This window comes from Puntigrus tetrazona, unplaced genomic scaffold, assembly GCF_018831695.1.
Source record: "Puntigrus tetrazona isolate hp1 unplaced genomic scaffold, ASM1883169v1 S000000766, whole genome shotgun sequence".
Classification (NCBI taxonomy): Eukaryota; Metazoa; Chordata; class Actinopteri; order Cypriniformes; family Cyprinidae; genus Puntigrus; species Puntigrus tetrazona.
Window position 1 is genome coordinate 25,936 of NW_025048375.1, and position 72,089 is coordinate 98,024.

Sequence of the window (72,089 nt, forward strand, 5' to 3'; positions counted from 1 at the left end):
GACAGAAAAGGGAGATTAGAGATTGGTCTGTAATTTACTAAGTCTTTGGGATCAAGATGTGGTTTCTTAATGAGAGGTTTAACTACAGCCAGTTTAAAGGTTTTGGGAACATATCCTAATGACAATGATGAATTAATAATGTTCAAAATAGGATCTATGACTTCTGGAAGCAGATCTTTTAATAGTTTAGATGGAATAGGGTCTAACATACATGTTGCTGGTTTAGATGATTTAACAAGTTTGTACAAGTCTTCTCCTATAATAGAGAAAGAGTGTAATTTTTCCTTAGGGGATCTAAAGCTCACTATCTGATGTGAAACTGTAGTTGACGGCTGCATATTTACAATTTTATCTCTGATGGTATCAATCTTAGAAGTAAAGAAATTCATGAACTCATTGCAGCTATACTCTTGGGAATATTAGCACCTGTTGATGCTTTATTTTTGTTAATTTAGTTACTGTATTAAATAAATACCGGGGGTTGTGTTTGTTTTCTTCTAAAAGAGATGAAAAATAATCAGATCTTGCCATTTTTAATGCTTTTCTGTATGACAGGATACTCTCCCGCCAGGCAATACGAAATACTTCTAATTTAGTTTTTCTCCACCTGCGCTCCATTTTCCGGGCTGCTCTCTTTAGGGTGCGTGTGTTGTCATTATACCATGGAGTCAGATTGTTTTCTTTTATCTTTTTTAAGTGCAAAGGAGCAACTGTATCTAAAGAGAGTGCATAGTTTCTGTTACATCATCAAGTTTTTGCATCGTATTGGATGAGCTAAGGAATTGAGATAAGTCAGGAAGGTTACTTAGAAAGCTTTCTTTTGTGGTGGAAGTGATGGTTCTACCATACTTGTAATAAGGTGCAGAGTTTACAGGTTTAACTATACAGAGTTCACACAAGACTAGATAGTGATCTGAAATGTCATCACTTTGCTGCAGTACTTCAACCATTTTAACATCCATTCCATAGTAACAGTACTAGATCTAGAGTAGAGAAAGAGGAAGTTGAGCAAGCATGTGAGTTCCTGCTAGTTATATCAGTTTCCTCTACAAAGACCTGATGTGTAAGTGAGGATGGTGATAGCAGAATAATAAAAAACACTTGATAAAGTCTTGAATGAAATGGATTATCTTTTTTATCCTTACATTTTCAAGTACTATTAACAACTGTATTTTACACTGAAATGAAGTAAAAAAGCACAGTGACGGGTCTGAAGAAACACTGATGTTTATTTAATGATCTCCACAGAGAAAAGTCACAGGAAAGTGTTACAGGAGATTGTTCGTGAAGGCCGTTTAAATGACACCAGACAGGCAAATACACGTTTAGTTATTACTTAAATGCAGGCCTTCTCAGAGCTGTGATGTGCAAAAAAAAGGAAAAACATTTATGTAAATGGATCAGCGTGTGTGACACAAGTCCGCAAATAACTATACGTGTATGACTCATGCTTTAAAAATAAATCTTCCCTTTAGCTTCCTGCCGTTGAGTATTCATCCTATCAGTGCTTCACCATCTTTACACAACATCTCTCTTCTACTTCAGGCAGAAAACAGAATCAAACTTCAGACAATAAAACACTCATGGTGTAAATTTTTGCATGATTTACTTCCACTAAAATGCCATTCTGTGTAACAATAGTTCATACATAAATATCTTGTTAGAACAAGAAGCATTCGATTTTATTCTAATTATAATTCTATTTATTCTAAGACAGTTCAGGCCTCAGAAATGAATTCTTTACTAATCCTCACTGTCCATTTTTAATAAGTAATGTGCATGCTGTTTGATGCAAATCTGTTGCACATTATTCATATATTTTACGAAGATTTGAATATTAAAGAAATCCTTTTAATTGCATTTGAAATGTATGTATGAAATTGTTTTCTTAAAATGTATTGGACGCAGAGCGTTGAAATGTCTCGTCTTGAGTGGAACAATAGAACTTATTTAACACTTTTTGCATGCGATGCACAGCGGAGATGTATATATGCTTACAGCATTCAACTTTTAAGTGAGCCATTTCCTTCCACATACAGGAAGTCACATGACTCATGTTTAAGAAATCCACCCCCGACTGACCCAAGATTTCCAAACTCGCCTTCAGCAGAAAAACTGAAAGCATGGATCAAACTGTAATATAGAGAGACATTCAGACCACTAGCATAAATGATTGATTTACTTAGCTCTTTTCACAATACACAGTTTTAAAGCTTGACAGAAAATGTGTTTAGCAGATGCACACACACACACATATACACAAAGTAAAAAAAAAAAAGTTTATACAGTGTATATATATACAAATTATTATTTATATTTCTGCCTTTAGCAGACGCTTTCACACCCTTTTTACATTTCAGACATTATCAGGCCTTTTCGCCCTTTCTTTCATTTCAACATATTACTGGTGCAATATTTATTTGTAAACAGAAGTGTAAACTATTAACTTTTCCATCAAGGGACAATATTGTTTTCATTGCATTACATTTTTACATTCAACTTTAATAACTGTATCTGTGCTGTCTTGCATGACAAATTATTTAATTTAACCAACTGCAATACTTGAAACTGAAACAGCTGAAGGAATAAACCCGTATCTAAATTATACGTCTAAAAACAGGAGCCAAAATCGCTGCAATATGACGATAAATTATTATAGATTCTCTCTATAATCCCACCATACAATTATTGCGATATGAAGGTGGAAAATATATCTTTTTTTACATTTTATAGTTAAATAATTCTATCTAGCGCACGGAATTTAAATTTAAGAGCACCAATTCACATTTCTTAAGTAAAATTTAAGTCAGAAAAAAGTCAGTGAATTGACTTAAAACTGACTTTAAAGGAACACTCCACTTTTTTGGAAAAGGTTCATTCTCTAACTCCCCCAGAGTTAATAAGTTGAGGCTTTTTTTTATCCGTTCATCCGATCTCCGGGTCTGGCGATAGCACTTTTAGCATAGCTTAGCATAGATCATTGAATCCAATTAGACCAGTAGCATTGTGTTGAAAAACGACCAAAGAGTTTTGATATTTTTCCTATTTAAAACGCGACTCTTCTGTAGATATATTGTGTATTAAGGCGGCAGAAAATGAATAGTTGTGATATTCTAGGCCGATATGATTAGGAACTATACTCCCATTCCGGCGTAATAATCCAGGAAGTTTGCTGCCAGCAGGCGCAGTGATATCACGCAGCTTCTGGGGAAAATAGTGCCCTGACACACACCAAAAAAGTGGAGAGTTTCTTTAAAGGGGACTCAGCCATGCTTTTATTTGTAATATCCTGCCTCAGTCTAAATTAAAGTCACACTGGTGTTTCAGAGAAACAAACTAATTAAATATAATGGTAAAAATAACAATAACAGAAGCAGTCATATACTGTAAAACAATTACACTCTGTAAAACAAATAAAGCTTCGGTGCTTGCTTACAAAAACTATAATATGTAATAGTAATAATTACAGTAACAATAATCGTAATAATATGGTAAAATAAAATGTAACTGGTGGGTTTTTGACAGATTCTGTATCAAAACATAACAGCCCAAAACAAATATAATTAAATAGTTCAGTCAATTGATTAATCGCAACTAATCGTATCCAAAATATAAGTTTTTGTTTACAAAATATATATGAGTGCTATATATATATATATATATATATATATATATATATATATATATATATATATATATATATATATATAAAAACAAACACATGCATGTATATATTTAAGAAAAATGTTACATTTATATATATATATATATATATATATATATATATATATATATATATATATATATATATAAAACTGATTTAGCATTGATGAAAATTAATACAGTGAAAAAACATAATGTAATATGTTAATACAAATGTTTCTAATCCCATTTTATTTACCAGTATCTTTCCTGCTGACCTCTGATGATCCACTCCAACCACACTAATAAGCAAAAATAGTTGTTTTTTTTAATTTGCTGAAGAGTATTGAACCTTCTTCTTCTACTGTACAGACGCGAATTGACTTTTCCTTTAGCCTGAGGTTAATTCACTACACTTTTTGGTGTGAAAGGCCCTTTACATTTGCTGTAAATAGAATTTCTTCGATTAAAAACGAACAGTCAAGCCCTGCTCATACGTAAAAGGTAACGTAAAAGTCACATAACACATTAGTTACTTTTTATGGAAAGGAAGTTACGTAATGAGTTACTTTTTTAGGGAGTAATGCAATACTGTAATGCGTTGCTTTTAAAAGTAACTTTTCCCAACACTCTTAAAGATAAGATCGTTTAAGGCTCAGTGCTGTAAAAAGCAATCTGATGCAGAGTGCTTAAATCTAAATTGTATTCCTCCGCTAGACGCTTCACTCTTTGGCACATTTCATTTTAATCATTTGTGATTGATTGGTTAATTGCGAAGGGGAAAAGTTCCTCTTTGCCTTGAAATTCATGAGAAGTTGTTGTTAATTTTCGTGGAGTTTTTGCAATAAGCACCCACTCATTAGTGACCCTGCCTGACAAACGCAGATATTTTAACTGTCCATTTACTCGACTCTCTCATATCATTGTTAAGATTTTTGGATTTTCTGTGAGTTTCAAACTGCAACTTGGGAATTTTAAGCTTGTTCTTGCCGTCCTCCAGTCTCTGCTGCAATTGGAGAAGTGCTGAAAACAGAAGTGCTCATTGGATTGAGGAAAAATACCATGCAGCTCAGTTCCTCTTTTTTCAATTGTCTTGCTTACTCAATATTTTTGGGTTCAGCCCCTGAGGTGTGCATTAAAGTTCTCATGCTCCAGTCCAGAGAGTGCATGTCACACAAAATCATTTACAACTGCGAACAGACATGTGCTTCGTATAACTGTAAAGCTCTCAAAAACAGAAGTGAAACGACACTTGGTTTCCCAGCTAAAGTGTGGTCTTCCAAGAGCTGTTGTGAAACTAGCGTCTTTGTACTTGCGCGTAAACGCACTCCTCCCAGGTCGGCTTCACCTGCGGAGACATCGAGTCGTTTGGTCTAAACGTCACCTCGCCGTATTGAACCTCGTCCTCCTCTGTGTTCTTCTTCCTCCTCTTTGTCTGCACTTGGACCGTGGCGTATTCCTCAGCAGCAGCCGGAGAGATTCTGTGAAGAGAAAAGAAGCGATGAAAACTGAGACATCTCCACACATGCTGAGGTGTAGTCTACTGCAGAAGTAACAGCTTTACCACAAACTGCTGACCGACTCATTTTCAACAGTGAAGACACTTTACTGAGAAAGTAGCAAACATTAAAGATGAAAGTAGTCAATGCAGTGCAAGTAAAAAGATCGGTTCGGTTCGCGTTCATTTCTTTCACTTAAAATGTTTTACAGCCTTTGATAACATTGTAAATTTAGAAAACCATACTGCAGCAAAAACGTAAACCCTACTATTAGTTCACTTCCGGAGCGTTTCGTTCTTTTGTAACAGGACAATTGCAATGAACTCATCATTCTTGAACCAGCCCAGCACTATTAAACTGGTAACTTCTTTGCAGATGAATTATCTTAGCTACCAAACTGAATGATATCGATCTTCTAAACCGCTTTCTGCAAAAGACATCTTCTTGCTGAAACCCCCCCCCCCAAGATAAAACCAGCTCAGGCGTTGAGCTACAATCGCTACAATCTTTGAAAACAAAAGACTGATGGTTTTGACCATTCCTCTTCTTGTAAATAATGCAATAACACTGTAAAGGCGTGGTAGGTGATTTCGAAGAACATAGCATAGCAAGCTAGCTAAGATGCCACCCGTTGCAGTAATAAAGCAGGAACAGAGTGCATAGAGGTATGCAAAAATACAAAAATACGATTGGACAAACATCTCAAGGTCCTTTGCCTTCTACAGATGCTATAAGAATGTGAAGAAACTTTCAAACAACATAAAAACGTTTTCGAACCAAATCACCTGCCCTACCTTTACCATAATAATAGAATTTAGCATTACAATCGAAACTAAACAGTGAAATTGAAGAATTAATGTCATATACCATTTAAACTGTAACTTAAAATAGGCAATGAGTTACAGATTTAGTCTAGCACCAAAGATTAAGCTTGACTAGTCAACCCTGCAGTCATAGTCTTTCCATCATCCTACAGAAAGAGTCTAATGATGACGCATCAAGCCACTTCTCCATTTGCGTAAAAGAAGAAACACAGTTATAGGATTGCTTTGAACGCAGGATGAGATCTGACCGATTCAGAGCCAGAAGAATCGACTCCAAAAGAGTCATAACATCATATTTACTACCAGCTTTCGAACTTTAGACTAGCTCTTTTCCACATCATCATTCTGAAAGAGCAACAACAGAGCAATCTGCAATTTGCTTTTTGTAATATCAACTGTATGATCTGGAGTTATAGACAGTAACATCACTACTTCGCTGACCGAGGCTAATGAACACAAGATGGCTGATTCTTGTGTTGTTTTCTCTGAGCTCCGCTGAGTTTCTTACCTGTTTTCTTTTCACTCTTTCTCTCGTGATGGATATCAGTGTATATGAGCTCTGTATCTGTGTGGGAAAACACTGGCATTAGAAACAGATAAACTATAATCTCATAATTCAATCATTCAAAACTAACCTCATAGCAGTTCATGCCTGTCAATGCTTTGTCTTCATACTTAAATGTTTGCTAATGAATTACAGTTTTTCATAAACAAGGATTTACAATTGGCAATTAATTTGCGTAGCCCTAGATTTAAATGTAAGTCTGCGCTGTTTTTAAGTCAAATAAACTTGCACTGACTGATCTTAAAATATAAATATAAATATATATCTCAAGAGAGAAACCAGTAACGTTTTGTCCTTATTGATCTATTGATCTTAGTCTAAGCTCCGTCTGTGAAGACAGGCCTTGAATGTCTATATTATTGAATGCAGTGTCAAAAGAATATTAAACGTTTACATGTTTTCTGCAAGTTTGAGATGTTGGAACATGGTGTAAATATTTAACAATGTGAAAACACAAACCCGTTAGCGTATCGCAACTGCTTTATGAATAATATACATACATTAAGTAGCTCATGTTCCATGAATAAGGCCAAATAATAAGGCAATATTTATCTGAGCTCATCGGTTTGTAGCAGTAAATGAGGAGGCATCACATCCATCACAAGAAATACGGAGTACCTCAAGGCTCAGTACTGGGACCGTTACTTTTCACACTTTACTTGTTACCTCTGGGAGATATTATCAGGAGTCATGGTGTTATCTTTCACTGCTATGCTGATGATAATCAGCTCTATATTTCTTCACGGCCCGGTGATACACACCAAAGTGAGAATGCATAGTCGAAATAAAAAAACTGGACGATGAGTAACTTAATACTAATACTAAATTCTTAAAAAACGGAGATGCTTTCAGACCTAAAAACCCCACACATAATAATCTAGAACACAGTCTATCACTTGATGGCTGCTCTGTTAATTCTTCTTCATCAGTTAGGAACCTAGGTGTGCTGTTTGACAGCAATCTTCCTGTTCAAAACCATGCATGTTTTTCGAGATTAGATTGTTGTAATGCTTTATTGGGTGGTTGTTCTGAACGCTTAATAAACAAACTTCATCTGCTGCAAAACACAGCAGCTAGTCCTTACTAGAACTAGGAAGTATGATCATATTAGTCCGGTTCTGTACCGGCTCCCTATCAAACATCGGATAGATTTTAAAATCTTGTTTATTACTTATAAAGCCCAGTTTGCATTGTTTAACCACAAAATGTTTGCTCATATCACAAGGCTGGCTCATATCATCTTTTCTTGTAATGTTTGCATTTTTAGCGTAAATGTCTTTCAAACTGTCTTTAAGGAAGTGCAATGACCAAACAATGCTATTCAGCAATATATATGCCACAAAGCTTCCCGGAATTTGACAAAGTATTGTTTAGCTCCTCGATTGACTTTTCCATCAACTATTACTGCATTTCCACCTTTATCAGTTAGCAAATGTAGTTCAGTTTAAAACGAACTGACCTGGTGTCGACTTGAGCTGTTTTTTCTTATAAACGTAGCACATGGTGATCAACAACAGAGCCATGACCAGAGCAGAGCAGCACAAAGGAATCAGATAAACTACATATGGAAGAAAAACACATGGTCTTCAAATAGTTCATTCATACCAGCTGCAACACGAAGAACAACTACATGCAATGAATAGCACAGTAAATTAATGTGAGTCTAATTTTAGCTTACTTTTGGGTTTATTTGTAATCCACACTTACACTTCCATGGAAACTCTCCAGGGCCCTGAGTGGAGGTTGGATTCATACCGGCTGATGAGAAACTCGAACCATTTTCTGATGTCTGTGTGCTGCTGGTGACTGCAGAGGTCAAACCAGAGGTCAAAGTAGAGGTCGAAGCTGCAGTAGTTGATTCTGAAATCAAACATCAAAAGACTTGGTTTGAATATGGTTCCCACAAATACGCAAAAAAATAATGGCACGTATATGTTTTACAAATGCGATAAGATATGGTACTGCTACTGTATAGTTTTGTGATGCAATTAGTGCATTTTTGTTCTCATTATTACTTTTTGTCCCAGGAAGATTAGCAACCGCTTTGTGGAAGCTAACAGAGATCCACCTGTCTGTCTTTAAGCGATGTAGATTAAATAACCATATTACATATTGCAAGTAAAAATTTATCCATAATTGCAAATAAAAAAAACTCAACTGTAAACAACTACAGTTTGTGAAATAGTCCCCATTTTAGTTATGCAATATAAACATGGATTTTGTGAAGTGAAAAACAGATAAATACTATAAAAATATATATAAATAAAAACAAAAAGGTTAGTTTTCACACAAAAAAACTGAATCCAGCCTAAATCTGTTCTTCAATTAAAATCTAAAATCATCACAATACGTCAAAATATGCTTCAGAGATGCTGATAATTTAGACACAGATGAGTTTTACAGGTTTTGTGAGATTTTGATCACTGTGTGATGTCTTAAGATCTCACCAGGACAGGGTTTGAGTGTCGTGGTGTTCTGTGCGTGACTGACGTGGTTCTTCACGCTGCAGCTGATGTCTCCATCACTTCTCTCATCCAGATCAATGCTGCTGTTTCCATCCTTCTGTGGATCTCCATTCAGAGTCCAGCTGTAGAGGAGCTGATCCCCTCAGAGGAGCAGGACACCTCATCACCCCACTGGAGGAGCAGGTGATTGACACTTCCACTGAGCCAATAGGAGCTGGAGGGAGGGACACACTACAGTCACATGACAATCACAGGACGATCTTCTTCTTCCACACGACTCAGACTATTACTGGAGTATGTAGTGTGTTTACTGTGTGCTACAGGAATAAAAACCTTCACAGAGATTCAACTGAGAGAGAGATCTTTAGAGAACATGAGATGATGAGAGAGTTTCTGTACCTTCAACAATCACCTGAAGATCTCTAGATGTTTCTGAGCCGTCTGAGTTCTGGAGAGTTAATCTATAATTCCCTGAATCTGTTCTGTTCACAGGGTTTATTATCAGAGTCCCTTTAATGACTGTTACTTCAGATCTGTTATTATAAAGATCACATTGACTCCTCCTCATTTCATCATTCTTTACTCTACAAACTGGATCATCTTGTGAGTTGTTTGTTCTCTTTTGTATCTTCAGATCATATTCACTAGAGTCCAGCATCAACAGATTGAGTTTGTGTCCCAGAGCTGTGTAACAGGGATCAGACTGATCAAAACTACAGAACTGATCCAGACCTAGAGAACAAAACACACACACACACACACACACACACACACACACACACAACACACACACAATGAAATGTACCAAAATCTATATGCATCATTAATTAAAACCAGACACAAATAACAGAAAAACATATGAGAGGTTATATCTGATCTGAAGTATGGATACTGATCATAATTAATAGATAGTTTGTTGTATAAAACTGTTAATATAAAACATTTTAATTTGAAATGTCTGTTGAAAGCTGAAACATCATGTATATGATCTCAATCATTAAAATAATTAAAATATCATGCTTTCACTGTCTACATAGTTTTTTTTCTAAACAGCACGTTAAAATATTATACTATATAGATATTCTGATGTCATATATTTATATTAACTTGCAAAAAACATTTACTTTCTGATCAGTCTCTTTATACTGTGACGTGTTTCTCTTTATTAATAATGTCTTGATCTTATATTTAATGGAAACAGATCATTTGATGAACTCTGCTTTATATAAAAAGTAGAATAAAAATAAAAACACTCACACTTTCACACAATGAACACGAAGAGAAAAAATACTTCTTATTTTGCTGAACATCAGAAAACATGACTTTGACTAGTTCTTAGTGTCCGATTCAATCTGTGTTAACAGCACTATAGAAATAAAAGTGACAGATGACTAGATCCCTGCACACTCTTGATGTAACGTTCTATTTTTATTTCAGAGGTTGATCTGACTGATCAGCACGATGAGAAGAGTTCGATGTGAAAGTGACTCACATGCAGCGGTTTTCAGCAGCATCAGTCCAAAGATCAGCATCGTTTCTCTGAAGTCCATCAGAAGAACTCGATCGCAGCAGAAGAGAGTGATGCTGCTTCAGATCGTCTGTGTTCTGGATCTCATCGAGACGAGCGTCTTCACGCCGAGACTCTGGACTGACTCACGAGGAAAGAGGAAGTTTCTTCTGACGGAGGAAGACACACGCCGTTAGTTTTCACTAAAATACAATCTAAAGCAAGAGAAAGAAGGGACGATCACCAGGGACACTTTCTGAAATAAGTCCAAAGAATCTTGTTTGGGGAGCAACAAGTGGTCGAGATTTGTTTGAGAAGTGAAGTAAAATAACTAGTTAAGCTAATCAAATAAAACGGTATGTTTACTGTATTTATGACAAAACAGAATCAGATCCACATGCATGTCTTTATCTCATTATTGAGTGTGTCCTCATGGTTTTTAGTTAAAAATGAACGAATTGCGAAACATTAACAGATTATTAAATAATTCATTAAATTAATACGTTAAAGCATCAAAGTCAGGCTCTTTCTTTAGTTCATTTATGTTCTTGATTTAGGATATTTACTTCATTTACCTCAGTGACAGTGACGGTCATCAAACTAATCCACATATTCTGAAAACTGACTTTTAAAATGAAATAAAAACAGGAATAGCGTAATTCTATACAGTAATGACAGACTTTTACAGCTGGTTTCACCGACAAGGTCTAAATCTAAGACTTAAGCCAAGTCTCAGACTAAAATGTACATTTGTTTCAGCTGAAAGAAACACAGACTGATCCTCTATTTAACAGTGCCTTTGTTTTTTTCTCAAGATGCACACCAGCGATGTTTTTAATGGGACAGGTTTATAATATAACTGTGGTCTAATCTTGGTCTAAACCATGTTTGTGAAACCAGGCCATACGCTATCAAAGACAAAACACACTTCCTTTGTTACGAGCGACATCTGCAGGAAGAAACAAGAGACGCCTCTGAAAACATCATATTCTGTATGTATTTATTGTTTTTCCGCTTACATTTATTGATGCGTGCTGTTGTGTAAAATGTTAACCGTTTTATTGTCATGAACTCAAAAAACTAACTCAGCAATGACCCCATGTACAATGTCTTAGTAACTTTCTATAAGGATGTAAATATCTTGGGGAGAAAAATCCACAAAGGTGGTTGAATATGTTAAAACTCGTCTGCAAATTCAAAGCAAATCGAGCCGCTGGCAGTAAAACAACACACAGCATAAAACGGAGAACTTCAGACCGATAAAACATCTAAACAGACCCTGAAAATTAAAGAAATAAAGCCAAACAACAGAATAATGTAAAAAGAGCAAGAGCACGCATATAAAAATAAACACAATGTGATCAATCTGATTCAGAAAAAGGACTATTTTATCAGTGATGATCAGAAGGAGTTTCATGTAATCTAATAAAAGTAATAAAAGTTCATTCAAAGTGTGAAGACAAATAAGTAAAACAAGCGATAAAACTATTACAAAAGACCTGAAAACGCCCTGAAAATAATCTTCATAATTAAACTGTAGAAAATCTGGTTTAATCCACGCAGAATCTCCTAGTTTTAACTCATCTTTGGGTTTTATATTAAAGATCTGAGGTTGACGGGTGAAAGCTGGACTGATGAGAGAATCTGAGAGATTATGAAATCATTTCTCATAGATGTGATGAATCTTCTGCTGTGTGTTCACGTCCTTCTCTAAATCTTCTCATCCTCTTCCTGATCTTCTTGTTTCTTTCCTAAAAGCATCACATCATCATCATTACCTTCATACTCTTAATATCCCCATATCAAACTCATAATGATGATGATAAATGTCTCTCACCTGACGTGTGTCTCATGTAGATGTGAAAAGCTCCTAAAAGACTCAACAGAACCATCAGCTGAAGACACCAGACCAGAACAAACACCACAGACACTGAACAACACAAACAATGCAATCAATCATCAATCAATCAATGTTAGGTTTCTGATATCTGTAGATTCACAGAAGTGGTCTCACAAGAAGAACAGGGTTTGAGTCTCATGGTGTTCTGTGCGTGACTGACGTGGTTCTTCACGCTGCAGCTGATGTTTCCCTCACTTTTCTCATCCAGATCTATGCTGCTGTTTCCATCCTTCTGTGGATCTCCATTCAGAGTCCAGCTGTAGAGGAGCTGATCCCCCTCAGAGGAGCAGGACACCCTCATCACCCCACTGGAGGAGCAGGTGATTGACACCTCCACTGAGCCAATAGGAGCTGGAGGGAGGGACACACCACAGTCACATGACAAACACAGGACGATCTTCTTCTTCCACACGACTCAGACTATTACTGGAGTATGTAGTGTGTTTACTGTGTGCTACAGGAATAAAAACCTTCACAGAGATTCAACTGAGAGAGAGATCTTTAGAGAACATGAGATGATGAGAGAGTTTCTGTACCTTCAACAATCACCTGAAGATCTCTAGATATTTCTGAGCCGTCTGAGTTATAGACAGTTAATATGTAATTCCCTGAATCTGTTCTGATCACAGGGTTTACTATCAGAGTCCCATTAATGACTATTACTTCAGGTCTGTTATTATAAAGATCACATTCAGTCATCTTCATCCTGCCCTTCTTTACTCTACAAACTGGATCATCTCGTGTGTTGTTTATTCTCTTTTGTATCTTCAGATCATGTTTACTAGCGTCCAACATCAGATTGAGTTTGTCTCCCAGAGCTGTGTAACAGGGATCAGACTGATCAAAACTGCAGAACCGATCCAGACCTTGAGAACAACACACACACACACACACACACACACAAAATGAAATGAACAAAAATCTATATGCATCATTAATTAAAACCAGACACAAATAACAGAAACACTTAGAATGAAGGTTTAACTAAACAAAACATAATATCATTTTATCTGATCTTGGTTCAATCCGAAGTATGGATACTAAACATGATTAATAGATAGTTTGTTGTGTAATACAAAATAACTGTTAATATAAAACATTTTAATTTAATATGTCTGTTGAACACTGAAACATCAGCTAGTCTATACGACCTAATTAAAATGTTGTGCTTTCGTTTTGTGTCCCCTCCAGGGATCACCACCTTACCGGGTTTGAATGCCTGAATGACTAGGAGCAATGCTGTTCAGGGCTATATGCCCCTGGTAAGGTCTCCCATGGCAAACAGGTCGTAGGTGACACCCTAGGGCGGAGGTCGATGATTGACTTTGTGGTTGTTTCATCTGATCCCCAGCCGCATGTCTTTGATATTTGAGTAAAGAGAGGGGCAGAGCTGTCAACTGATCACTACCTGGTGATGAGTTGGATTTGTTGGTGGAGGAGGAAGCCGGACAGACTCAGCAGGCCCAAGGTAAAAACTCAGGTCTGGGAGGAGTTCAGTGAGGCCATGGAAAAGGACTATCGGACGGCCTCGAAGAGGTTCTGACAAACCGTCCGACACCTCAGGAGGGTGAAGCAGTGCCCTGCCAACACTGTATACAGTGAGGGTGAGAATCTGCTGACTTCAACTGGGGACATTGTCGAGTGGAAGGAATACTTTGAGGATCTCCTTAATCCTGCCAACGCATCTTCCACTGAGGAAGCAGAGGCCGGGGACCCAGGGGAGGACTCGACCATCACCCTGGCTGAGGTCACTGAAGTAGTTAAGAAGCTCCTTGGTGGCAAAGCACTGGGGGTGGACGAGATCGGTTTTGAGGAAAATCATCACCTCTAAATCTGAGGCCATGGTTCTCAGTCAGACAAGGGGGCTTGCCCCCTTCAGGTTGGTGGGGAATTTCTGCATCAGGTGGAAGAGTTTCAGTATCTTGGGGTCTTGTTCACGAGTAAGGGAAGGATGAAACGAGAGATTGACAGACTGATCGGTGCCACTTCTGCAGTAATGCGGCCGCTGTACCATTCTGTCATGGTGAAGAATGAGCTGAGCTGCAAGGCGAATCTCTCAATTTACCTTTTTATCTACGTTCTTACTCTCACCTATGGCCATGTGCTTTTGGTCATGACCGAAAGGATGAGATCCCAGATGCAAGCGGCCGAAATGAGTTTCCTCCGTAGGTTGGCTGGGTGCTCCCTTAGAGGTAGGGTGAGGCGTTCAGTCACTCGGGAGGAACTCGGAGTAGACCCGCTGCTCCTCCACATCGAGAGAGGCCAGCTGAGGTGGCTCAGGCATCTGTTCCGGATGCCTCCGGGACACTTCCCAATGGAGGTGTTCCAGGCATGTCCCACCGGGAGGAGGCCCCGGGGAAGATCTAGGATACGCTAGAGGGACTATGTCTCTCGGCTGACCTGGGAGCGCCTCGGTATTCCCCCCGGAAGAGCTGGAGAAAGTGTCTGGGAAGAGGGAAGTCTGGGTGTCCCTGCTTAGACTGTTGCCCCCGCGACTTGGCCCTGAGTAAGCGGTAGTAAATAGATGGATGCATAACATAAAAATGTACTGTTTGCAAGTGCAGTAATAGAAATCAAATAAAAAATATTATTATAAATAACTGTATTAGTCTTTTAAACTGTCATGAAAATAACAATGCACATAAAATAAAAAGTTGTATGATAGCCCATATTTTCCTTATACAAAATATTATTTCTTTTGATGTTATTGAAAAAATAAATAAAAGTAAATAAAAATAATCAAAGTATATAAACAAACTATATATATGATGTAACAAGCGTCCCGAGAGCTAATCACTGTCGCCCTGGCAACTAACGCCGTGCATCTGGCGGCTCTCATCATCAGGAGATCGGTCAAACCTGCAACTCGTTCCTGCTGGGCTATAAAGCCCCACATGTAAGAACTGCAGGTTGAGCTATGACTCCATGCTGAACAAACTTAACTCTTTGTCTCTTTCACTCCAGATAGCAATGTGTGACCGGTCTCCTCACCAGAGCACCCACGGACCCACTGCAGCCAGGGGTTTGAAAAGACTGAGCACTATTGAGCACCGGAGGACCTTCTCAACACCACTTCACCTCTCCCCAGTTTTTGTACAAATAAATCCACCCTCCGGGGTCTTTTTTTTTTTTAGCTCTCCTTGTCGTGTGGTTCTTCACCCCATCACAATAAGCAAATAAAAAAAGACTATAAACCTAGCCTCGCTTTATTAATAATCTTTTCTTAAGAATCACAATCCATCAAAATATATTTCAGAGATACTGCTCTCTGAGGATTTTGTGGTAAAATGTGACTTTTTTTAACAGATTCTTGACAGGTTTTGTGAGATTCTGTATCACTGTTGTTGATGTTGTCTATCAAATACTTCACTGATGTCTTAAGATCTCACCAGGACAGGGTTTGAGTCTCATGGTGTTCTGTGCGTGACTGACGTGGTTCTTCATGCTGCAGCTGATGTCTCCATCACTTTTCTCATTCAGATCAATGCTGCTGTTTCCATCCTTCAGTGGATCTCCATTCAGAGTCCAGCTGTAGAGGAGCTGATCCCCCTCAGAGGAGCAGGACACCCTCATCACCCCACTGGAGGAGCAGGTGATTGACACTTCCACTGAGCCAATAGGAGCTGGAGGGAGGGACACACCACAGTCACATGACAAACACAGAACGATATTCTTCTTCCACACAACTCAGACTATTACTGGAGTATGTAGTGTGTTTACTGTGTGCTACAGGAATAAAAACCTTCACAGAGATTCAACTAAGAGATAGATCTTTGGAGAACATGAGATGATGAGAGAGTTTCTGTACCTTCAACAATCACCTGAAGATCTCTAGATGTTGCTGAGCCGTCTGAGTTATAGACAGTTAATATGTAATTCCCTGAATCTGCTCTGATCACAGGGTTTATTATCAGAGTCCCTTTAATGAATGTTACTTCAGGTCTGTTTCTATAAAGATCACATTCACTCTTCTTTATCGTTCCATTCCTTACTCTACAAACTGGATCATCTTGTGGGTTGTTTATTCTCTTTTGTATCTTCAGACCATATTCACTAGCATCCAGCATCAGATTGAGTTTGTGTCCCAGAGCTGTGTAACAGGGATCAGACTGATCAAAACTACAGAACCGATCCAGACCTGGAGAACAAAACACACACACACACACACAAACACACAGTATATAAAGTCATAGAAAACAGAGTGGATTTAAAGGTGTAAAAGATTTTAGACAGAGCTGTGAAAAATAAAAAGCAGTAGTAATTGTTAATTACATATAAACAGTTTTAATAAAACGTTCAGCTCTTTAAAAGTTAAAGCAATATCTTATAGTTGTTCAGTAAAAGTATAGCTATAATCTGCACAATGAGATTTTATACAGGTTGTGAAGAATTTTAATAACTTAGAATTTCAATTATTAATTTCAATTTTGATTTAATGAGTCTTTATCACAGTTGCTGAACTCTATCACTGACTGAAACTTTTCTGGCTTACAAATGAATAGGAATACACTACTAAACACTAAACAAAACATTTGAACATCTAAAACAGAAAAAAAAACCTATTAGATCACTGCATACTGTTTTGTAATGTAATATATTACAATATCCCCCCAGAATGGGCTGCCACCTTGCCGTGGTTGGGGGGCTTGTGGGTCTCCATGACCCTGAGAGCTATGCTGGCTGGAGCTATATGCTCCTGGTAGGGCCTCCCATGCCAGACAGGTCGAAGGTTAGAGGCCAGATGAAGAGCAGACCCCTGGTCCTCCAGGTTGGGGGTTGGGCACAGGGTTAACCACCCGGGCCTAGAAAACAAAGCTGGTTACGGAAACAGCGACGAAGTCAACATTCACAGACGTGGGCAACGTGCCCCCAGAGTCTCCACATGGGACTTGTATGAATGCCAATGGTGAAAGCCTGAACTTGGAAACCATGGACAGGAAAATAGAAGCCTTGAGCACCAAAACCAAGACCAGAATAGGGTTTTGGAACGTATGGACGATGTACCTAGCAGGAAAACTGGCGCAAGTGACATCAGAGATGCGTCGATACAGTCTACACATGTTAGGCGTTAGTGAGACGAGATGGACAGGATCCGGAAAAATAACAACATCAACAGGAGAGACCATACTGTATTCAGGCAGAGAGGATGATCAACATGAAGAGGGAGTTGCCATCATTTTGAAGAGAGGAACAGAGAAAAACATGATTGAATGGAAACCTGTCAATAGCAGACTGATGAAAGTGAGGATGAAAGGGAGACAAGTAAACATGACAGTCATTCAGTGCTACAGTCCAACAAATGACAGCGAGGATGAGAGGAAAGACCTTTTCTATGAACAGCTGGATGCTGAAGTCAAGTCAACACCAAGGCATGACCTTTTGATCGTCATGGGAGACCTCAATGCAAAGGTTGGCAATGACAATACCAACAACGAGCGAGCAATGGGCAAGCATGGCTGTGGGATAATGAATGAGAACGGAGAAAGGCTCATTGACTTCTGCAATACCAACAACCTAGTTGTGGGAGGCACCTTGTTCCCACACCGTGACATCCATAAGCTGACTTGGTACTCACCAAACGACAGGGACAGGAACCAAATTGACCACCTGCTGATCAACGGAATGTGGAGAAGATCACTTTTGAATGTCCAGGTCAAGCGGGGAGCCGATGTTGCAAGTGATCACCAACTTGTTACAGCTATGTTGCAACTGAAACTGAGGAAAGCAGAGAACAAGACCCATACTACAAGAAGACTTGACATCCAGAAACTTAAAGATCCCCGCATAAGACACAACTTTGTTTTACAGGTCAAGAACAGATTTCAAGCACTGCAGGATCTGGAAACAGAAGTCAGAGTTGACAAGATCGACTTAACATATGAAAACATCAAGAATGTTTATCAGAAGAGTGCAGAAGAGAGTCTTGGATACAGAACCAAGAAACAGACAAAGGATTGGATTAGACTGAGCACATGGAAAGCCACAGAGAATAAAAGGAAACTCAAGAACCAGCTGATGAACACGAAGTCAGAAAGACTATCAGAAAGATACAAGCAGCAATACAGAGAGTCCAACAAGGAGGTGAAGAGGAAGGTACGTGCTGACCGTAGAGCCTTTGTTGAGGAACTTGCGGAAGAGGCGGAAAGTGCTGCAGCCAGGGGAGAACAAGGCCAGCTGTACAGAATCAGCAGACAGGTGTGTGGTAAGCACCACTCTACCGCCAGGCCACCTATCAAAGACAAGCAAGGCAAGTTGCTCACAACAGAGAAAGAACAGGATGCACGCTGGGCTGAACATTTCCAGGAGATTTTAAACAGAGAACCCCCAAAGGAAGCAGCAGATATCTCAGAAAGAGAGACAGACCTTGAGGTTTACACTGAGCCACCAACCAAAGAGGAAATCATCTCTGTCATACAGTCTCTAAAAAACAACAAAGCTCCAGGACATGACAACTTGAATGCTGAGCTATTCAAGATTGACCCAGAAACTGCTGCAGACGTGTTACAACCACTGTTCAAGACAATTTGGACTTCAGCAACTATACCTGAGGAATGGACCAAAGGTGTGATCATCAAAATTCCAAAGAAGGGCACACTCAGCGACTGCAACAACTGGCGAGGTATCACCCTTTTATCCATCCCTAGCAAGATCCTGGCCAAGGTAATCATCAAAAGGTTATCGAAAGCTGTGGACGCAGAACTGAGAAAGGAACAAGCTGGATTTAGAGCAGGGAGGAGATGCACAGAACAGATTTTCGCTCTGCGTAACATCATAGAACAGAGTGCAGAATGGCAAAGTCAGCTTTTTGTAAACTTCATTGACTTTGAAAAAGCATTTGACAGTGTGCACAGGGACAGCTTGTGGCGAATCTTGAGGGCATATGGAATACTGTCTGACATGGTAAAGCTGATCAGGAGTTTCTACAACAACTACAGCTGTTGTGTGGGAGGAAGCGACATCTGGTTTGAGGTAAAAACTGGGGTCCGTCAAGGCTGCGTGATGTCCGCTCTTCTCTTTAACTTGGTGATAGACTGGGTGATGCGGCGCACGACAGAAGCAGGAACAACAGGTATTAGATGGACTCTCTTCATCACTGCCTTCATCAGCATGAACAACATCTGAAATCATCTCAGTACAGTACAAAGACCAAATTGAAACTCTATAATAGCTGTGTTGTGTCAGTACTCCTGTATGGAGCAGAGTGCTGGAGGATGACACAGCAGGACCTGATAAAACTCTCCACCTTTCATACTAGAAATTTGAGAACAATACTGAGAATTTTTTGGCCTAAGAAGATCTCCAACGAAGAACTGCTGTCCTGCTGCAATCAAGATGACATTCCAACACTCATCTTGAGAAAACGCTGGACATGGATTGGACATGTACTGAGGAGGGAGGATGGTAACATCATCAAGACAGCTCTACACTGGACACCCGATGGAAAGAGAAAAAGGGGACGGCCAAAGATCACCTGGCGCCGGACAGTAGAGGCTGAACTGAAGAATTGTGGGCACTCGTGGGGCACCATCACCAACCTGGCTCGTGACAGGCAGAAGCACCTACAGGCGTGACGGGCAGTAACTAACTAACTATATTACAATATATTGATTGTGAGTCTGATGTGAAAGTGACTCACATGCAGCAGTTTTCAGCAGAATCAGTCCAAAGATGAACATCATTTCTCTGAAGTCCAGCAGAAGAGCTCGATCGCAGCAGAAGAGAGAAAATTTTCTCGCTCTGACAGAAGAGACAACTGACACTCATCTGTTCTCACAATACTGTTGTTAAACTACTGCACAGTTTCTATGAGAGAAGAGGAAGTTCAGATCATACACAGGATGGGGTTTAAGATCTTGCACAAGAACACAAACAATGTTTTCATATCTTTGTAAGTGGTCAGAAAAAAAACAGTGGTCACTAAAGAGACATTAGTAACGATTTGCACATCTTCTGTCCACTTTTACCAAAGTCTGAATCCACGAGGAATAATGTTCCCTGTTACTGCACTGGTAAACTAACCATGAGAATTTAATGAATTTGATTAAAGCGTTTGAATATTCCTCATGTTAGATTATGAAAGAGTTTACATCAGATAGTCCAGGTCCTTGATTCTGATTGGTTGAGTCAAGTTCAAAGCTGTTGTAAATTACTCTACAAACTAACAACTTTGCTGACGTCTGTGTGTTGCTCGGCAACCACTTCGTTAAACCCACAGCCGTTTCTGAGGAACTACTTTGTTTAGCGGAAGAATAACGTGGTTAATTATGTCATAACACTTTATTTGCTCTGTTTTATTTTGTGAAATCTTACTATGTGAATGGAATAACCATTTTATAAAAGCAATAGCCAAAGCCCCATGAAGCCATTCACACTGTGCCTAACAACGCCCCTTAGCTGCTAAAAATTGATTGTAACATTAAACCACAGCTTCCTTTTTTTCCTGATTATTTGACTTACTTTTACGTAAAGAAATGAGTTAGGGATGCAATTGCATCGTGGGTGAAAAGGGTTTTAGTTTTAGTTTAACAGTTAGGCAGTAATATTCATTTTTAATTGATGGAGAGAAAAAATGTGCCAAAAAAACTGAAAAATGACTTTTGGAGGACAATTACTTGCAGCTACGATGGCAGCGGAGGATCATTCATTAGCTCAGTTTCTATTCCCACTCACGAGTTTGCAGGGCTTTATTTTGAATTTATTACAAATGATGATTATAACAAATTGATAACAATAATGCATTCAAGATTTTAAGGTATTTTTAGATTTTTTTTAGGTTTGTCTCAATTTGTAGGTTTTTGTTTGTCCACCCACCTCCTGAGGCAATATGGCGGCGAATTCTGCCTCAGTCCGGGGGTATATTAAGTTGTTGTCGATGTAAAAAAACTTAGACAAACGTATCTAGAAACTCCTGGAGGACTTCATGCATGCTTGGAATACAGAGGGGCATTGACCAGACCATAGGGCATGGCCAGATATTCGTACTGGCCAGTATGGGTCATTAAAGCCGCCTTCCACTAGTCATTTTTGGGGCAGAACACACCAATGGAGTGGGAATAGCACAGAGGGATATTAACAGGTTGCTTCTCATGGGGGCTTTCTATGGATGTGGAATTGACAGACAGACTGGTGGCACAGGTTGGGGTCGATTCAGAAGACGCGTTCTGGGTAGCAGGACTTCTCCCGAGCTCAAGAGAAGTCTCAACCAGAGAGGTCCAGCTCGATATCGAACCAGTCTCCTGCCCAGAAGTTTCCCAGTTATCGAGTAGATTTTAGATTTTAGTAGAGTTTAGAGATCGGTAGCTTAAATTGGTCCCTGGGACATAAAGTTTTGCAGAGTTTTGGTTCACGTAAAGCGCTCCTAGTTATTTTATGGCACAGCGTTTGTTGATATTGAGAATGCATACAAACAAAAATAAAGTTCTGAATGATGTAGCCTATTTTCATTTTTACTAAAAACAGCATATGCAAGTGATGAAACTGGCTCTGTGTCCTGAAAAGCGCCCTTTAGCTTTTGTTGGATATGCGTCTAACAGCACACATTTATGTAGCGTCTAACATTGCGGTATTCATTGAACTGTTTTATATCTAGATTTTATTTTAGGCAAGTAGTGATGGTTTAACTCGCTGCCACCCCTGCAAACAATAAAATCAGAAATTGACTGTCTGAGTTTTACAGAAAGTACACGTTTCAAATAATTGAATCACCTTCACATTCGCAACTTCACGGTTCCTTAATTATAATAGCGCCAACAATACAACGACACGTTCACTTTAATTCACATTTATTTGCACAGTGCTTTTCACATTGCATGTTGTTTCAAAGCAGCTTTAAACACAATGCATTTCTCTGCATGTTGCAAATGATCAGAAAGTAAAGTAAAGATAGTACAAAATAGTAACTAAAAATATCTAATATGCAAACCTCAGTGAGCAATGGTAACATGATTATGCTGTATGATGCAAAGCTGATATCATTTGGTTCGCAGGAGGAGATTCAGAGAGGCGTTGAGTCATCTGATGTCTTCGTAAGAGGAAGCTGTCTTAGTCTCTAGTTAACCTTGGGACGAGTCCATATAAAAATGGTGGTGAAAAGCATGAATGGCAAGTGAATGGTAGCCACATTGAAGATAAAGCGTGTTGCGTTATGATCTTGTGTAAAGGGCATAGGTTTGATTTTGGCATTGGTGGAGACTCGGGGACATAATGGCAACAGAATGTTTGATCAAAAAATAAAATAATAAATCCAAATCCCATTTTAGTGTCTTCTCTTTCTTTTTTGGTTATTTGACTAGGTTACATGAAAGAGGTATAACAACACAACTAACCTGGACACCATTGTGTTCATAAACGGTTATGAAAAAGAAATCTAAATATAGTACCTACATCAATCAGCTTTTCATTTCAATGACATTTTCATTCATTTCATGTTTCATGTATTAGGCTATAGCTTTGGTGAAAAACCAAGCCCAAGGTTTGATGGTAACACAAAAATAGTTAGAACTGTAAATAAATAAATAAAATATAAAGTCTACTACAGTTACACAGCTAATCACTTTGGGAACTCGTCTTCAGTCTTAAAAAAGGATCTAGGTTATATTTGTTTTGTGTTGACTATAGTTGGTGACAAAGTGGAGGAAAAGGAAGCACGAGGAAACAGAAAACAGAGACGTTTAATGCTGTGTGTCACAGAAAGATAAGATTTTATCTAAAAATTAATAAATTAAAAAAACGACTTGCAGTGCAAGCCATTAATTGTTCAAAGCAGTGATGATTCCCTTTGGTGGATCTATTGCAAAGTCAATAAAGTTCTGGACCAGAAACTGTATTTTTCTGTCGCCACGCGAAAAAGAAAATGTGAAATACGCCGTGAGCTTCATCTGAACCGTGAACGTCACTTCTCCGTAATAAAGCTCCGGCTCTTTCTTCTCATTCTTCTTCTCGTTCTTCCGAGGACACGTCAAGGCATCTTCCACATCAGCAGAAAGAGAAAAAAGCAGAACACAGCGATGAGATTATAAACATGCTAGAAGCATACAGGTGTATCTCAATATATTACAATGTGGTGGAAAAGTTTATTTATTTTATTAATTCAACTCGAATAGTAAAACTCGATTATTAAATAAATTCAATGCACTTAGACTGAAGTAAATTAAGTCTTGGATTCTTAATTGAGCTGCACCTGTACATTAAGTATACTATTAACATGTAAAGAAGGTCAGCAGCCACCTGAAACCAGGGTTTGTGATCACATTTTTACCTCAAACTATAGGGATTAATTAATTTATCATGATAAGTATTTCTTATATAAAGAATAAAACTTATGGTGAATTATTATTTCTATGTTTGTTAGCCCAACTTAAATTTTTATATTTTTTTGCTGCATTTAAAGTGTACAATTGCAGAAAAAATAGTGTTGTGTTGAACATTAATGACGGAAGAACAGATTTTGTGTGAAAATAAATAATTCAAGTTGCTTATTGATTTAAAATTATTGCATGAGGTGGCAATGGGGGACTTTTACCTCACATATTGATACAAATACTTCAGCTAAAATAATGTTGTTGTTTTAATGTTTTTAATATTTATTCAACAAAGTTTGTACTATTTTCTGCTTGTTTAAAAAAAAATTGTTCAATACATATACTGTCATTAAAATGTTTAACATAAAAATATATTTTCTTCTTCTTCTTCCGCTTATCCGGGGGATAAGCCCAGCCACCCTACAGAGGAAACTTATTTCGGCCACTTGTACCCGGGGATGTCATCCTTTCGATCATGACCCAAAGCTCATAACCATAGGTAAGAGTAGGAACGAAGACTGACTGGTAAATCGAGAGCTTCGCCTTGCGGTTCAGCTCCTTCTTCACCATGACAGACCAGTACAGCGACCGCATTACTGCAGAAGTTGCACCAATCCATCTGTCGACCTCTCGTTACATCCTCCCCTCACTCGTGAACAAGACCCCAAGATACTTAAACTCCTCCACCTGAGGCATGAGAACCATGGCCTCAGACTTAGAGGTGCTGATTCTCATTCCAGCCGCTTCACACTCAGCTGCAAACAGTGCACACTGTAGGTCCTGGCCAGATGCAGCCAACAGGACAACATCATTCACAAAAAGCAGAGACTATCCTGTGGTCACCAAATGGACCCCCTCCAGCCCCTGGCTGCTTCTAGAAAATCCTGTCCATAAAAATAATGAACAGGACCGGTGACAAAGGGCAGCCCTGTCGGAGTCCAACATGCACTGGGAACAAGTCTGACTTAATGCCGGCAAGGCGAACCAAGCTCCTGCTCTGATCATACAGGGACCGGACAACCCTTAACAATGGGCCCCTTACCCCGTATTCCCAGAGCACCCCCCACAGGACACCGCAAGGAACCTGGTCGAATGCCTTCTCCAAATCCACAAAACACATGTGGGCTGGTTGGGCAAACTCCCAGGAACCCTCGAGTATCCTGAAGAGGGTATAGAGCTGGTCCAGTGTTCCAGGTCCAGGACGAAACCCGCATTGTTCCACTTGAAGCTGAGGTTCCACTATCAGACGTATTCTTCTCTCCAGTACCCTGGCATAGACTTTCCCAGGAAGCCTGAGGAGTGTGATCCCCCTATAATTGGAGCACAACCTCCAATCCCCCTTCTTAAAAAGAGGAACCACCACCCCGGTCTGCCGGTCCAGAGGCACTGTCCCCCGCATCCATGCGATGCTGCAGAGGCGTGTCAGCCAAGACAGCCCTACAACATCCAGAGACCTGAGGTACTCCGGACGGCTGCGTCGTCCAAAGAGGTAGAGAACATAGTTCACTCGGACTCAATGTCTCCAGCCTTCCTCAGGATCCGGTCAAAGTTCTGCTGGAGGCGGGAGTTGAACATCTCCCTAACAGGGGTCTCTGCCAAATGTTCCCAACAGACCCTCACGGTACGTTTGGGCCTGCCAAGTCTGTCTGGCCTCCTCCCAACGGATCCAACTCACCACCAGGTGGTGATCAGTTGATACCTCCGCCCCTCTCTTCACTCGAGTGTCCAAGACATGTGGCGGAGATCAGATGATACAACCACAAAGTCGATTATCGACCTCTGCCCTAGGGTGTCCTGATGCCACGCACTAGTGGACACCCTTATGCTTGAATATGGTGTTCGTTATGGACAGACCGTGACTAGCACAGAATTCCAACAACAGAACACCACTCAAGTTTAGATCGGGTGGCCGTTCCTCCCAATCACGCCCCTTCAGGTGTCGCTAGCATCACCAACGTGAGCGTTGAAGTAGAGACCTGCAATCCCGCAGGAGTACCGCTGGTCTCGTGGGACCCAACGCAACCCAGTGCGGCGTGGGGCGAAATTTGATATGTGAACGCGGTGCGGGCGGTAAGGTCCTCGTGTGTGCGGGTTGCGGGAGAATAAAATTATTTGCGGGACTCCCGCAAAATGGAAATATCTTAAAATATCTGAAAAATCTGTCCCGCACAGGTCTCTCTACGTTGAAGTCCCTCAGCAGGAAGATCGAGTCCCCGGTTAGAGCACTTTCCAGCACCCCTCCCAAGGACTCCAAGAAGGCCGGGTACTCTACACTGCCATTCGGCCCAGACGCACAAATGACAGTGAGAGTCCTCCTCCCAACCCGACAAGTCGAGGGGAGGCGACCCTCTCGTCCACCGGGTTAAACTCCAACACATGGCGGCTAAGCTGGGGGTCTATGAGCAAGCAGAGTAGAGAAGAGTCCAGCCCTTTTGGAGGAGATGGGTTCCAGATCCCAAGCTACGCATGGAGGTGAGTCCGACTTTCTCTGCCGGTACCTCTCTACCTCCCAACAACTCAGGCTCCTTCCCCTCAGAGAGGTGACATTCCACCAGATTCTGTGTCCAGGGATTGGGTTGCCGAGGTCCCCGGCTTCAACTGCCACCCAAACCACAAGGTTTTTTTTGTGGGTGGTGGGCCCACGGGAGGTTGGCCCCACACTGAGCCCGGCCGGGTCTCGTGGGGCAACACCCGGCCACCACCAGCGCCAAGATCGCATGCCGGCCCCGCCCCAGGCCTGGCACCATGGCGGGACTCTATTTTATTATTGTCCATGAGGGTGGGGGTGGACCGCTCTTTGTCTTGCTTGTCACCTAGGACCTGTTTGCCTTGGGAGACCCTACGAGGAGCATATAGCCCTGGTCAACCTAGCTCCTAGGGTCATTTAGGCACTCAAACTCCTCCAACACATTAAGGTCGCGATCCTAGGAGGGCATATATACTAATAAGATGTTTAAAACTACTGTCATCATAAAACCTGACAGAAATGTGTCATATTACATCAAATAAAAATGTACTATTTACAATTGCAGTAATAAGAATTAAATAACAAAATAATAAACTGTTGTGAGAATAACAATGCAAATAAAATGAAAGATTGTAAAGTAATCCATATTTTCTTTATACAAAACATTATTTCTTTTGATTTAACTGCAAAAAATAATTGGTTGTTTTAGTTGGTTGGTAATTTAGTGCCATGTAAAAGTAAATAAAAAATAGTAAAAGTATATAATAAACTAATATATATATACATATATATATATATATATATATATATATATATATATATATATATATATATATATATATATATATATATATATATATATATATATATATACTTCTAAATATATAAAATATATAAACCAGGCCATACGCTATCAAAGACAAAACACACTTCCTTTGTTACGAGCGACATCTGCAGGAAGAAACAAGAGACACCACTGAAAACATCATATTCTGTATGTATTTATTGTTTTTCCGCTTACATTTATTGATGCGTGCTGTTGTGTAAAATGTTAACCGTTTTATTGTCATGAACTCAAAAACTAACTCAGCAATGACCCCATGTACAATGTCTTAGTAACTTTCTATAAGGATGTAAATATCTTGGGGAGAAAATCCACGAAGGTGGTTGAATATGTTAAAACTCGTCTGCAAATTCAAAGCAAATCGAGCCTCTGGCAGCAAACAACACACGGCATAAAACGGAGAACTTCAGACCGATAAAACATCTAAACAGACCCTGAAAATTAAAGAAATAAAGCCAAACAACAGAATAATGTAAAAAGAGCAAGAGCACGCATATAAAAATAAACACAATGTGATCAATCTGATTCAGAAAAGGACTATTTGATCAGTGATGATCAGAAGGAGTTTCATGTAATCTAATAAAAGTACTGCTAGTTCATTCAAAGTGTGAAGACAAATAAGTAATACAAGCCATAAAACTATTACAAAAGACCTGAAAACTTCCTGAAAATAATCTTCATAATTAAACTGTAGAAAATCTGGTTTAATCACACAGAATCTCCTAGTTTTAACTCATCTTTGGGTTTTATATTAAAGATCTGAGGTTGACGGGTGAAAGCTGGACTGATGAGAGAATCTGAGAGATTATGAAATCATTTCTCATAGATGTGATGAATCTTCTGCTGTGTGTTCACGTCCTTCTCTAAATCTTCTCGTCCTCTTCCTGATCTTCTTGTTTCTTTCCTAAAAGCATCACATCATCATCATTATCTTCATACTCTTAATATCCCCATATCAAACTCATAATGATGATGATAAATGTCTCTCACCTGACGTGTGTCTCATGTAGATGTGAAAAGCTCCTAAAAGACCCAACAGAACCATCATCTGAAGACACCAGACCAGAACAAACACCAGAGACACTGAACACAAACAATGCAATCAATCATCAATCAATCAATGTTAGGTTTCTGATATCTGTAGATTCACAGAAGTGGTCTCACAAGAAGAACAGGGTTTGAGTGTCGTGGTGTTCTGTGCGTGACTGACGTGGTTCTTCACGCTGCAGCTGATGTTTCCCTCACTTTTCTCATCCAGATCTATGCTGCTGTTTCCATCCTTCTGTGGATCTCCATTCAGAGTCCAGCTGTAGAGGAGCTGATCCCCTCAGAGGAGCAGGACACCTCATCACCCCACTGGAGGAGCAGGTGATTGACACTTCCACTGAGCCAATAGGAGCTGGAGGAGGGACACACCACAGTCACATGACAAACACAGGACGATCTTCTTCTTCCACACGACTCAGACTATTACTGGAGTATGTAGTGTGTTTACTGTGTGCTACAGGAATAAAAACCTTCACAGAGATTCAACTGAGAGGGAGATCTTTAGAGAACATGAGATGATGAGAGAGTTTCTGTACCTTCAACAATCACCTGAAGATCTCTAGATGTTTCTGAGCCGTCTGAGTTCAGGAGAGTTAATCTATAATTCCCTGAATCTGTTCTGTTCACAGGGTTTATTATCAGAGTCCCTTTAATGACTGTTACTTCAGATCTGTTATTATAAAGATCACATTCACTCCTCTTCATTTTATCATTCTTTACTCTACAAACTGGATCATCTTGTGGGTTGTTTGTTCTCTTTTGTATCCTCAGATCATATTCACTAGCATCCAGCATCAGTAGATTGAGTTTGTGTCCCAGAGCTGTGTAACAGGGATCAGACTGATCAAAACTACAGAACTGATCCAGACCTGGAGAGACCAAAACACACACACATACACACACACACACACACACACACACACACACACACACACACACACACACACACACACACACACACACACACACACACACACACACACACACACACACACACACACACACACACACACACACACACACACACACACACACACAGACACACACACACACAATGAAATGTACCAAAATCTATATGCATCATTAATTAAAACCAGACACAAATAACACAAAAACTCAGATTGAAAGTCAAACTAAAGGTCAAACTAGAGGTCACAGCTGCAGTAGATGATCCTGAAATAAAACATCAGCACAGAATCACTTGTTTTTTCTCAAGTAGTAAGTAAACTGCAGCATGTTTTACTGAATGTTTTTAGATGCATTGAACTCATTATATATTCTGATAATTTACACCTCACATATTATTTATGACATGTGAGGAAAATATATAAAAAAACAAAAATATATATATTTTAAATTCAGTATTAACTGTATATATTTAATAAAACTTCTAATAATAATGTGTCTAAAATTACTGTCATCATATTGTCATCATAAAACCTGAGAGAAATGTGTCACATTACATCAAATAAAAATGTACTGTTTTCAATTGCAGTAATAAGCATCAAATAACAAAATATCATTATAAATAACTGTATTAGTCTTTTAAACTGTCATGAAAATAACAATGCAAATAAAAAGAAAGATTGTAAGATAATCCATATTTTCTTTATACAAAACATTGTTTCTTTTTATTTCACTGAAAAATGTTTGTTGGTTGTTTATAATTTAGTGCCAAGTAAAAGTAAGTAAAAAAAGTGCAAGTACATAAATAAACTATACATATATATATATATATATATATATATATATATATATATATATATATATATATATATATATATATATATATACATATATACATACACATATACACATATATACACACATATATACACATATACACATATATACATATACACACATATATATATATATATAAACCTAGCCTCACTTTGTCACGTTTCCATGGTTTCTTGGGAGAGAAAAAGGAGTACTCGAGACGTAAATAAACTTAAATAGATTTAATCCAAAAGGGGCAAAATCAATGTACAAAGGCAGGCAGAACAAAAACCACGAATAGAATTGTCTATCAAATACTTCACTGATGTCTTAAGATCTCACCAGGACAGGGTTTGAGTCTCATGGTGTTCTGTGCGTGACTGACGTGGTTCTTCACGCTGCAGCTGATGTCTCCATCACTTCTCTCATCCAGATCTATGCTGCTGTTTCCATCCTTCTGTGGATCTCCATTCAGAGTCCAGCTGTAGAGGAGCTGATCCCCCTCAGAGGAGCAGGACACCCTCATCACCCCACTGGAGGAGCAGGTGATTGACACTTCCACTGAGCCAATAGGAGCTGGAGGAGAGGGACACACTACAGTCACATGACAATCACAGGACGATCTTCTTCTTCCACACGACTCAGACTATTACTGGAGTATGTAGTGTGTTTACTGTGTGCTACAGGAATAAAAACCTTCACAGAGATTCAACTGAGAGAGAGATCTTTGGAGAACATGAGATGATGAGAGAGTTTCTGTACCTTCAACAATCACCTGAAGATCTCTAGATGTTTCTGAGCCGTCTGAGTTATAGACAGTTAATATGTAATTCCCTGAATCTGTTCTGATCACAGGGTTTATTATCAGAGTCCCTTTAATGACTGTTACTTCAGGTCTGTTTCTATAAAGATCACATTGACTCCTCTTCATTTTATCATTCTTTACTCTACAAACTGGATCATCTTGTGGGTTGTTTGTTCTCTTTTGTATCTTCAGATCATATTCACTAGAGTCCAGCATCAGATTGAGTTTGTGTCCCAGAGCTGTGTAACAGGGATCAGACTGATCAAAACTGCAGAACCAATCCAGACCTAGAGAACAAAACACACACACACACACACACACACACACACACACACACACACACACACACACACAGACACACACACACACACACACAGACACACACACACACACACACACACACACACACACACACACACACACACACACACACACACACACACACACACACACACACACACACACACACACACACACACACAGACACAGACACACACACACACACACACACACACACACACACACACACACACACACACACACACACACACACACACACACACACACACACACACACACACAATGAAATGTACCAAAATCTATATGCATCATTAATTAAAACCAGACACAAATAACAGAAAAACTTATATTGAAAGTTTAACTAAACAAAACATATGAGAGGTTATATCTGATCTGAAGTATGGATACTGATCATAATTAATAGATAGTTTGTTGTATACAACTGTTAATATAAAACATTTTAATTTGAAATGTCTGTTGAAAGCTGAAACATCATCTATATGATCTCAATCATTAAAATAATTAAAATATCATGCTTTCACTGTCTACATAGTTTTTTCTAAACAGCACGTTAAAATATTATACTATATAGATATTCTGATGTCATATATTTATAATAATTATTAAAACATTTACTTTCTGATCAGTCTCTTTATACTGTGACGTGTTTCTCTTTATTAATAATGTCTTGATCTTATATTTAATGGAAACAGATCATTTGATGAACTCTGCTTTATATAAAAAGTAGAATAAAAATAAAAAGACTCACACTTTCACACAATGAACACGAAGAGAAAAAATACTTTTTATTTTGCTGAACATCAGAAAACATGACTTTGACTAGTTCTTAGTGTCCGATTCAATCTGTGTTAAAAGCACTATAGAAATAAAAGTGACGGTTGACTAGATCACTGCACACTCTTGATGTAACGTTCTATTTTTATTTCAGAGGTTGATCTGACTGATCAGCACGATGAGAAGAGTTCGATGTGAAAGTGACTCACATGCAGCGGTTTTCAGCAGCATCAGTCCAAAGATCAGCATCGTTTCTCTGAAGTCCATCAGAAGAACTCGATCGCAGCAGAAGAGAGTGATGCTGCTTCCAGATCGTCTGTGTTCTGGATCTCATCGAGACGAGCGTCTTCACGCCGAGACTCTGGACTGACTCACGAGGAAAGAGGAAGTTTCTTCTGACGGAGGAAGACACACGCTGTTAGTTTTCACTAAAATACAATCTAAAGCAAGAGAAAGAAGGGACGATCACCAGGAACACTTTCTAAAATAAGTTCAAAGAATCTTGTTTGGGGAGCAACAAGTGGTCGAGATTTGTTTGAGAAGTGAAGTAAAATAACTAGTTAAGCTAATCAAATAAAACGGTATGTTTACTGTATTTATGACAAAACAGAATCAGATCTACATGCATGTCTGTATCTCATTACTGAGTGTGTCCTCATGTTTTTTAGACTATTAAATAATTCATTAAATTAATATGTTAAAGCATCATAGTCAGGCTCTTTCTTTAGTTCATTTATGTTCTTGATTTAGGATATTTACTTCATTTACCTCAAGAACAGTGACTTTCATCAAACTAATCCACATATTCTGAAAACTGACTTTTAAAATGAAATAAAAACAGGAATAGCGTAATTCTATACAGTAATGACAGACTTTACAGCTGGTTTCACAGACAAGGTCTAAATCTAAGACTTAAGCCTAGTCTCAGACTAAAATGTACATTTGTTTCAGCTGAAAGAAACACAGACTGATCCTCTATTTATCAGCGCCTTTGTTTTTTCTCAAGATGCACACCAGCAATGTTTTTAATGGGACAGGTTTATAATATAACTGTGGTCTAATCCTGGTCTAAACCGTGTTTGTGAAACCAGGCCATACGCTATCAAAACACACTTCCTTTATTACGAGCGACATCTGCAGGAAGAAACAAGAGACGCCTCTGAAAACATCATATTCTGTATGTATTTATTGTTTTTCCGCTTACATTTATTGATGCGTGCTGTTGTGTAAAATGTTAACCGTTTTATTGTCATGAACTCAAAAAACTAACTCAGCAATGACCCCATGTACAATGTCTTAGTAACTTTCTATAAGGATGTAAATATCTTGGGGAGAAAAATCCACAAAGGTGGTTGAATATGTTAAAACTCGTCTGCAAATTCAAAGCAAATCGAGCCGCTGGCAGTAAAACAACACACAGCATAAAACGGAGAACTTCAGACCGATAAAACATCTAAACAGACCCTGAAAATTAAAGAAATAAAGCCAAACAACAGAATAATGTAAAAGAGCAAGAGCACGCATATAAAAATAAACACAATGTGATCAATCTGATTCAGAAAAAGGACTATTTTATCAGTGATGATCAGAAGGAGTTTCATGTAATCTAATAAAAGTAATAAAAGTTCATTCAAAGTGTGAAGACAAATAAGTAAAACAAGCGATAAAACTATTACAAAAGACCTGAAAACGCCCTGAAAATAATCTTCATAATTAAACTGTAGAAAATCTGGTTTAATCCACGCAGAATCTCCTAGTTTTAACTCATCTTTGGGTTTTATATTAAAGATCTGAGGTTGACGGGTGAAAGCTGGACTGATGAGAGAATCTGAGAGATTATGAAATCATTTCTCATAGATGTGATGAATCTTCTGCTGTGTGTTCACGCCCTTCTCTAAATCTTCTCATCCTCTTCTGATCTTCTTGTTTCTTTCCTAAAAGCATCACATCATCATCATTATCTTCATACTCTTAATATCCCCATATCAAACTCATAATGATGATGATAAATGTCTCTCACCTGACGTGTGTCTCATGTAGATGTGAAAAGCTCCTAAAAGACCCAACAGAACCATCATCTGAAGACACCAGACCAGAACAAACACCAGAGACACTGAACACAAACAATGCAATCAATCATCAATCAATCAATGTTAGGTTTCTGATATCTGTAGATTCACAGAAGTGGTCTCACAAGAAGAACAGGGTTTGAGTCTCGTGGTGTTCTGTGCGTGACTGACGTGGTTCTTCACGCTGCAGCTGATGTCTCCATCACTTCTCTCATCCAGATCTATGCTGCTGTTTCCATCCTTCAGTGGATCTCCATTCAGAGTCCAGCTGTAGAGGAGCTGATCCCCCTCAGAGGAGCAGGACACCCTCATCACCCCACTGGAGGAGCAGGTGATTGACACTTCCACTGAGCCAATAGGAGCTGGAGGGAGGGACACACCACAGTCACATGACAAACACAGGACCATCTTCTTCTTCCACACGACTCAGACTATTACTGGAGTATGTAGTGTGTTTACTGTGTGCTACAGGAATAAAAACCTTCACAGAGATTCAACTGAGAGAGAGATCTTTGGAGAACATGAGATGATGAGAGAGTTTCTGTACCTTCAACAATCACCTGAAGATCTCTAGATGTTTCTGAGCCGTCTGAGTTCTGGAGAATTAATCTATAATTCTCTGAATCTGTTCTGATCACAGGGTTTATTATCAGAGTCCCTTTAATGACTGTTACTTCAGGTCTGTTATTATAAAGATCACATTGACTCCTCCTCATTTCATCATTCTTTACTCTACAAACTGGATCATCTTGTGTGTTGTTTGTTCTCTTTTGTATCCTGAGATCATATTCACTAGAGTCCAGCATCATCAGATTGAGTTTGTGTCCCAGAGCTGTGTAACAGGGATCAGACTGATCAAAACTGCAGAACCGATCCAGACCTAGAGAACAAAACACACACACACACACACACACACACACACACACACACACACACACACACACACACACACACACACACACACACACACACACACACAGACACACACACACACACACAATGAAATGGACCAAAATCTATATGCATCATTAATTAAAACCAGACACAAATAACACAAAAAATCAGATTGAAAGTCAAACTAAAGGTCAAGCTAGAGGTCACAGCTGCAGAAGATGATCCTGAAATAAAACATCAGCACAGAATCACTTGTTTTTTTCTCAAGTAGTAAGTAAACTGCAGCATGTTTTACTGAATGTTTTTAGATGCATTGAACTCATTATATATTCTGATAATTTACACCTCACATATTATTTATGACATGTGAGGAAAATATATAAAAACAAAAATATATATATTTTAAATTCAGTATTAACTGTATATATTTAATAAAACTTCTAATAATAATGTGCCTAAAATTATTGTCATCATATTGTCATCATAAAACCTGAGAGAAATGTGTCACATTACATCAAATAAAAATGTACTGTTTTCAATTGCAGTAATAAGCATCAAATAACAAAATATCATTATAAATAACTGTATTAGTCTTTTAAACTGTCATGAAAATAACAATGCAAATAAAAAGAAAGATTGTAAGATAATCCATATTTTCTTTATACCAAACTTTATTTCTTTTTATTTTACTAAAAAATGTACAAGTATATAAATAAACTATATATATATATATATATATATATATATATATATATATATATATATATATATATATATATATATATATATAGAAACCTAGCCTCACTTTATTAATCATCTTTTTAAGAATCAACTAAAAAGATTTCTAGTTAAAATCATCACAATCCATCAAAATATATTTCAGAGATACTGCTCTCTGACACAAGAGGATTTTGTGGTGAAATGTGACTTTTTTTTAACAGATTCTTGACAGGTTTTGTGAGATTCTGCATCACTGTTGTTGATGTTGTCTATCAAATACTTCACTGATGTCTTAAGATCTCACCAGGACAGGGTTTGAGTGTCGTGGTGTTCTGTGCGTGACTGACGTGGTTCTTCACGCTGCAGCTGATGTCTCCATCACTTCTCTCATCCAGATCTATGCTGCTGTTTCCATCCTTCTGTGGATCTCCATTCAGAGTCCAGCTGTAGAGGAGCTGATCCCCCTCAGAGGAGCAGGACACCCTCATCACCCCACTGGAGGAGCAGGTGATTGACACTTCCACTGAGCCAATAGGAGCTGGAGGGAGGGACACACTACAGTCACATGACAAACACAGGACGATCTTCTTCTTCTACACGACTCAGACTATTACTGGAGTATGTAGTGTGTTTACTGTGTGCTACAGGAATAAAAACCTTCACAGAGATTCAACTGAGAGAGAGATCTTTGGAGAACATGAGATGATGAGAGAGTTTCTGTACCTTCAACAATCACCTGAAGATCTCTAGATGTTTCTGAGCCGTCTGAGTTCTGGAGAATTAATCTATAATTCCCTGAATCTGTTCTGTTCACAGGGTTTATTATCAGAGTCCCTTTAATGACTGTTACTTCAGGTCTGTTTCTATAAAGATCACATTGACTCCTCTTCATTTCATCATTCTTTACTCTACAAACTGGATCATCTTGTGGGTTGTTTGTTCTCTTTTGTATCTTCAGATCATATTCACTAGAGTCCAGCATCATCAGATTGAGTTTGTGTCCCAGAGCTGTGTAACAGGGATCAGACTGATCAAAACTGCAGAACCGATCCAGACCTAGAGAACAAAACACACACACACACACACACACACACACACACACACACACACACACACACACACACACACACACACACACACACACACACACACACACACACACAGACACACACACACACACACACACACACACACACACACACACACACACACACACACACACACACACAGACACACACACACACACACACAATGAAATGGACCAAAATCTATATGCATCATTAATTAAAACCAGACACAAATAACACAAAAACTCAGATTGAAAGTCAAACTAAAGGTCAAACTAGAGGTCACAGCTGCAGAAGATGATCCTGAAATAAAACATCAGCACAGAATCACTTGTTTTTTCTCAAGTAGTAAGTAAACTGCAGCATGTTTTACTGAATGTTTTTAGATGCATTGAACTCATTATATATTCTGATAATTTGCCCCTCAAATATTATTTATGACATGTGAGGAAAATATATAAAAAAACAAAAATATATATATTTTAAATTCAGTATTAACTGTATATATTTAATAAAACTTCTAATAATAATGTGTCCAAAATTACTGTCATCATATTGTCATCATAAAACCTGAGAGAAATGTGTCATATTACATCAAATAAAAATGTACTGTTTTCAATTGCAGTAATAAGCATCAAATAACAAAATATCATTATAAATAACTGTATTAGTCTTTAAAACTGTCATGAAAATAACAATGCAAATAAAAAGAAAGATTGTAAGATAATCCATATTTTCTTTATACAAACATTGTTTCTTTTATTTCACTGAAAAATGTTTGTTGGTTGTTTATAATTTAGTGCCAAGTAAAAGTAAGTAAAAAAAGTGCAAGTACATAAATAAACTATACATATATATATATATATATATATATATATATATATATATATATATATATATATATATATATATATATATATATATACATATATACATACACATATACACATATATATATATATATATATATATATATATATATATATATATATATATAAACCTAGCCTCACTTTGTCACGTTTCCCATGGTTTCTTGGGAGAGAAAAAAGTACTACTGAGACGTAAATAAACTTAAATAGATTTAATCCAAAGGGCAAAATCAATGTACAAAGGCAGGCAGAACAAAACCACGAATAGAATTGTCTATCAAATACTTCACTGATGTCTTAAGATCTCACCAGGACAGGGTTTGAGTCTCGTGGTGTTCTGTGCGTGACTGACGTGGTTCTTCACGCTGCAGCTGATGTTTCCCTCACTTTTCTCATCCAGATCTATGCTGCTGTTTCCATCCTTCTGTGGATCTCCATTCAGAGTCCAGCTGTAGAGGAGCTGATCCCCCTCAGAGGAGCAGGACACCCTCATCACCCCACTGGAGGAGCAGGTGATTGACACTTCCACTGAGCCAATAGGAGCTGGAGGGAGGGACACACTACAGTCACATGACAAACACAGGACCATCTTCTTCTTCTTCACAACTCAGACTATTACTGGAGTATGTAGTGTGTTTACTGTGTGCTACAGGAATAAAAACTTCACAGAGATTCAACTGAGAGAGAGATCTTTGGAGAACATGAGATGATGAGAGAGTTTCTGTACCTTCAACAATCACCTGAAGATCTCTAGATGTTTCTGAGCCGTCTGAGTTCTGGAGAATTAATCTATAATTCCTGAATCTGTTCTGTTCACAGGGTTTATTATCAGAGTCCCTTTAATGACTGTTACTTCAGATCTGTTATTATAAAGATCACATTGACTCCTCCTCATTTCATCATTCTTTACTCTACAAACTGGATCATCTTGTGTGTTGTTTGTTCTCTTTTGTATCCTGAGATCATATTCACTAGAGTCCAGCATCAACAGATTGAGTTTGTGTCCCAGAGCTGTGTAACAGGGATCAGACTGATCAAAACTACAGAACTGATCCAGACCTAGAGAACAAAACACACACACACACACACACACACACACACACACACACACACACACACACACACACACACACACACACACACACACACACACACAGACACACACACACACAATGAAATGTACCAAAATCTATATGCATCATTAATTAAAACCAGACACAAATAACAGAAAACTTATATTGAAAGTTTAACTAAACAAAACATATGAGAGGTTATATCTGATCTGAAGTATGGATACTGATCATAATTAATAGATAGTTTGTTGTATACAACTGTTAATATAAAACATTTTAATTTGAAATGTCTGTTGAAAGCTGAAACATCATCTATATGATCTCAATCATTAAAATAATTAAAATATCATGCTTTCACTGTCTACATAGTTTTTTCTAAACAGCACGTTAAAATATTATACTATATAGATATTCTGATGTCATATATTTATAATAATTATTAAAACATTTACTTTCTGATCAGTCTCTTTTATACTGTGACGTGTTTCTCTTTATTAATAATGTCTTGATCTTATATTTAATGGAAACAGATCATTTGATGAACTCTGCTTTATATAAAAGTAGAATAAAAATAAAAACACTCACACTTTCACACAATGAACACGAAGAGAGAAAATACTTCTTATTTTGCTGAACATCAGAAAACATGACTTTGACTAGTTCTTAGTGTCCGATTCAATCTGTGTTAAAAGCACTATAGAAATAAAAGTGACAGATGACTAGATCCCTGCACACTCTTGATGTAACGTTCTATTTTTATTTCAGAGGTTGATCTGACTGATCAGCACGATGAGAAGAGTTCGATGTGAAAGTGACTCACATGCAGCGGTTTTCAGCAGCATCAGTCCAAAGATCAGCATCGTTTTCTGAAAGTCCATCAGAAGAACTCGATCGCAGCAGAAGAGAGTGATGCTGCTTCAGATCGTCTGTGTTCTGGATCTCATCGAGACGAGCGTCTTCACGCCGAGACTCTGGACTGACTCACGAGGAAAGAGGAAGTTTCTTCTGACGGAGGAAGATACACGCCGTTAGTTTTCACTAACATAACAAGAAAGTCTGGTTTAATCACGCAGAAACTCCTAGTTTTAATTCTATTTTTTCTGATATGAATTTTCTTACTGTCAGTGGGACTGTGATTATCATAAGCCTAACGATTCATCAAACCACAGATTTATCCACTTAGTGGCTCAGTAACTGTGGTCAAACTCTTCGTGTGATGCAATTTTGTGTTTTTTTATTTCAAGGTAACCGATTAATCTTATTGGAAGTGTTTCATATTTCATAAATTAACTATATTCTGATGAACAATGAACTTAATTACAGATAGCTCAAAGTCATTTGTGAAAATCTGGTACCTGGTGCTAATAATATGACACACCCTGCCAGCATTTCTCTAATTTTCAATGTGATTTCTCAGATATTGCAGCCTTAAAATGACTGTAATGTTCAAGTCCCCCAAAGAGGCTAGTTGTTGTGTAAGACACATGCATGAGGAGAAAGGATAACGTGGAGACTTTTAATAGAGAATTGGTTTGACACTGCAGCTGGAATTGCTCTCCAGTTCAGCAACGAACAGAGTATGTATGTATCAGACAAAATAAATAAATGTGAAAGTGCACTGCGTTAACTGAGACTTGTCATAGGTCTTGTTGCTGCTCTTGGTGGGTTTTGATAATAATGTAATGGTTGGGCCAGACTCATGATCTAAACCTGAAAAATCTGAAATTCCCAGGGAAATCCTTACAACCTTGAAGTTATAAAGTTTTGACTAAAAATCCAACAACAGTCTCTGAACTGTGGATCAAGAGTGGATCAAGACTTTCTAAGCGATGGCTAAAACATGGCAGCTTTCATTGGCCAAGGCCCACTCATGAGACCGTTTGACAAGTTAACCAACCACAACTGAGAATGAGATTAAGATCAAACCAGCGCAATGTGAGAAACTGTTATTCTGTGGCCGCAGATGTGCTAAAGTTTCTAAAAGCAAGAGCCTCTACACTTCTTACTAGTTGGGCAGTAACCCTCCAAAGTTTTAATTGTAAACTTTTACTCCAACAGTTATTTTGTTTGTAGTAGGCTAAGTAAGTTTTCTTTTTGCTCCGCAATCTATTTTTGACTATTGTTTGATGTATTGCTGATGTATTGTCATCAGTATAAACCAGAAAACAACACTTAGCTTTATCTGTTAATAAAGAGATGGTGTGAACCAGAAATGTGAGTTTTTCTTGTACATTTTTGCTCAAGACACGGCCCTGCTTCTTGACGTTTGTGCAGTACAGTGAATAAATGATCATCGTGACTAGTAATAGAGTCACCAAACACAATGACATCATGCAGGTAACACATTCTGATATCTCCTGATTTCTTTGGGGCCGGAATGATAGATGATACCCATTGTGAAGCATTTACTCTTTCAATGACGTATGTGCTGCTAGCAAACAATCCAGTTCTGTTGACACATCATCCTTACAGGAAACAGTAATTGATGCTGTTTCTGTTGCGCAGGTGCCTCAGTTTCACTTTATGAACAAAGTTCTTTGCACAATCAAAACTTGCTGCTGTTGAGTTTGACACCTTGGACACAGATTCTTTGGCAGCAAGTACTGTGTTGTCCTTTTACACAAATTCAAAGAAGATATTAAGTCCATGCCCATCAGTGGATTTTTCACAATATAGAATGTAGCAAGTACTAAACAAGGTCCATGTGTTGTGCGTCCCAGCACACAATGATTATGCTTGGAAAATGCAAAGAGACACACATCTGCATGTTCCAGAGGCGATTCAGAAAAGTATTGTTCAGTATATACGCTCTGGCAACATAGAAACAGAGGATCCTGTATTGTAGTACCGGACAGTGTGGTCATTTGGTCATTACACAAATTTAGTTTGGTGCTGGAGATGTGCTAGTCATGTACAGGACAGTCAGTTCAAGGACTTTGATTTCTTGTTACCATGTTGCATGGCATTCTTTTTGCTAAATGTCCATTCCTTTCTTATTTAGAGCCAGGTATTACCTGGAATTTGCTAAATGACTGCTTGAATTGCAATGGTAGCATCTGCATTCAAGCTGAACTCTTATCCGACTCTGACTTGTGTGCTTGTATGTCGTAACCGTATTTGGAAGGGTGTATAAGATTTACTGGGCTTCTATTCCAAGGCAATGAAGCAGTGTAGTACATCCCTAGTATCAGGCCAGTCATCTCCTCTGCATGAATCACCAACACATAGTTCTCAAACATCTGTATCCAGGTACTGAATGGAACCAGAAAAGAACAGTCAGCTTTAACTGTTGATCATTTTACTCAAAAGCGTGGCTAACAACAAACTTCTTCTTCTTTCTTCTATAACAGCCCCCATAGTGGCACTTCTTAATCAACAGAGTTTGTAATTGAACACAACAACCATGTCATTTAACAGAGTTGCGCCAAAGTGCTGTACATCAAAACAGTATAACAAGTGCATAAAAAAACGCATGCATCATATGAAAACTAAACAAGAAAAATAGAATCAGAGCAAACTGTCATCAGGGCCTTAAACTGTCATTAATCAAAAACTAGAGAAAACAATAAGAGTTGAGCCTCGTTGTGCACTGGCATTTCTTAAAATTAATCTGATTTTTGTTAGGATTTATTGTTTTATATGTAACCAGGGAAGGATTCACTTGATGGAAATGCACCTTTGGTTTTCTGTCACTTGGATATGTGCGCTGTCCCCTTTAAAAAAAAAAAACGCACACGCACCTGCGCGAGACGGAAGTGCACGTCATACCGAAAGAGAGCTCAGTTGAAAACAAGAGTTACACAAAGAGAATAGTTGATAAAACTGTTAAAAGGAGATAAATCCCAGTTTTATGTCCACTTGTGAATGTGTGGTGAGTTCAGTGAGTACATGGTTTAATTCGACGATCACACAAGAGTTGCGTTATTGCACGTGAGAGATGGCCAGAGGGGGAGGGGCTATTCAGAGCACGTTACTGGAGATCGAGCGTGAGTTACCCTAAAATGTCCCAAGAGTTAAAGTGCACGTTATTTGATATGTTAACCGAGCATGCAGTAGTTCTTATGCTTTATACTGTGTTAGAGGGGAGAGCAACGATATGTGAGATCAAGTGTAAATGTCCTCTTTTTCATCAGGAAGGGGTTATGTGGATCCCAAATAAAGGGACTAGGCTTTAGTAGAAATAATATAGTGAAGTGTTTTGAAGTAACTATACATTTGTGGAAAGGTGTGTGAGGCTAAAATATAGGTGGAAGACTGCTCTTCATTTGTGGTTTCTGTTTGACAATTTGAGTTTGTCTCTTACATGGTGAGAGTTGTTTCAAAATTGCCACAACATCCCCTGCTGAAGAAAACCCCAGCAGAAATCAGCACAGAATTTGTAATGGTTTTACTGGCTATAATATATAATTATAACATAATGGACTCTGTTGTTCTCTTCTGGAAATTGGTGACTTTATATCGGCAGCTTGTTAAATCTGTAATGGAACAAGTGCTAAAACACTAAAGGAAATATTTCCGTTATGTACGTAATTTTGGTTCCCTGAAAGGAGAAGGACAAGACACTGTGTAGCTAATGCGTGGGATTTTCCCCTCCTCCCTAAAACTAAAGCCTGATTGCATCGCTCTGGCAAACTTCACGCCAATGACGCCAAGCGCTCAATCTAGGGGCGGAGCCACCTTCTATATTGGACGGCGCTAGCGCCATTACCTCAGAATCATTTGAATGTGGTTCAAGACTCTGAGGATTACAACACAGCAGTGTGCGCAGTGTCTAATGCCCTACCTATGTGCCTATCAAGCACGGTCTCTTGACACGCTTGGGGAACACGTAAAATCCTGCTGTGTTGTATTCTCCAAACCTGAAGAAGAGTCTAATGAGCCAGATCCAATAGAGCTGAGTCTGAAAGTGCTTAAAGCACACGCAGGAAGAAACAACGGTTTGGGTCTGCATTGAGTCACTAAGACTAAGAGTTGCTTGACACCGGGATTTCAGCCGAAGTTGAAGCGGCCTCATACACAGAAGCCCAAGCAGACACACTAAAGCTGCTGCTGTGAACTTCTGAAACATTTCAGAATCACCACTCTGCCTGGTTTCACGAGGTATTCGCTCGCTGGGCACAGGCGCGCTCTCATCAGTTGTGAGTCCAAATCCATTTTCCTAGGAATGTGATAACCAGCCTGGGCCAAGCTTGCTCTTCTGCACATTGATTGTCAGTCCTAGATGATCCAGATGGTCTAGAAGTTGACATTGATGGTTTTTCAGTGTATCATTGAGTGTATAATCAGTCATCCAGATAATTTAGAATGTGAATTCCACATCCAAGTCAAATGGGAGAACATTGAATTGATAATCTTTGACTTCTTGATCTCATGTCAGTTTTCAAGTACAGTGCAGCATTTCCTGAAACAAGTAATAAAAACAAAAAAGGCAGCAGAAATGTATAACACACTCACACACAAACATCTCCAACTTACCATTGCTCATAATTTAATTCATATAACATTAAATACAGCAGGCAGAACATCAGAGGTCTGGTGTATACATATTAGAATTAAATAAGTGTGCACAAAGCAAATAGAAACAACATGCTACTTTTAATTTTGATTGCTTGGCTGAGAAATTTCTGCTTTGAATTTTGCTCTTTTGAGTGCAAAGAAAATATTTTAATGCAAATAATAACTGCAGCAAAAAAGAATAAAATAAAACGAACAATTACTGCTATATCATGTTATCAGCGAATAAAACACAACAAGGAAAGAGAAAGTTGGAGAATTGTTAGTAGCGATAAAGTTAAAACGTGATAATGTGTGAAAGCAAAAAGCGTGCAGCGTTTTTAAGATAAAGTGCTGGTTTAGTTTGGATGTTTCTTCATAGTTAAAGTAATATGTTTAATCAATCAGTAAATTCTATTTATATCAGATACATATTCTGGAGGTATTCTTTACAGAAAGAGCTTCTCTAAAGTCTCCATCAGTTGTAGAGGAACCTCCACAAACTTTGAAAGACTTTTTATTCCCGCATCATTTTGTTGTGTGTAACAAAAACATCCAACACGCAGCGGTTTGCAGCAGCAGCATCTGTCCAAAGATGAGCCTCATTTCTCTAAAGTCCAGCAGAAGAGCGTGATGCTGCTTTCATCAAGACAAAGCGCAACAGCACAGTAATGAAATATCCAAAATCGAAGCTTCTTCTTGAATGAGTGAAACTAAAAGAAATGTTTAAACGGGTTAAGTAACTTTACATTATACGTGCGTTTTGAACCAGTCAGCTAGCTAGAACTTTACATGAATAGTCCAAACAGGGCTGTTGCAGGGTGGAGAAAGATGGCGATGGTTATCTGACATTTCAAACAATGGTATAACGATCACCAATTTCAGAAATAAAGGCAAAACTTTCTGGAACAGCACCTTTTGAAAAGATGCTAATTTGTGTTACTAGTGTGGACCAACAATGGTGAATAAGCTACAAAATGTTTGTGAAAATCACATCTCCATAGGAAATAATTGCTGCTTCACACTCGTGGTAAATTGTGGGATTGATCTTGGACTGGAGAAAGTGATAATGTAATGAGGAGTCAGAAGTGTTCAGATTCATTTGCATGCTCTTTATTAAGAATGGTCAAACAGGCAGGGGTCAGTAACGATAACAGGAATATCACAGGGTAGGAAGAGTCGGAAACGGAGTCGGGCAAGGGTCAAGACAGGCAGACAGAATCAGAGTCGAGGTACACAGGTAGGAGGTCAATAGGCAGGCAGCAAACAATCGGAGAAACAGTGAAACAGAGCAAGGTCAAAAAGGGAAGGCAAAGATAGTGGGATAAACGCTTAGAATTACCAGCTGGGGCAAGGATAAGACTTGGTGGCCATCAGAGGGAGCCACAGAGGCGCAGTTCATGATAGATCAGACCAGAGCATCCTTATTTTGACCATTTTAATTGCTATTTGAAAAGGAGCAATGAAGAAGGAAGAGATGGCTCGTAATGAACTGTTTTATTTAAAACAAGGGAGCAATCTTAGACACGTATTTAAAATACAAAATAATTGTATGTCATTAAATTTTCAGTGGTGGTAATCAAATTTGTTACATCCAAAAAGCTTTTTGTTTACCAAAGTGATTACTTCTGAATTTTAATATTATTTATTTCATTTAAACATGAATGTAAACTTTTCTGACTCGGACAGTCTGCAAAAGTACCCTAAGCTCATAAGTTTCATTCCTCTTGCAGAATAGGCTATGGTTAATGAGAACTCTCCCAATCCTGTCTAAATTAACAAAGAGAGATTGAAATGAAAAGTACACAAGTACATCTAAAATCATGTAGGAAATCTTGGATCTGCTGCTGCTCTCATGAATCTTCTGCTGTGTGTTCATGTCCTTCTCTAAATCTTCTCGTCCTCTTCCTGATCTTCTTGTTTCTTTCCTAAAAGCATCACATCATCATCATTACCTTCATACTCTTAATATCCCCATATCAAACTCATAATGATGATGATAAATGTCTCTCACCTGACGTGTGTCTCATGTAGATGTGAAAAGCTCCTAAAAGACCCAACAGAACCATCATCTGAAGACACCAGACCAGAACAAACACCACAGACACTGAACACAAGATCAACTATTAGACACAAGACAAACCCAATCTTTATGTTTCCAGGAGAGTGTTTGTTAAACTAGTACCACGTTCTGGTGTTTGTGTGCTGCTGGTCACTGCAGAGGAGTCAAGCTAGAGGTCAAACTAGAGGTCAAGGTAGAGGTCAAACTAGAGGTCACAGCTGCAGAAGATGATCCTGAAATAAAACATCAGCACAGAATCACTTGTTTTTTCTCAAGTAGTAAGTAAACTGCAGCATGTTTTACTGACTGTTTTTAGATGCATTGAACTCATTATACATTCTGATAATTTACCCCTCAAATATTATGAGAGCGAGAGGACAATATATATATAAAAAAAAACTAAATAATCTATATTTTAAATTCAATATTAACTGTTTATATATGTATACTAATAATGTGTCTAAAATTACTGTCCTTATAATGTCATCATACATGTAAAATATTTGCTGCTACATTAAATAAAATAACAAAATATCACAATAAATAACATTATTAGTCATTCAGACTGTCATGAAAAAAAATAAAATGAAAAATGCAAATAAAATGAAAGGTTGTAAGATAGCTCATATTTTCTTTATACAAAACATTGTTTCTTATGATTTTACTGTGAAATTTTTAGTGCCATGTAAAAAAATAAATAAATATATATATATATATATATATATATATAAACCTAGCCTCACTTTATTAATAATCTTTTCTTAAGAATCAACCAAAAAAGATTCCTATTTAAAATCCTCACAATCCATCAACATATATTTCAGAGATACTGCTCTCTGACACAAGAGGATTTTGTGGCAAAATGTGACTTTTTTTTTTTACAGATTCTTGACAGGTTTTGTGAGATTCTGCATCACTGTTGTTGATGTTGTCTATCAAATACTTCACTGATGTCTTAAGATCTCACCAGGACAGGGTTTGAGTCTCATGGTGTTCTGTGCGTGACTGACGCGGTTCTTCACGACTCAGACTATTACTGAGTATGTAGTGTGTTTACTGTGTGCTACAGGAATAAAAACCTTCACAGAGATTCAATGGAGAGGGAGATCTTTGGAGAACATGAGATGATGAGAGAGTTTCTGTACCTTCAACAATCACCTGAAGATCTCTAGATGTTTCTGATCCTTCTGAGTTCAGGAGAGTTAATCTATAATTCCCTGAATCTGTTCTGTTCACAGGGTTTATTATCAGAGTCCCTTTAATGACTGTTACTTCAGGTCTGTTTCTATAAAGATCACATTCACTCCTCTTCATCGTTCCATTTCTTACTCTACAAACTGGATCATCTAGTGGGTTGTTTATTCTCTTTGTATCTTCAGATCATATTCACTAGCGTTCACCATCAGTAGATTGAGTTTGTGTCCCAGAGCTGTGTAACAGGATCAGACTGATCAAAACTGCAGAACCGATCCAGACCTGGAGAACAAAACACACACACTCAATCTGCATGCATCATTAATTAAAACCAGACACAAATTACACTCAGAATGAACGTTTAACTAAAGAAACAGACATTCGTATCTGATCTTGGTTCATCTATGGATATTGAAACTAAAAGAGACTTCACTGTTCTTCATAACTTGTGTTCCTGCGGATGTTATACAGTATCTGGACACACACTCACAATGAAATGCACAAAACTAAAATCAGACACATATAGGATAACAACCTGGTTATTGTTCCATTGCACGATGTGAAAAAACAGCCAGAGAGCAGAATTCACTCGTGGTCGGTGACTAATCTGAAGTTTCAGATCATCAGTTGCTCCTGTCTGCTGAGAGGTTTGTGTGTTTGTAGCTTCACTCTTTCATTTATCACCCTCTGTTCTTTTAGCGGTCAAATATAGCCTTAATTATCTACATACTGCTGATGCTATCAAACTAATCTAACAATTTTGACTGTTGTTCGTTTGCTCGCTTTAATCTAAAATCGTGTGGTGCGTTAGCACCCGTTAGCTGATCAGCTTTTCACTTTCGTTCCGCCCGTGTTTACGCGTCTGTATTGTCTTCTTTTCCCGCTTTGTTTCATCTCTCCCTCGCTGCTCGTTCGCTCCGTTTTTACAAACTCGTCAAACAAGATTGGTAAGTAAATCTTCCATCACTTACGGTGAGTAAATGTCTTTTCCTTCCATTGTCACTTGCACCATTTTGCCACATGTATAGTTTATGTTTCTCTGCCAGAGATCAGGGATCACGTGTGAAAAATGCAGGAAATAGCTAGGCACGCATTCAAACTTTAATTGAAGACAGTAAGAATGTGAGGGTTGTAGATACTGCTTTGGATGCGACTAGTTCAGTAAATCATGTACATTGTTTGGTTCGGCTTTAGAGCCCTGCAGCAGGGGCAACTGGGTGAGGCGCACTGGTCATGGGTCAATACACCACTCTTTCGTTCCAGTTACCGGGTGATGAGATTCACAGCAGACTGCTGGGTCTTGTTTTTATGGTGCTCAAATCTCCTGCACCTTCTACCTTATTTTTTATCCTCAGGTTAGGTAAAGTAAGTCGAGTCTGTCCTGTCTCTCATAAGCATTTAATCATACTCACAAGGCGGGTCACAGAAGACTTCTTAAGTGGTCTGTTCTGCTCAGGTCTTTTGGCAGGTGAGCGTATTGGTTATAATAAGATATAGTTTTATTATATATAGGTTAAATATATTACAAATAAAATACTAATATAAAATAGAAATAAAAACAAAGTTGTATAATCTGCGAGCTTGGTCGTTCGGAGGCATCATGCAGCCCTCCTTTATAGGCTACAGGTGCAAGTCGACACTTTTTGGGAAAGTCCTGTACAGCTGGAGACCTCCCTTTCAAGAAGCTCACTATAAAAAACACAGCCATCTTATCAGTCTGCTCTTCTGCGAAGATCTTTCTAAGATGTCCTCCTCTCTGCGTCGGGAACTCAGCACTCAACAGTAACTTTCCTATTCTTCAATGTTCTTACTAATACATATTTTATCTCTGGCTATACTTTAACTAAATGTTACATATATCATACCTAATGTCTTTTCTGAATAAACAATTTTAAACATGATGCTATGGTGGTCTTTCTTTCTGCTATTCAATAAGTGAATACAATACCATGTGTACTGTGTATCTTATAAATACTTATATTCTGTGTGGTCTCTTCTTCTTGATAAATCAGCAACACATCACAATGTGTTCACAATACAAGGTATCACTCAAATAAACAAGGCAAACTTACAAAATTGGGTAAACTTCCTGTTTTCCTCAACAGTCTCAAAGGCTGGATGTCTAAGTGGTGCCTGCAGAATAACTGCAGAATAGGTTTCATTGACAATTGGATAAGTTTCTGGGGCAGACCTGACCTGTCTTCATCCCTCCTGGGGTGGTGCCGCTCTTCTCTTGAGAAATATGGCATATAGTCTTAGAGCTCACACTTGTTTAGGGCCCAGGACAGGAAGCAGACAGATTGGCTAAACCGACCGCCTGTTCCCCGATTTAGAATACGCAGAGAACATCCAAACCAAAATAAACGCAACAACTTGCTCTACCTGCATTTCCTGTTTGTGGCCTTTCTAAGCAAAGTCCTCCATGAGCATGATGCAAAGTATTTCCAGTTCTACTGCCTTACTAAGCGTTCTATCTCATTGTTCTGTTTACCTTACATGATCTCTGCCTGTTTTACCGATTATACCGATTCCAAGACCTGCCCTTCTGTTTTGTTTGCCTGATTGGACTCACAACTTGGTATAGACACATTGTTTGTTTCCTGACTACTGTCTTCTGGATCCCCCGTGAACTTGTTGATATCTCTGAGTTCCTTATTATTAGCGACTCTCTGCCTGCTATAACATTTTGTGATTATTGCCCTTGTATTTATTAAATGCCCAGCATATGGATTCAACTCTGGCTTCCTCCTCCTCATTACAATAACAAGAATGGTAGAACCATCACTTCCACCACAAAAGAATGCTTTCTAAGTAATCTCCCTGACTTATCTCAATTCCTTAGCGTGTCTAATACAGCACAAAAACTTGATGATGTAATAGAAACTATGCACTCTTTTTTTTCTAGCACTTTAGATACAGTTGCTCCTTTACACTTAAGAAAGATGAAAGAAAACAATCTGACTCCATGGTATAATGAAAACACTTGCACCCTAAAGAAAAAAAAAAAACTAAATTAGAGGTATTTCGTATTGCCTGGTGGGAGAGTATGCTGTCATACAGAAAAGCAATAAAAACTGCTAGATCTGATTATTTTTCATCTCTTTTAGAAGACCACAAACACAACCCCCGGTATTTATTTGGTGCTATCATTCCCCAAGCGTACAGCAGTAATGAGTTCATGAACTACTTTACTTCCAAGATTAGATCAGAGAGGAAACTGTAACCATGGAGCCGCCAGCTACAGTATCACATTGGACAGGGAACTATAGATATAGGAAAAATTCCATTCATTCTCTATTATGGGAGAGGAGAAATTGTACAAACTTGTTAAATCATTAAAACCAGCAACATGTATGCTGGACTTTATTCCATCTAAAATATTAAAAGAGCTGCTTCCAGAAGTCATAGATCCTATTTTGACCATTATTAATTCATCATTGCCATTAGGACATGTCCCTAAAAACTTCAAACTGGCAGTAGTTAAGCCTCCTCATTAGAAACCACATTTTGACCCCAAAGACTTAGTGAATTACCGACCAATCTCGAATCTCCCTTTCCTGTCAAAGATACTAGAAAAGGTAGTATCCTCACAACTATATTTATTTTTAGAAAAAAAATGGTATCTGCGAGGATTTCCAATCAGGATTTAGACCATACCATAGTACTGAGACTGCTGTCATTAGAATTACTAATAACCTGCTTCTATCTGATCATGGTTTTATGTCGTTATTAGTGCTATTAGATCTTAGCGCAGCATTCAACATTATCGATCACTACATTCTAGACTAGAGACTAGAACACTATGTTGGCATTAGTGGAAGCACCTTAGCATGGTTCAAATCATAACTATCTGACCGCTATCAGTTCATAGCAGTAAATGAGGTATCATATCATTAAGTTAAATATGGAGTTCCTCAAGGCTCAGTGCTAGGGCCGTTACTTTTCACACTTTTACATGTTACCTCTGGGAGATATTACTGTTCAGCTGTATATTTCTTCACAGCCCAGTGATACACACCAAACTGAGAAACTAACAGAATGCATAGTCGATATAAAAAACTGGATGATGAGTAACTTCTTAATGCTAAATTCTTAAAAAACGGAGGTGCTAATAATTGGACCTAAAAACCCCACATATAATAATCTAGAACACAGTCTAACACTTGATGGCTGCTCTGTTAATTCTTCTTTATCAGTTAGGAACCTAGGTGTGCTGTTTGACAGCAATCTTTCTTTTGAAAACCATCTTTCTAGCATCTGTAAAATTGCGTTTTCCATCTTAATAATATATCTAAATTATGACTTCCTATGCTTTCTAATTCAGAAATGTTTATAACCTTGAGGTTAAATTATTGTAATGCTTTATTGGATGGTTGTTTTGCACACTTTGATAAACAAACTTCAGCTGTTCCAAAACACAGCAGCTAGAGTCCTTAGTAGAACTAGGAAGTATGACCTGTCAACACTGCACTGGCAAACATCGGATAGATTTTAAAAATTTTGTTAATTACTTATAAAGCCCAGAATGGTTTAGCTCCTCAATATTTGATCCAGATATACAGTCCTGCATGTCTGATAATACCTAGAATGTCAATATCGACTGCGGGCGTGCAGATCCTTTTCCTATCTAGCAGCCAAACTCTGGCCCAATCTCCTAACACTGTTCAGGAGGCAGACACACTCTGTCAGTTGAAATCTAGATTAAAGACACATATCTTTAACCTGGCTTACACGTAACACTAATTCACTTTTATTACTCAAATCTGTTGAAGGATTGCTAGGCTGCATTAATTAGATCAGCTGGAACCGGAACACTCAATGGAACACAATGTACTCGTGACATCGTAAAAATCTACGCTAATATTAGTCTTGTTTCTTTCTTAATCTGTTTTTCAGTTTGAATCCAAATTAGATGGTGGAAAACACTATGAAAACAAACACTTCAAAATAAGAGTCACACAAAACCAAGGCAGAGAACATAGACTGAAATCATGACACATTGACTGGTTGTTTGTCTGCTCTTTAGAAGATGACAGCTGTGCAAACAGATTTTTGAGCCAATCACATCTTTTTTTTACTGTTTTAATTCTAGAACAGAAAAAATACTAGAGCCTATAGATCCCTCACTATTATAAGTTTTAATTGCTATTTAGATTATTTGTCATAGATCAGCACTCAAACATCCTTGAAGAAAATGCTGTAGTGTAGATGACATTCAGACCAACTGAAGAGGAACACTTACACGTAATCTGATGTCTGTGTTGATGCAGAGGCCAAACTAGAGGTCAAGCTAGAGGTCGCTGCAGCAGTAGCTGATCCTGAAATAAAACATCAGCACAGAATCACCCTGCTTTTTCTCTTTGAAATAGTAAGTAAACTGTAGCATGTTTTACTAAATGTTTTGGAGGCATTTAACTCTTTGCATTGTGACATTCAACCCTCACATCTAATTTCTGACATATATGAAAAAATGTGACAAAAACAAAATCAATTTTACTTTAAATTCAGTATTAACTGTATATAACTGTATATATTTAACATAACTGCTAATAATAATGTCTAAAATGACTGTCATGATACTGTCATCACAAAACCTTAGAGACGGTCATATTGAATCAAATAAAAATGTACCGTTTTTAATTATAGTAATAAGAATCAAATAACAAAATATCATTATAAATAACTGTATTAGTCTTTTTTAAACTGTCATGAAAATAACAATAAAAATAAAATGAAAGGTTGTAAGATAATCCATATTTTGTTTATACAAAACATTGTTTCTTTTGATTTAACTGACAAATGTTTGTTGTTTGTTTATAATTTAGTGCCAAGTAAAAGTAAATAAAAATAGTAAAAGTATACATAAATAAACTATATATAAACATCAAATAAAAACAAAAGGGTTTAAAGTGTATTTTTTAGTAAAGAAAACAAGGTAAAAAACTGTAAACCTAGCCTCTCACTGGGTTTAGTTTCTGTACCTTCAACAATCACGTGAAGATCTCTAGATGTTTCTGAGCACGTCCTGAGTTCTGGAGAGTTAATCTGTAATTCCCTGAATCTGTTCTGATCACAGGTTATTATCAGAGTCCCTTTAATTACTGTTACTTCAGGTCTGTTATTATAAAGATCACATTGACTCTTCATTTCCCATTCTCTTTACTCTACAAACTGGATCATCTTGTGTGTTGTTTGTTCTCTTTTGTATCCTCAGATCATATTCACTAGCGTCCCAGCATCAGTAGACTGAGTTTGTGTCCCAGAGCTGTGTAACAGGGATCAGACTGATCAAAACTGCAGAATCGATCCAGACCTAAAGAACGAGTGACAGAGAGAGAGAGAGAGAGAGAGAGAATGAATGAACGAATTTGTATGTCTCTGACTAGGATACTGAACTTATTTAAATTTCTGGACAGATTTAATTCAACAGGTTTAGCGTGTAATAAATAAAAAAATTTACAAGAAGAAATCTTTAAAATAATAAATAAAGAAACTTTGGGCATGTTGTGTGTTTCAGTGCTAAATTAAAAGTACTGCACACAGCTAGAGGTCACACTTTAACCAAATACAGGAAATTCAAGTAGACACTAAGAACAGAGCATCCGTTTAAACATTTATGATAAAGAAGTTTATCCCAAACATCATCTGCTATTCTACTACACACTGCGTTTTATAAGGACTTTATAAAGTATGCACATACTTTTAGGATGTAGTATAAAAAGATTGAACGTGGGACACAGCATCTGTGAGAAGTGCAGACTGTTTTATACAGAAGTGACAATAGCACTGAAATTCACCTAAAAAAACTTGTCTTAAACACACACACAGACAAGACGATCGGAAAACTATTGTAAGATCACTGCAAACTCTTAATATAACACTGTTAAAATGAAAGTGACTCACACGCAGCTGTTCAAGCAGCAGCATAAGTCCAAAGATGAGCATTGTTTCTCTAAAGCCTGTGCTGACAGACACCTTCTTACTGACACTCATCAGGAAACTCTCACGACTGCAACAGAGAAAAGAAGAAAGGAAGTCTGTCAGAGATGGTCTATGGTTTTAAACTAAACACACACAAAAAGACAGATGTAACAAGAAGAATAAACCCTCGGTCACAAAAAGACAAGCAGAAGAACAGTGGATTAGAAGAAATGAAATGAGAAGTTAGAGAACTATGTGGCACACATATGATGTATATATTTAAACATATTTTAAATAGAATCCATTGCTATTTACATTTAGTGCAAACAGCTGCTGCTCTTTATTCATGGAAAGCCAGACTTCCTGACCTGGTTGTTAGATTTGTGCTCAGGAACTGGTTCCAGGTTCTGTGGCCGTGGCAGAAGGTGTGCAGAAAACGACCGATTTCTTTCAGTCTGTCCATTTGACTGAGGGTGGTAAACCTGAGGAGAGGCTTGAATAATCTCCATACCAGAGAAATGAATTGAGGTATGAATTGATATCTTCAGAAGACATAGTATACTCGTAGTGGCCAGTAAGGGTCACAGACTTCATGTCTGGCCTCAGTCTCCTGAGTTCAAGAGGAATTTGACTGGTTTTTAGTGATTGGATGAAATTAAATGTTGAAAACGGTTTGGATTCTGAAATTAGATTTAATCACCTTCAGTGCTGTCCAAAACATTTTAGCAGGACTGGGGTACATTAGCCTAGAAATATCAGGATTCAGGATGGATTTCAAGAACAAAATATTTTCCTTAACAACATCTAATATGAAACGGGCCTCAAATTAATAGGCATAAAAATACAAGCTATCATTTCCGGGACTCAGGGCAATGTCCAAACATGTTACCCAAGACATTACAAGAGAGCCCTGATGATAACTGAAACATATTTAGATCAACACTCCATGATTACTGCTGTTTTAAAACACTTTACTTGATACATGCTAACTAGCTATCATTAGAGTATAAGTAGACTGTACTTTTATTGTGATGATCTCCCAAAGACATCCTATCGACTATAGGTAACTTTAAGAACATGTCAATTTATTCTAACCTAACCTGCACTCAGTCTAGTTATACTCTACTAACACTAAAGTTAGTTTCACATGTAGGTGCACAGTTATTTATTGTCGACAGAGAGTGAGGGAGCTAAAATGCTGTATGTTTCATGAGAAGCTAATTGATTGAATCTAAGTGATTTTTGAGAGGATCCCATCTAGTGGCTCAGGTGGAGATGCACGGCCTCTGAGATGAAGGATCTGTGATGTCACCTGAGGTGTGTGGCTACACAGGAAGTGACAGTCTTGACCTCGCGGTCTGACTCCACGTTGATTCGCATACATTGATTTGACACGTCTTCAGTACGCTTTATATCATTGAAATCCTTTACTCTGTTGAGATTTTGTTTTTCATTATTGCATTTTATTTTTTCATTCAATAAATGTTACTTCAAGTTTGAATGGATCAACTATGTGGACAATGGATTAAGTTTCCTTTTCTCTGTCGAACTACAAAAGTGATACTTAGCCACTACAGAATGTTCATAAAGGGCCATCAAAATAAAGTGAGACTGAATATTAAAATTGACTGCATTACATAAAATCTTAAAATCTCTTAAAATCTACTGAAACTGTGACCTTTGACTGGAAATACAGTTACCATTTGAAATCATTTTATTTGTATATTACCTGATACCTAGATTTAAATTTCAAGTACAATTTTTAAAGAACACATTCCAACCATATTCTATGATAACACATGTCTTATTAATAAGAAAATGGCTAAACATAATATTAAATACAGAAGATCTGCTGCTCTCATGAATCTTCTGCTGCGTGTTCATGTCCTTCTCTAAATCTTCTCATCCTTATTTTCTGATCTTCTTGTTTCTTTCCTAAAAGCATCACATCATCATCATTACCTTCATACTCTTAATATCCGCATATCAAACTCAAAATGATGATGATAAATGTCTCTCACCTGACGTGTGTCTCATGTAGATGTGAAAAGCTCCTAAAAGACCCAACAGAACCATCAGCTGAAGACACCAGACCAGAACAAACACCGAACTGGACACTGAACACAAGATCAACTATTAGACACAAGACAAACCTGCGTTCTTTATGTTTCCAGGAGTGTGTTTGTTAAACTAGTACCACGCTCTGGTGTCTGTGTGCTGTTGGTCACTGCAGAGGTCAAGTTAGAGAGTCAAACCAGAGGTCAAGCTAGAGGTCAAAGTAGAGCTCAAGCTAGGAAATAAAACATCAGCACAGAATAACTTGTTTTTTCTTAAGTAGTAAGTAAACTGCAGCATGTTTTACTGAATGTTTTAGATGCATTGAACTCATTATATATTCTGATAATTTGCCCTCCAATAATATTTATGACATGTGAGGAAAATACATTAAAAAAACAAAAAATATATATTTTAAATTCAGTGTTAACTGTATATATTTAATAATTATTATATATATTTTATATATTCTAATAATAATGTGTCTACAATCATTATCATCATGTTGTCATCATAAAACCTGAGAGAAATGTGTCATATCGCCTCACATAAAAATTTACTGTTTTCAATTGCAGTATGTCACGTTGTGTAGTAAGCACGAGCACACAACTCGCATAAATGAAAATAAAGCTTTTAATCTACTCAGAGATTAAATAAACAATATCAATACAGGCAGACAGGCAGGCAGATACGACAAAAATCACATGCACATAAAGACGAGATCGGACAAACAGATCTGAAATCACAGGACTTAAATACACCAGGTAAATGTCCAGGGAGGAACAGACGGAGGAGGAGCCAAGGAGGAGGCAGGAGGAGTCCGGAGCAGGAGGAGATCCAGAGCCCAGCCATGGTGGTCCACAGTGGAACCGACGGAGGAGGAGCCATGGAGGAGGAGCGGCCATCGACTCCATTGTGCCGACCGATGGCAGCGGAGCAGGTGGTGGAGGAGACTGAGGCGGAGGCGGAGAGCCGAAGAGCCAGGGTGATGCCAAGGCGCTGGAGGTCCTGAGGCGATGCCGCAGGCTTCGGCGACTGACACAGAGAGGCGGGACGGAAAGGGCGCCGGCGGAGCCAGAGCGACAGAGGACTGAAGTGGAGCCGGAGGGAAGGAGGAGCCTGACAGAGCCGGTGGGATTGAGGACGAGGCGTGCCGGAGGAGAGGAATCCCGAGGCGGCGGATGGTCGACGACAGACCAAGGCGGGCCGGAGGGACAATGGAGCCTGGAGAAGCTGGTGGACTGACTAGGAGCCCAGGGGAGCCCACGGGTCTACAAGCCGAGATGGAGTCAGGGGACTGGAGGCAGGACGGCGAGGCGAGGGATCCTTCACCTCGACGGTGATGGAGACCTGCAGACCCGTGCCGAGCTGCAGATGGTGAGCTGAGGGTGAGGCGCAGGGGCTGCTGGGATCCATGGACGTTGTATGTTAAGGGTGGGAGGAGGAAAATGTGCTCAGGAGGGCGCACAAGGTGCGGCACGGGACGGAGCTGTTGGAGTTGTGGATTGATGTTGAAGCTGTGTATTGACATTTTGCAACTTTGACCTTCCAGGTTTCAGCTTCCATCTGGTATAACATTTTTTCTTCTTGGTTCATGACTTGACATGGCCTCTATATAGTATCTTAGACTGGTATGGGCGCCAGGGAATCTGAAGGAATGAAGATTCTGACGCACAAAAGATATGTGACTAGTGATAACTTATGTGACAGAACATGTCTGAGGTCTTTGTTTTGCCAGTTGCTTTTACTTATCTTGCTTTGTCCTTTCCTCTATAAATAAAGTGACTTGCGATCTGAGCTTCGGAGGCAAAGGGAAGTAAAGGAGAACTCTGCTTTTCTCCCGCTTGCAACCGACAAGCGCAATCCTCTGCAAGCTAAAAATCCAAAACTTGTCTTGTGTTTTATTTCACCTTGGGTTGATCCTTCCCGTAAAGAGCCGTTTGAGTGAAATAGTCTCAACATTTACTTGGTCCTTCGAGCCGGATCCCAACAGGACAGAGCGGAGGAGGAGAGGACGAAGAGGAGCTGAGAGACAGTCTCTGGCCAGAGCCAGGCAATAGCTGCCTGACAAAATCCACCCGCGTGAATTCGAGGGGGTCGGTGATTCTTCTCGTCTGGAAAAATCAACTTCTCCGGGCTGTCTGACGGAGCCGTTGGAAGGAAAACTCAACGAACTTATCAGGTGATATACCGTGTATTTTTAAGAACGTTCAAGGGTGTGTGTGTGACTGCAGTATAATAGGTACCAGCTCGAGTTCGTAACCAGTGATTTACCTGTTGAGGTGAAGGATCTGTATCGACTCTGGAAGCTCAGTGATTAAGTACTAGCTCAAGTGTGCAACCCTTGATTTACCTGTTTAGGTAGGGGGTCTGTACTGACTCTGGAAGCTCAGTAATTTGGACAGAAGGATCTGTCGACCAATTGTCTGGGTTAAGTGAGAGCCAGGGCTCTGTGTGTCGACAAAGTTGTTTTAAGCGCGCAGAGTATGAATGGTATGAATTTGTTGTATGAATGTCATTGTGAATCATTAGGATTTACGGTGAATAAGGTTGTTGTTGTTTAGGAATAACATCGACTGATATTTCTCCCCACTAGAAAGGGAGTTGTGTTATTCAAATATAAAAAATTATATTGGGTTTGAGTCAAAATTAAAAAAATAGGTTGGTTTGTTCAGACGGCTGTATCCGCAGACAAATTAGTGTCTGTAGAAGCTTGGTGCAGTGGATGATCTGATCAGACACGTGACTAATCGTTGACTCTTACCAAAAAGCAAATATGGGCGAAGAAAATATTAAATTGACGGGAGATCCAAAGTTTATGCATACATATTCGGCAGACAGTGTGCGATATACCTCTATGAGTGGAATAAAAATATGATTTCAGTGGTAAATTAGTCAAAAGGACTGCACTCTCTTAATAAACAAAATAAAGGTTGACTTATCCTAGCCAAGGGAAAAAAGGGTGATCTGTTGAAATTTCAATTGATTGAAGCGGAATGGCAAGAGCAGGCAGATAAAAAGACAGGCGAAAGTCGAAGAGAAAAAAAGACAGAAACAAGAAAGATTGATTGCAGTGCAGAAAGAAGAAGATCCAGCAAATTATGTTGGGAGACCAGAGGCATTGTATCAGCAAGAAAGGTTAAGAGCAGAAAGAGCAGCTAGAGGCCAGGAGATGGCAGCAGCAGCTCAACGAGAGGAGCTGAGAGAGCAGACAGCACAAAGCGAAGTGCGAGCAAGAGGAAAGGGACAAAAAACATGACCGATCCAAGATAACTGAATTCAGTCCCCTTGCACTAGAAGAAATACACCTTATGCTGAAGCAGTCGCTCTGATAGAGAGAAGTAAAGCAGAAGAAGGGTATAAAAAGACCCTTGAACTCCTCACACCTTTCATCAGATTCAGATTTTATTTTTCCAGCCATCCAAGTGGCTAATCCACATTACGGTGTAGAGGACGATCGCAATAGATACCTTCATGTTGCATGTACGCCCATGGTCAGACCAAGAAATTACAGAGGCAGCAGATGCACTTGGTCCACTTGAAAATACAGCTGCATGGGTAGAGCATTTTAACCAACTGATACGTGCGTATATCGTTTAAATGGCCTAGAGGTTGATAGAGTTGCGAGATTAGCTCTTAAATACAAATATAGCCAAGTTAGGTGATTTCATGGGTCTAGATGAGAATGATGATCCGTTAGCTCATGATGCAGCGACATTGCGAGAGTCAGTAGAACAACAGAAAGAATTAGAAACACCCTTGGAACACGCCCAGATTACTCTCATATATCCCAGTGTAAACAGAAAGATGGAGAAGATGTACATGAATACAGAGCACGTCTGGAAGAAGTTTTTAGGGTTAACAGTGGGGTCCAGTATAGTGCTGATGAGGCTGGTGCATACCAACAGCAATTAAAACAAGCACTCCTTTTAGGATTCAGACCCCAGTTGGCAGACTACATCAAAAAATATAATATAAACTGGTCCACCGACCCAGTAAATAGCATAATGAATTATGCCAGACATGGACAGGGATTGTTGAAAAAAAAAAGAAAAAGCAGACAGGGCCCATACTTTCGCTGCACTCACTGCCCTCTCCCAAGAGCATGACCTCGCTTGGTGCAGACACATTCTACCAAGCTAATCGGAGGAGGAGGGGAGAAAGCAGCACGTGGTCGAGGTAGGGAGAAAAGATTTTCAAACAGACACGCAATGACAAAGAATATGATAGGTGTTTTAATTGCCACAAGGAAGGCCTTTATATCTCGAGAATGCCCAGAACCGCTAAAGCCCAGTACACAGGGTAGAAGCCCGATGAAAGCTACAGACCAGCCCCATATAATGATCAATTATGACTAGGCGAGACCAATAGTGACCCCATAGATGACCCAGAAGATGACTCCGATCTAGGCGAGGCTGATAATGACCCCAAAACTGACCTAGACTTGCAGAGCAGTATCGAGGCTTTTTAGCTTTGTCAAGAAGCACTCGCTACCCGAATGAGAGCTGATAGTGAATGGAACCCGAGTAAAATTTCTCTGTGACTCTGGGGCAGGCAGAACAAGAACAGTATTACATGACATAATTCCAGGATTGCAGCCTAGCTCTAAGAAAATATATGTGAAATCAGCCAATGGGCTGGTTACAGAGAATAAGTTTTCTCAACTAACCACCATTAAAGATCCAAAAACAGGTTTCAGCACAGACACAGAAGTAGTGTTATGTCCAGGTTGTCCCGTAAACCTCCTGGGTAGGATCTTATGTCCCCACTTCAAATTTCCATACACCTACTGAAAACAGGCATGGTTGCCATAGGGAAGGATGAGGAAGTGCCCACATACCCAGTACAGTGTTTAAAAGAACCCAACTACTACTGGTGCTTAGATTTTCCTGATCAAGATCCGGGGATATAGGAAAAATCTACTAGATTTGCTACCAGAACCAACACCCTCAAAAGACAGAAGTTAAAACTGAAAGTGACCTGCATGTGACTATGTATTACAAAGCGAGACCCAGGGCCCGACCCAGACTACTCAGAAAGATTTTCGAGGCTAGGCCCTCAGCATGTGACATTGAGCACAATATACACAGACAGAAAAGGAAATGCTGTATGCTCTGTGAAACTTTACAGCGAGGCACAGTGACTTTTTGAAGGTCAAGACAGACCGCCACATGTATCTTTGTCTAAAACAAATAAGATGAAGTGGGAAGTGTTGCCAAAACTGATAGAACAAAGAGAACTAGACAGGTGGTCAGACAATGGGGATGGGTGGAAAGTGAATGAGGCGCTCTCTCTATTCCAAAACAGTGAACTGGGTGTGTACACTTACCCCCAGAGCCCATTCGACTGAAGAAACAGTATGACATTCCTTAGCCGCTGTTGAAATAGATCCTTTTCTCAATGCAGTGCCAGAAACATTTTGGTCAAGAGGGAAGACAGACGTAGGGTTAATGACAACAGCATCACCAGTGGTTATAAAACCAAAAACAACCTATAGGCCCTGCATAAAGCAGTATCCCCTAAGCCAGATGCATAGGAAGGCATAAAACCAGTTATTGAAGAAATGATTGAGGCATGTATAATAGTTGAAGCCCTGAGGCCCACTGTAATACACCAATTCTTCCTGTCAAAAAAGCAGACTCCCAGAGCTGGAGGATGATTCAAGATTTAAGAGCTGTAAATCAAGCTGTAGAGAGCAGGGCCCCTGTGTGCCAGATCCACACATTGTTGAATCAGTTAAAACTTGAAATGAAATGGTTTACAGTAGTGGATTTGAGCAATGCATTTTTTCCATACCAGTGCATAAGAACTCACAGGGGTGGTTTAGGTTCACCTACAGATGTAAAAATACACTTACACCCGCCTTCCTCTGGGATTTGTTGATAGCCGACAATCTTTTCATCAGAACTAATGAGCTGTCAACCCACAGTCAGGTTTTAGTTTATGTCGATGACGTATTGATTGCCTCAGACACACAAGAACACAACAAAGAAGCTGCTGTAAAAGTGTTTCAGCATTTAGCAGCGATAGGGAACAAAGCTTCTTTAGCAAAACTGCAATGGGCAAGACAGGAAGTAGTATTTTTAGGTCATAAGATAACCCCGCTAGGTAGAGCCCTAACTAATGGCAGAAAAGAGGCTATACAGCTAGCACCAAAACCAGAGACAAAGCAGCAGATGTTGCAATTTTTAGGTTTGTGTAACTGCTAGACATGATTTATGGCATTCCTACAGCCATGAAGGATAAGATTAGCTGGACCCCGGAGGGGAAAAAGCTTTCACACAGCTAAAGGAGGGATTGATTCAATCCACAGTGTTAAGTTTACCTGATTATTCCAAACCATTTAATCAGACAGTAGACTGCAAAGACAAGACTTGAAGGCAAACTGTGCCTTCCACGAAGTTTGTACAAAACAGCAGCAATTTTGACACATGGGCAAGCACATGTGTCAACAGGAAGAGATGGTGCATAGGGTAGAACAATACTTTTATGCACCAGGTTTTAATAACTACTCAAAAAATTATTGTAAATCTTGTTTGATCTGCTGTAAACATAACTCACAGGGCAACTGCAGACCTAAGAGAGGTCCATTTCCAAAGCCAGACTACCCTTTTTCAGTTTATCCACATGGATTTTATTGAACTGACACCTTGCCAACAGTACAAATACTGTATTGGTGCTGGTAGATCCATTCTCCAAATGGGTTGAAATAGTGAAATAGTAAACATGCTGATGCACTAACGGTGGCTAAAGCTTTGTGTAAGGTAATCATCCCAGAACATGGAGTACCGCAGAGACTGTACAGTGATAATGGACCACATTTTGTGAATGATGTAGTCACTCAGATGTCCATTAATTTAGGCATAGAGCTTAAAAACCATTGTTCTTATAACCCACAGAGTGCAGGATTGGTTGAGAGAACTAATGGCACAGTTAAACTCAGGTTGAGGAAAACAATGGAACAGACAGGCAGAAATTGGGTTGAATGTTTGACTTTGGTCAAAATATATATGAGAATAACGCCCACTGACAAAGGGCTAACACCTTTTGAAATACTGTATGGCAGATCGTTCAGTTTACCGCTGTGTGATGATGTGTGTGAGAAACCACAAGAGCAGCATACACTAGCAGAATGGATGAACAAAATGAAAGTTAAAGATGTTGTGAGTGCAAATTATCTGCCAGCCGTTCCTCTGTCTACACAGGAAACCCGAGTGAAACCTGGAGATACCATCCTGATCAAAGCTGTAAAGAGGAAAAACTGGACCTCGCCCAAGTGGGAAGGACCTTTCACCGTGGTACTGACTACCCCAACTGCCTTGAAGATCGCTGAGAGATCTCACGTGGATTCATCAGAGCCACTGTAAAAAAGGTCACAGAGTTTCCTGCCTAAAGCGAGTACGGGTGTGAAGTCCGGTTACAAAGGGTGGTGAAGGCAATAGGCCTCGCTGGTCTCAACCCGGTGAAGAATCCAACAGAGCCCTACTCATTTTTAGCATGGCGTGGAAAGAGATCACCTTTGTGGCAGTAGCAGTCCTGGTGGGGTCCTGCTGTGGATGGATGCGGAGGGGAGAAAAACGATTGAAGAGGAGCAGAAAGAGGTGAAGTTTGACTGGTTCACAGAACAACATGAACTAAAGACTCAGTTTGATTTGAACATGTGGTATGCCTACGCAAAGTTCCTAGCGAATAGCACAAATTCAACCAACTGCTATGTCTGCACTAAAATGCCAACATCCAGCAGAAACCCACGCATGATTCCTAGACCATATAGAAATGTTTCAACATTGTTTCCTGAAACTTACTTGTATCAGCTTATAGCTCTGCTTATTTGAACTCCACTAAGAACAACAAATTGCCTGCACCTGTGAATATGAGCACATTGACTTTCAAGTACTTGTTAATACTAAACACCACAGGAGAAGAGAAACTGTGTGGACCGGTGCACATAGAAGCAGGGTCTGTTTTTACCTGTTATGAGAATCGAGAAACGCTAGGTGGCGCGCCAGAGCAAGAAATGGGAGATGTCCCTCTGCATACTGTAATCAGACATTTACAGTGGGTGTAGCAGGTAAACATAATGGAATTAATCCTACACTGACAATTTGTGAGTCATATTTTACAGTTCCTGACGTCATGGGAACCACACACGCAGTCAACACATGTGTGGTTATGTGGCTACAATATTTATTCCAATCTACCCACAAGGTGGACCGGACGTCGCCCTGTCCTGCTGACAGACCATTCCTACATTGTAAGTGCACATTCTAGCGAAGTAAGACTGAGAAAAAGGTCTTTTGAGAAACATGACTCTATTTGGGGGCGGGCGTTCCCAAAGACCACAAGCTGTGGACTGATGGAGAAAAGTTGTACTGGCCCTTTTTCCATGGGATGGGGTTGGTAAACTAATGTTCACGCATGGAGACGGTGGATTACCGTTTCGGTTTGTTTATGAATAACACCATAGCCGCCATAAAAGGAGTACAGGAAGAGCTGACAGCGCTGAGACAGATGGAACTTCAAGACAGACTGGTACTAGATCAACTCACAGCCTCCACCGGAGAAAGTGTGTACAATGGTTGGAACATCATGTTGCGTTTATACCAGACAACGATGCGGACGGAGGAGTAATCGAGGCAGGCAATAGTCAACCTCACTCAACTGAGAGATGTCATGGAGAGAGACAGCATAACAACTCAAGGACTGTTATCATGGCTGTTTGGTGGGGAATGGTGGAATGTGCTGTGAAAATGATCACACCAGTGATCTGGATTAAATTTTATATTGTATACATTAAGATGCAAGCCTTACAGGTGATTGCCCATGTAACATCTTGAAATTCGGTTGGGGAATTTTTCCTCAGATACTGAGGTTTTCGCCCAACCTTGCTGTTTAAAGTAAGCATTGACTATTTAATGAAGTAATCAGTAGAGATGTAGTTCAATATGCATTTGCTTTATTATGTTATTTTTAGGTGCTAAATGTCAAACAGGAGGGAGATGTTGGAGTTGTGTATTGATGTTGAAGCTGTGTATTGACATTTTGCAACTTTGACCTTTCAGGTTTCAGCTTCCATCTGGTATAACACTTTTGTTCTAGGTCATGACATGACATGGCCTCTATATAGTATCTTAGACTGGTATGGGCGCCAGAGAATCTGAAGGAATGAAGATTCTGACGCACAAAAGATATGTGACTAGTGATAACTTATGTGACGAACATGTCTGAAGTCTTTGTTTGCCAGTTGCTTTTACTTATCTTGCTTTGTCCTTTTCCTCTATAAATAAAGTGACTTGCGATCTGAGCTTGGAGGCAAAGGGAGGTAAAGGAGAAACCTGCTTTTCCCCGCTTGCAACCGACAGCGCAATCCTTGCAAGCTAAAAATCCAAAAACTTGTCTTGTGTTTTATTTCGCCTTGGGTTGATCCTTCCCGGTAAAGAGCCATTTGAGTGAAATAGTCTCAACAGGAGCGCACGCGTTGGCGCGGGCACGGATGGAGCGCATGTTGGCGCGGGCACGAGGACAGAGCTCTTGGGATCCAGCAGCCCCAGATGGACAATCAGCTCACCTTCAGCCGTGGTGCAGTGGGTGGAGCTCCACTCCGCACTCTCCCTTGCAGCCGGCTCACGCACCTAGTCTGATGTAATGGGCTCGGGTCCTGTGATGCTCCACGGCTCTGTCACTCTCTGGCGATGGGTCTGTGGTCGCGTAAGGGATGCCGTCAAGCTGAAGAAGGAGTCCTATCGGGCCTGGTTGGCTCATGTGGACTCCTGGGGCAGCTGACAGGTACCGATGGGCCAAACAGACCGCTGCCGGGTGGTTGTGCAGGCAAAAACTCGGGTCTGGGAGGAGTTCGGGAGGCCATGGAAAATGACTATCGGACGGCCTCAAAGAGGTTCTGGCAAACCGTCCGGCGCCTCAGAAAAGGGAAGCAGTGCCCTGCCAGCACTGTATACAGTGCTGGTGGGAACCTGCTAACCTCGACTGGGGATATTGTCGGGCGGTGGAAGGAATACTTTGAGGACCTCCTCAATCCCGGCAACACGTCTTCCACTGAGGGAGCAGAGGCCGGGTACCGGGGGCACTCGACCATTACCCTGGCTGAGGTCACTGAGGTTCTTGAGAAGCTCCTCGGTGACAAGGCACCAGGGTGGACCAGATCCGCCCTGAGTACCTCAGGTCTCTGGATGTTGTAGGGCTGTCTTGGCTGACATGCCTCTGCAGCATCAGCGTGGGCGCAGGGAGGACAGTGCCTCTGGACCGGCAGACCGGGGTGTGAGTGGTTCCTCTTTTTAAGAAGGGGATCGGAGGTTGTGCTCCAACTATAGGGGATCACACTTCTCAGCCTCCCCTGGGAAAGTCTATGCCAGGAGTACTGGAGAGGAGAATCCGTCCGATAGTTGAACCTCAGCTTCAAGAGGAACAATGCGGGTTTCGTCCTGGGCGTGGAACACTGGACCAGCTCTATATCCTCTTCAGGATGCTGGAGGGTTCTGGGAGTTTGCCCAACCAGTCCACATGTGTTTTGTGGATTTGGAGAAGGCATTCGACCGGGTTCCTCGTGGTGTCCTGTGGGGGTGCTCTGGGAATATGGGGTAAGGGGTCCTTTGCTATGGGCTGTCCAATCCCTGTATGATCAGGAGCAGGAGCTTGGTTCGCATTGCCAGCATTAAGTCAGACTTGTTCCCAGTGCATGTTGGACTCCGACAGGGCTGCCCTTTGTCACCAGTCCTGTTCATTATTTTTATGGACAGGATTTCTAGGCGCAGCCGGGGGCGGAGGGGTCTGGTTTGGTGACCACAGAATAGCTTCTCTGCTTCTTGCTGATGATGTTGTTCTGTTGGCTGCATCTGGCCAAGACCTACAGTGTGCGCTGGGGCGGTTTGCAGCTGAGTGTGAAGGCTGGGATGAGTTTATAGAGTTTGCTTTAGTGACTGTGGGGTCAGCATTCACGCTGGGTATAGAGGATGGCCGCCTCCCAGAGCCGCTTCCCAAGATGGCCGCCTCCCAGAGCCGCTGCCCAAGATGGCCGCCTCCCAGAGCCGCTGCCCAAGATGGCTGCCTCCCCAGAGCCACTGCCCAAGATGGCCTCCTCCCCAGAACCGCTGCTGCAAGATGGCCGCCTCCCCAGAGCCGCTGCCCAAGATGGCCGCCTCCCAGAGCCGCTGCCCAAGAAGGCCGCCTCCCAGAGCCACTGCCCAAGATGGCCTCCTCCCAGAACCGCTGCCCAAGATGGCCGCCTCCCAGAGCCGCTGCCCAAGATGGCCGCCTCCCAGCGCTGTTTCCCAAGATGGCTCCTAGACTCTGTTTGCCGACCCCCTCCCGAGGACTGCAGCAGGTCCCTCACCTGCAGGTTGCATTGTTCAATTGTTTGATTGTCATTCCTAGTTTTCCTTGTGTTTCCGGAGTCTTAGATTCTTTGGTTTTGACCCTGCCTGTCTTTTGATACTGTGATTGTTTGCTGCCTGACCCGACCTCTGCCTATTTTTGGATTCTGTTGTTGCCTTGCCTCTGTTACTCCTGTTTGCTGTGATTTGGCGCCTGCCTGCTTTGACCATGCCTTTGTTCAATAAAAGCCAGCGAATGGACCCTCAGACCCCTCAATCATGATAATATATATAAACCTAGCCTCACTTTATTAATAATATTTTCTTAAAAATCAACCAAAAAGATTCCTAGTTAAAAGATACTGCTCTCTGACACAAGAGGATTCTGTGGTGAAATGTGACTTTTTTAACAGATTCTTGACAGGATTTGTGATATTCTGCATCACTGTTGTTGATGTTGTCTATCAAATACTTCACTGATGTCTTAAGATCTCACCAGGACAGGGTTTGAGTCTAATGGTGTTCTGTGCGTGACTGGCGTGGTTCTTCACAACTCAGACTATTACTGGAGTATATAGTGTGTTTACTGTGTGCTACAGAATAAAAACCTTCACAGAGATTCAACTGAGAGAGAGATCTTTAAGCGAACATGAGATGATAATAAAAGAGTTTCTGTACCTTGAACAATCACCTGAAGATCTCTAGATGTTTCTGAGCCATCTGAGTTATAGACAGTTAATCTATAATTCCCTGAATCTGTTCTGATCACAGAGTTTATTATCAGAGTCCCTTTAATGACTGTTACTTCAGGTCTGTTACTATAAAGATCACATTGATTCCTCTTCATTTCATCATCCCTTACTCTACAAACTGGATCATCTTGTGGGTTGTTTATTCTCTTTTGCATCTTCAGATCATATTTACTAGTGTCCAGCATCAGCAGATAGAGTTTGTCTCCTAGAGCTGTGTAACAGGGATCAGACTGATCAAAACTGCAGAACCGATCCAGACCTGGAGAACAAAACACACACACACACACACACAATGAAATAGACCAAAATCTATATGCATCATTACTTAAAACAAGACACAAATAACACAAAAACTTAGATTGAAAGTCAAGTTAGAGGTCAAACTAAAAGAGTCAAACTAGAGGTCACAGCTGCAGAAGATGATCCTGAAATAAAACATCAGCACAGAATCACTTGTTTTTCTCAAGTAGTAAGTAAACTGCAGCATGTTTTACTGATTGTTTTTAGATGCATTGAACTCATTATACATTCTGATAATTTACCCCTCACATATTATTTATGACATGTGAGGAAAATATATAAAACAAGGAGAAAAAGGACACCGCATCAACTCCTGTAATGGCCGCCTTCCCTGAGTCGCTCCCAAGATGGCCGCCTTCCCGAGCCGCTCCCCAAGTGGCCGCCGCCTCCCAGAGCCGTTGCACAAGAATGCCGCCGCCTGCCCAGCGCCGCTTGCGAGATGGCCGCCGCCTGCCCAGCGCCGCTTGCGAGATGGCCGCCGCCTGCCGTGCGTTCTCTCTAGTGCCCGCGCGTCCAGTGCCCGCGCCTCGGCGCCACCTCCAGTGCCCGCTACCTCTCCTTGGCTCCTCCCTTCGTTTCTTCCTCCCTGGACTCTGTCTGCTGACTCCTCTCGAACCCCTCCCAAGCTCCCAGTTTTGTTTTGTTTTGTTTGTCTTGTGGGCGCCAGGAGTCGCTCCTAGCAGGGGGCTATGTCACCAAGCCAGCAGAGGAGCCCTCCTACCTCTGGGTGATCTGCATTCACTCCCTCTCACGACAACTTCCTGTTCCAGGACTATAAATACTGCAGCAGGCCACTCACACCTGCAGGTTGCATTGTTCGCCTGTTTGTTAGATCGCTATTGGATTATTGTTTCTAGTTTCCCTGGTTTTGACCCTGCCTGTCTTCTGTTATCCTGATTGTTTGCTGCCTGACTCCGACCTTCGCCTGTTTCTGGATTTTGTTTTTGCCTTGTCTCCCGATACTCCTGTTTGCCCTGTTTGACGCCTGCCTGCTTTGACCATGCCTTTGTTCAATAAAAGCCTGCACATGGATCTACACGCCTCAGACCCCTCATTAAGTGACATTCTAACTTCTAACAGTAATGTGTCTAAAATTACTGTCATCATAAAACCTGAGAGAAATGTGTCATATTACATCAAATCATTATAAATAACTGTATTAGTCTTTTAAACTGTCATGAAAATAACAATGCAAAGAAAATGAAAGATTGTAAGATAATCCATATTTTTATATACAAAACATTGTTTCTTTTCATTTAACTGAAAAATGTTTGTTGGTTGTTTATAATTTAGTTCCAAGTAAAAGTAAATAAAAATAGTAAAAGTATATAAATAAACTATATATAAAAAAAAGCAAAAAAACATACACACATATATATATATATATATATATATATATATATATATATATATATATATATATATATATATATATAAACCTAGCCCTCACTTTATTAATCATCTTTTCTTAAAAATCAACCAAAAAGATTCCTAGTTAAAATCATCACAATCCATCAAAATATGTTTCAGAGATACTGCTCTCTGACGTAGAGAGGATTCTGTGTTGAATTGCGAATTTTTAACAGATTCTTGACAGGTTTTGTGAGATTCTGCATCACTGTTGTTGATGTTGTCTATCAAATACTTCACTGATGTCTTAAGATCTCACCAGGACAGGGTTTGAGTCTCGTGGTGTTCTGTGCGTGACTGACGTGGTTCTTCACGCTGCAGCTGATGTCTCCATTACTTCTCTCATCCAGATCTATGCTGTGTTTCCATCCTTCTGTGGATCTCCATTCAGAGTCCAGCTGTAGAGGAGCTGATCCCCTCAGAGGAGCAGGACACCTCATCACCCACTGGAGGAGCAGGTGATTGACACTTCCACTGAGCCAATAGGAGCTGGAGGGAGGGGACACACCACAGTCACATGACAAACACAGGACCATCTTCTTCTTCCACACGACTCAGACTATTACTGGGTATGTAGTGTGTTTACTGTGTGCTACAGGAATAAAACCTTCACAGAGATTCAACTGAGAGAGAGATCTTTGAAGAACATGAGGAGGATGAGAGAGTTTCTGTACTCTTCAACAATCACCTGAAGATCTCTAGATGTTTCTGAGCGTCTGAGTTCAGGAGAGTTAATCTATAATTCCCTGAATCTGTTCTGTTCACAGGGTTTATTATCAGAGTCCCATTAATGACTGTTACTTCAGGTCTGTTATTATAAAGATCACATTCAATCATTTTCATTGTTCCATTCTTTACTCTACAAACTGGATCATCTTGTGGGTTGTTTATTCTCTTTTGTATCTTCAGATCATATTCTACTAGTGTCTAGCATCAGATTTAGTTTGTCTCCCAGAGCTGTGTAACAGGATCAGACTGATCAAAACTACAGAACCGATCCAGACCTGGAGAACAACACACACACACAAAACACACACACACAAACACACACACACACAAACACACACACACACACATACAGTATATAAAGTCATAGAAAACAGAGTGGATTTAAAGGTGTAAAAGATTTTAGACAGAGCTGTGAAAAATAAAAAGCAGTAGTAATTGTTTATTACATATAAACAATTTTAATAAAACTTTCAGCTCTTTAAAGTTAATGTAATATCTTATAGTTGTTCAGTAAAAGTACAGCTATACTTTTGCACAAATGAGATTTTATACAGGTTGTGAAGAATTTTAATAACTTAGAATTTCAATTATTAATTTCAATTTTTGATTTAATGAGTCTTTATGACAGTTGCTGAACTCTATCACTGACTGAAACTTTTCATGGCTCACAAATGAATATGATTACACTACTAAACACTAAACATCTAAAACAGAAAAACTAAATATTAGATCACTGCTGTCACATTTGTGGTTACGTGGGAGAGGAAAAGGAGCACTTGAGACATAAATAAACGTAAACAGATTTAATCAAAAACTGGCAAAATAAATATACAAAAGGCAGGCAGTCAGAACAAAACCACGAATACACCTCGGGAACAAAAACCACGTCTAAAACATCGAGTAAGGACATTGACGATCGGACAACCGAATACAAACACACAGGACTTAAAAACACAAGGAAATTGACCAAATTAACAGGAGCAGGTGAAGACAATTACACAATTAACATGAAGGGAAGGTAGGGCACAGAGAGCACATGACACAAGACAAAAAACAATAACAGAGTCAGAGAGATGTGACAACTGCATACTGTTTTGTAATGTAATATATTACAACATATTGATTGTGAGTCTGATGTGAATGTGACTCACATGCAGCAGTTTTCAGCAGAATCAGTCCAAAGATGAACATCATTTTTTAAAGTTCAGCAGAAGAGCTCAATCGCAGCAGAAGGAGAAACTTTTCTCGCTCTCACAGAAGAGACAACTGACTGTTCAACTCATCTGTTCTCACAATACTGTTGTTAAACTACTGCACAGTTTCTGCATGAGAGAAGAGGAAGTTCAGATCATACACACAGGATGGGGTTTAAGAGCAGCTTTAAAGACAATGCATTTCTAAGAGGAAGCTGTCTTAGTCTCTAGTTAACCTTAGGTCAGTCCATATAAAATGGTAGTGAAAAGCATGAATGA

General features: G+C 39.5%; 2 protein-coding genes and 1 long non-coding RNA gene across 3 annotated transcripts; all 3 read right to left on the minus strand.

The window, feature by feature from the left end:
- Positions 1-11,828: 11,828 nt before the first annotated feature.
- On the minus strand, positions 11,829-38,093 carry LOC122335346. The gene is made up of 10 exons (XM_043233175.1): positions 38,029-38,093; positions 37,611-37,844; positions 30,545-30,874; positions 30,125-30,358; positions 28,597-28,881; positions 15,792-16,025; positions 12,939-13,268; positions 12,517-12,753; positions 12,340-12,432; positions 11,829-12,253 (listed from the first exon to the last, which is right to left on the minus strand). The coding sequence occupies exons 2-10, from the start codon at positions 37,792-37,794 to the stop codon at positions 12,213-12,215; spliced, it is 1,968 nt and encodes a 655-aa protein (XP_043089110.1). The 5' UTR covers positions 37,795-37,844; positions 38,029-38,093; the 3' UTR covers positions 11,829-12,212.
- Positions 38,094-45,518: 7,425 nt separating this feature from the next.
- On the minus strand, positions 45,519-46,081 carry LOC122335348. The gene is made up of 3 exons (XR_006248956.1): positions 46,053-46,081; positions 45,882-45,974; positions 45,519-45,795 (listed from the first exon to the last, which is right to left on the minus strand). It is a non-coding gene; the product is annotated as an uncharacterized LOC122335348 (long non-coding RNA).
- Positions 46,082-55,740: 9,659 nt separating this feature from the next.
- Positions 55,741-70,424, minus strand: LOC122335349. Its single transcript, XM_043233176.1, has 4 exons — positions 70,148-70,424; positions 68,105-68,437; positions 56,066-56,161; positions 55,741-55,979 (listed from the first exon to the last, which is right to left on the minus strand). Exons 1-4 carry the CDS (start codon positions 70,422-70,424, stop codon positions 55,903-55,905), a joined length of 783 nt encoding a protein of 260 aa, XP_043089111.1. The 3' UTR covers positions 55,741-55,902.
- Between the last annotated feature and the right edge of the window lie 1,665 nt (positions 70,425-72,089).

Excerpts from the sequence above, each read along its gene's own strand:
- LOC122335349 (XM_043233176.1), bottom strand. The coding sequence starts at position 70,424 with ATGGTCCTGTGTTTGTCATGTGACTGTGGTGTGTCCCCTCCCTCCAGC. Across the intron at positions 56,162-68,104 it reads TCTTCAGGTGATTGTTCAAG|TGTCCAGTTCGGTGTTTGTT; the intron begins GTACAGAAACTC and ends TCTTGTGTTCAG. Across the intron at positions 55,980-56,065 it reads CTACATGAGACACACGTCAG|GAAAGAAACAAGAAGATCAG; the intron begins GTGAGAGACATT and ends TGATGCTTTTAG.
- LOC122335346 (XM_043233175.1), bottom strand. The coding sequence starts at position 37,794 with ATGAGGGTGTCCTGCTCCTCTGAGGGGGATCAGCTCCTCTACAGCTGG. Across the intron at positions 28,882-30,124 it reads GAGACTCAAACCCTGTCCTG|CTCTGGGACACAAACTCAAT; the intron begins GTGAGATCTTAA and ends CCTGTTACACAG. Across the intron at positions 12,433-12,516 it reads ACTCAAACCCTGTTCTTCTT|TGTCTGTGGTGTTTGTTCTG; the intron begins GTGAGACCACTT and ends TGTGTTGTTCAG.